The 72089-nt window shown below is 50.5% G+C and overlaps 1 protein-coding gene across 1 annotated transcript; it reads left to right on the top strand.

The window, feature by feature from the left end:
* Window positions 1-31181: 31181 nt before the first annotated feature.
* LOC128730752 (pair-rule protein odd-paired) lies at window positions 31182-60227 on the top strand. The gene is made up of 4 exons (XM_053823832.1): window positions 31182-31313; window positions 31506-32463; window positions 58221-58390; window positions 58734-60227. The coding sequence occupies exons 1-4, from the start codon at window positions 31182-31184 to the stop codon at window positions 59463-59465; spliced, it is 1992 nt and encodes a 663-aa protein (XP_053679807.1). The 3' UTR covers window positions 59466-60227.
* Window positions 60228-72089: the final 11862 nt, after the last annotated feature.

The raw sequence follows: 72089 nt of genomic DNA, 5'->3' as shown, positions 1-72089 counted from the left end.
GATACTGTGGAATGGATGGAATGCAGCGAATCGAATAAGAAGTGTAACTATGAAGGAAACTGGAAGCGTTTTTTTTTTAGGAAAGCGGCATAAATATTTTCCAAATCATCCTATCAACAATTTCCTGACAGCGACAACGGTCTACCACTCGGGTAATGTCGAGCGGGCGAGTTCATCGGGAAGCAAAATTACATTAAACCGCACGCCATACTCGATAAATAAATCCATTGGTTCATTAATCAACGTGCACCGTGGGGGGCAATAATTCCCATCAGAAGAGATGCATTTGCCGCACATTTGACACGTGATTACGTGATATCATGCGACCGATAGATGAAATCTTCCGTTCGTCCTCGGCAGGCTCATCATCGCTGACCGTTTGACCACAATTTCCAATCAACTCTGGTCGGCAATTTTCCATTATGATTTCGATCCGGACCACTTTGCTAGCGCATGCAGATAAATCAATTTCCGACCGCATTTTAGGGACTACGTTTCCGGTTTCCGGCGATGCAGTACACCCGTGTCGTTCGTTTTCCATTCGTCCTCGAAGGCGAGCGGCAAACAAACAGACGTTTGCGCTTTGTCACTGCAGTCGTCAAGTATCAACAATTACAAGCTCATTACGTCAACCCGGTAAGACGCCTCGGAACTCGGTTGGTCGGTTTCGAAAGGGCACGGCGTCTGACAGCAGTCTGCAGAAAGGGATACCGGGCATTGTTTCAGCATCCGGTGTCAAATTTCGCCTCACCGTGTACGTGACTGCATGCTGTTCGAGATTTGAATTGCACTTTCCGGAAGGGGGCGCACGGTTCTTTGTTCGCACCTTGAGTTCCTTCGAGCAGCGTCGAGAGACTTTTCGACTTTCTTGTCCCAGCCGTACACACCCGTGTCCTTGATCGCGAAGAACCGTGCGTTAAATGAGCTCCCGCATTGCGAGCTGCAAACCTAACAATTATCGTAACGCGCACTACAATAGCCTCGGTAGGAGCGGAGTTTCTAATAAATGGCTGCAATACCTTTTCGACGTCCTCCCATTGAAAGACGCCGCCTGTCGTGAGCCTGGGAACTTCAGTTGGAAAGGCTCCTCGCGAGCGTTGTTCCGTTTGGTTTTGCGTCGCGAATGCGTTGCGTTTACAAAACGTCCGTGTATCGAGTGAAAAGTCTTCAACCGCTTCGAGAGCTGGAGAGCTCGCGAGGAGTAGCGAGGAGTTGCTTAAGATGTTCGGGAGTGCTCGTCGAGGACGAGGAAATCCTCAAATCGACGCTACTACCGTTGAAAGAACGTTAATTGAGCATCTTATTGTGACGCCTCGGCAACACGTGTTGTCACTTCGAGCGACCGTACAAGAGAGCGTACAAGCGTGCGCCACGTCCAGTGTTGAAGGAACCGATTAATTCCATCCGATAAGAGCGACCCATCGCATGCCCGAGATGGGAGCCCTTTTAAAGGGCGAAACCCCTGATGCATCTCCGCATCGGTTGATTAGATCATTACCATTCGGTTGCCATGGTGTCGTGGCGCGGTCGCCTTAGATTGCAGATATGGATACGGTCGTTTACGGCTGTCATAACAATGGCGACATCGTTAGTGTATCAAACGTCAGTTTATCTCGATTTTCCAGCGGAAACTGCGCGTAAAAAGCAGGGAAACATGCGAAAGCCATCAGCAGCGATTCGATCACACCCTAATTGGTTGCGGTGAGCGGATGAAATGCGTCATCCCGAGGGATTCATGGTTTAGTGACAGTGCAGAAGTAAAAGGCAGCGTGACGGCGTACTTTTGTCTTGTTGGGACGCGGATATCGCAAATAAATAAAACGGGGATTGTGCAGCTTGGAGAGGATAATTCACGAGTGTCACGTGCAAAAAGGCATTCCTCAAGCTTCGCTGCATTGGTCTATTGAACTTGCGACGGTCTGATTGATTCGAATCCGGATTGACACTTGCATCGGTGAGAGTGCTAATTGCAGGCGTAGAATTTGCTGTCACAATGCGGCAAGGACGGCGATGTTCATTAACGAAGCCTAGGCTGGCATTGCTCGTGGTCATTGTGACTTCGAGAAAGAGCGGACAGTGCGGCAGCTCAGTATATTGTCATAATTATGGAATCGAACCCGACCGGGCACGTTTTGATTGACGATCGAGCGTTTTGAATGCAACTTTGTACGCGTTAATAGATCGCCAAAGGGAACGGGTGCCGACTCGGCGGCATTTGTCCCTCGATGCCGCGTTGGTTGGAAGGGTTTGTGCTTCGGAGTTGGAGATGATCGTGAATCGAATCTTATTCACGGTATCAAATGGTCTACCGATCACCTGCGGTGCGTTCGAGTTCGCCTTTCATCAGATGCCGAAATCGCTTCCACCGGCCGCCGGGAGTGTTGTCTGATTTTTTTTTGTATTTTTCTCTCGTCCCGTTTCTGCCATCCCGAAAAGGAGCTCGAAGAGAAGCGCTCAAAAACGCCGCCGCCACCACCGCGATCGGCGGATGAACAACAAATCATCGCGCGATTGGGCCGCCATTAGAGATTATCATTGTTTGCACCTAGAGCGCGTGGAACGGCGCAACTACAATAACACAACAATAATGATATTCAAAAACGCGTCTTTCATTCCCCATAATTATTACCATTATTGCCATTACAGTTACGCCCGGGATCCCGGGCCAGGTGCGGTATTGCCAGAAGGCCCTCGAAGAGGATCCCTTTCGGTGATTCGATTTTCTCCACCCTGCGCGTTCGCACCTTTTCCTTCACCCTCACGAAAAAGGCGCGAATGAACGAAAAGCCGCACTTCCCAGTCGGTGGGTGGTAGCAGCGCGCAACCAAAAGGGCTCCCGCGGTGGAGCTGAAAAGCCCGAGCTCGAGAAAATTACCCTTTTACCCCGCGGTGCGATGCTATTGCTTCTGCTTCTGTTGTAACCGTAACCGCTTCGGTTGGGCCACCGTTCGACGGGTTCGGCGGATGAGCCGACGTCCGAGTCCTGTCCGGGGGGTTGGAGTTGCCCGTGGCCCTAGAAGATTCGATTATCTAAGCCCCGAACGGTGAGCCTTTCGCCTGGCCCCGTGGGGGGCTTCGGGGGCAAATTAGAGGAACAGCTCCGGTCGCGCTACAATGGCTCACTTGCCACCGAACCCGGGCCCGAACCTTGCGGCCGTGTGATGTTCGGCGAACGGCGAAAACGTCAGCATCCCTTATTGGCAGCTTATTAGAGGTGGTTTCGCCTGCGGTGATCGCGCTGTTCGAGTTCGGGCGTAATGCGTGATGATCAGATTTTCCGTTGCCTGGCCGACAGGCGGGAACAGGCCGTTCGTAATTAATATGGTAGCCGAATGCACGCTGGTTCTCTCACCGGTCGCCCGCGCGATCATTCGCCTGGCCCGGATGGGGTGCCGGAAATTATTTTCCGTTCCGTTTTTCCAGGCACACCGTGGTGCGAGCGTTTTCGGGTTAACCGGAACGAAAAGTGCCCAATGATGGATGCGTCGATCACGCCACGATCGATGGGGCGTCTCTCAGTCGATCGTTCGGTTGTGTGAAGCATCCCCGCGAGAAGCCGCGAGAAGCCGCGAGAAGGTTCACGAGGATGGACCCACGGAAGGACAGAATCGGCCGGATCCTGCGACCAACGCGCGCGCGGGAAATTCATCTCTCACATTTGTCATAATGCGAGGCTCATTATACTAACAATATGGTCACTAATGAGACCGTTCCATCCGATAAGCAAAACAACGATTTACTATTGCTCTCGCGCGTCTCGCACACCGGCGTTGCAACTTCCTTCTGCTGCAGCGTGGTTGCGCGGATTTTCGCCCCTTTCGTCGACGCAAACGACGATCACGACGACGACCACGACCACGACGACGAACGACGACGCTCGGGGAATGTGATAAATTGATTGATACAATCAAGTTATTTTTGTTTAATTTTTTATTCATACGACGGCAATCACGACCGGCGTCGTCATCGTTTCCTTCTGTTTCCTTCGCCATCGCACGACGCGTATGATGACGATGACGATGACGATGATGATGATGGGAACGATTGGCGCGATTAGGCTTGGGGAATCGTCGTCACAACGATTATCTGCCATCTGCCATCGGAGTAGGCTTTTTCTGCTGCTGTAGCGCACGATTGAGATGTCACCCCGTTTGTCCATGGAGGCAGCAGGGCTTTGCGGATCGCTCGATTCGTCATAACGGCTGGAAATTGGTATCATTTCCGGCTGATCCAGCTGATGTTCCTACGATGTTCTTCTACGCAACCCGGCTAGCGTGGTGGTGGCGTAAGATTTTCTCGCGTTGATAAAATACCTCCACGCCGTGGTTGTTCGCCTTCTTTTCAACGCATCCTTCGATTGGCTTTGTTTTGACATGTTTTTTTTTATGCTCGTTATGTCTACGGAACTAACAAACTACTGGCTCGGCTGAGTTTGTTCTAAAACACTGCGAAAAAGCTGAGGGCTTTCTGTGAGTTGGCACAATCCAGGTGCATTCCATCGCTCGATTCCGTCAGGCACGTCGCACATTCGGCACGTGCTGTGAGCCTCCACCAGGCCCAGAGCGCGTGCTTAAGCTACGTTGGCATTTTAGACGTTGAAGCGGCGTCACTTAGCGGAAGCTGGATAAAAGAGTGCTGCTGGCAGCGACCCCCACCGAGGGAGTCCTTTTGTTTTCCACCGAAGCCCGAGCCCAGCTGGATCAGCCCAACGGATGCGGCCTCAATCCGTTTCTGGGGAACGGTAAACCACGCTCGAGGCCTGCTGTGAGCAGATTCAAACGTACACTGGACCCGATTTCGCTACCACGAAAGCGCGAATTTTCATTGTGCGCTTAGCCAAAAGGTTTTTATTTTCCACCACGCACTCCAAAAGATGGCGCATTTTACGCTTTCGTTGGCCAGCCTTTCGACGAGCCGTGATCGATGATCAACGCAACGCCAGTGCGGCGGATTCCTTTGCCGTGCGGACGAGTGACTCTTTACGGGATCATTATGCTTTGCGTAATTTTTCGGTTAGACCGCCCTGGTCGAATGCTTCCGGGGGGTGTGTAACCTCGCGGCAGGGCGCTGCACAGCGGAGAGAGTGCGCCTCGGGGTTGTGCCGCACCCCCTGGGTGGCTGGGGTGAGTTTTTTTGCCTGCTTCCACTCGCACTGTGGCCCACTGGCCCCGATGGGGTGATGTCAATGGTGCGATAAACCATTGTTAGAAGTCGATCCCGAGCCTGGCCAGGCAATGGGCCCGACGAGACCACCCAGTGATAATAAAATAAATACGTTACATGATGATATAATAATAATCATCATCATAATCGGGCCCCGACCTCGTGTGCGAACTGAGGGATGAAAACGGCCGCAATCGACGAGGCCCGCGCGTTTTTCCGCACACCGGAGAGGTTTTCCGCGCGAACAACAATCGTTAATTGTTCGCAGTTCGACAGCCCGCTGGCAGACAGATGGCACGATGTGGAATTTGCCCGCCATCGCGCTCGTGGTGGCGGTCCGTTCCACTAAAGGCCACGTCGGGGTTAAACGGTGGAGGCCGCGATACCAACCGATCCGAGCCAGAGGTCACCATTGCCATCCAACGGACGCCAAAAGGACAACGACGCGCGAAGGAGTGAGTCCCAGTCGAAAGGGCTCGCAAATTTGATCGGGATCTGTTCGCGCCCTCGGAACACGCCACGATGTTTAATTAAAAATACCAGTACCTCTCGAGGATATGCTCCCGGTCGGCTAATAAACCCTGCGGTGGATCTGTGCCGGAAATGGACCACCGTTCGTCGAGGGTTCCCGGAGCCAGATCAAAGACACCAAATCGAACAAATGAAATACTCGTAAATTTAGCAGCTATGCAAAGAAACATCAAACGGGATGTAGGAATCGAATTTTCCCTGCTCAAAATTTTCTATTGATTAGGGCTCTGCGTGTGGGAGGGAAAATTCTTCAATCCTGCACATTTTCCGGCACACAATCACCCATTCTCTCTCTCTCTCTCTCTCTCTCTCTCTCTATCTGATGGCGCTTGGAAAGATGGAAATGGCTAGCTTTGACCACGCTCGGGACATTTTCAAATATTTGCCTTTATGTGGAAATAAGTAGACGAAAATAAATGTAAAAAATCGTACACACAAGCACACAAACTGACTCACGCCCAGTGCGGATTATGTGTGCATGTAATTGAACATTCCTCGCTCACTAATAGACCGTTGAATGGAAGCGCTTGTGAATGGAAGACAAACACTCGAGACGTAAGTTGCCATCGAAGTAGGCGCACGAAATCAAAGGGCGGCTTTCTTTTCCCGGCCATTTTTTGTTGTTGTTGCCGCTGCTGGCTAGGACGTAATGCGAGGGACCGGCAGAAACGGAGAAAACCATTCCTAGAAACAGCATTCGTTCCACGGACCGGAGACCAGCAAGCAAGCAAGAAATTGCACGGAAACTTACATCACCGGCAAAGAAAATCATCTCCGGGGGTGGCAGCACTTGAGGCGTAATTGAAATGATAGAATAATGGACCCGAGAAAAGGACTCCGACCCCGGGACTGGTTGGTCGGTTAGCCGATCGGGGGCGAAAAGGACGCTTGGAAAGTGGGGATGCTCCTGAACCAATCGAAGCGGCACCGGAAAGGGTGTTTAGAATTGGCATCGAGCAACGGCACGTTGTAGGAGGTCTGCAAGAGGTACGTGAGGTGTACGAGGTGCACAAATACGAAATGAATGAAGACCAACCTGAGACGGATCGAACAATAGAAACCGAACCAACCGGAGGAGTCATTTGCGGCCGCTAAAACCGGGCGCGTTAGAAGGCTTCCGAGCTGCTCGGTGACCTCATTGGAGGCCAGCCGGCACTGGGACGCGGAAAAGCTATATGTTACGCAGTACGATACAAATTACGCTCGAAAGGCCGATGGTTGATCGGGAGGCTCCAAAAACCCTTTTCGAAGCCCAAAGCAGCCAGGTGAGTAAGTGCCACAATTTACGCCACTTGCGGCCGGTTTCGGTTCACGGTTCGGAGTGGAAAATTGAGAAATCTATGTCTAATTGGCAGGCCACGACCGTCGAGGTGGACACCATGCGGCGACATTGAAAGTGCGCTTCCGGAGACGTCGAAAGAGGCGAAAGAAGCCAACCGAAGTAGCAGCCATGGGCTGGAAAAGAGAGATCGAGAATTGGGCCCTCAGATGGGCCGGAAAAGCGCCCGAACCAACGAACATCCTTGAAGGCCTTCCATGAATCGAGAGCCGTCCATGAGCGACCGGTCTAATAGGGGTCCAATAAAACCGGACCAGGTCTTGCACAGCTCACGCCTGCAAACGGACGGACCCTGTTCCCGGGATCCCGGAGTGTTGGTTTTTGCGGGATCTTGCGAGAAGCATCCTGTTTTGTGTGGGTGTGGGCAGAAACATACATACCGGGTCGGTTGGTGATATTGTTTTACGACACATCCCTCGGATCCTGAGCCCGCACGGACGAAAAGATGTGTCAAAAGTCAAGTAACAAGTTTGTTTTGGGTTGAGGGCTGGCCAGCCAGGACAGGCGGGATAATTGTGCACCCGAACGGCGCGTTATCCTAGTCACACATTTCGCTCGAGGTCAGAGGTGACCTTCGGGATGGGTTTTTGGGATGATTTGGGACCTTACCTTACGTGCCGGGGGATAATTTACAACGCCATTATGTAGCCGTACTTGTGGGTCGATGGGTGCATTAGCATGAAATGCATGGCCTTGGGCAACTGAAGAATGCAAGTTACGGTGCAACGTAGCAGTTTCTAACACACACAAAATCTCTTCTCATAAAAATTCTCGAGTTTGAATCATTTTTCGTCATTTCGCTCGAACTGCATCGAATGCGTCACTCGCCGTGCGTTGGTGAAGCGAACGAAGCGAAAGTAGGATTTGTGAAAGTAAGCAAATAAATCGCAGGCGAAAAGAGTGCGCGTGTCGATGGATGGAAAAACACGCCCCACTCAGCTGGCGACTCGCGTTGCAGATGCGTTAAGTGAACATAATGAGTTGGCACCTCCCGATCGTGTTCCAGCGAGCCCTCGAGCCTTTCATCCTGTTTGTGCCAATCACGCCGGGAAGCCTGAGGTTGGCTGGGTAGCGGCAGTGTGATGGAAGCGGAGTGTAAAAGTACACGAAGGCTTTAATTGATAAAATGCGGCCGCAGCTACCGAGTAGGCGTTGGCGGCGTGTCCGAGCACAGCGGGTTTGAACGTCGTCCGGTGTGAAGCCAACGGAGAAGCTTCGTTGGACGTGGAATGGGTTGAGATGACGTCATAAATGAGGACATTCTTTTTTCTTTTCTTTGACGACACTGTTGCTTGTACCATACACGTTGAGAGTACGCACAACAGAGTCAACAGACAATTGTCAGAACCGTGTTGGTCCTCGACGAGCCTTGGGATGGCAATGGTAGTTTTTTTTTCGAAATGACTTTTTGTTTTCGCGGTACAAATTAAAATGGAGATAGAAATAAATCAACACGCTGCGTCTGGAGAAAATCTGGAGAAACTTTTTACACCACCGTGACTGCAACACACCAAACGGTTACGGCTGATTTACTGTTGCGCTCGATGCAAGGCCCTGAGGTCCCGTTTCATTATTAAATTTTAATTATTATTTGTTGCCAACCAGCGCACAATGCGGAACCGTCGCCTAGGAAAAGCCACCTCTAGCAGCCACACGCCGCGAAGGAAAATGGAATCCTTTTGTGTTGCGCGAACCTCAGCAACACCAAAGTCAAGCGATGGCCCGGCCTTGATGTGGCCGTTTCTTCGCTCTGGTACGATCAAGATTCAGCGCGGCGGCGAATTAACAATATTTTAATTAAAAAACAACTTACACGCACCCCATACGGTGCCCCGAGCGGTAAGCCTTTTTTTATGAGTGTGTGCCTCGAATGTCTTTCTCCCAGCACCGAGCGCCCGTTCGGTTTGGCTCGGGGTTGATGAAAGTTTTTAATCAGAAAACCACCCACGAGCGTATTAATAACAATTAGTAGTGGAGGCCCGGCAAAACCTCGGCGGCAGTGGCATAAATGAAATGCACAACTCACCGCGCACCGTGATTCGGTGCGGGTGGCATTGTCGAGAAGGCCGCATCCTGCGACGAGGACATATTAGAGCATATTTCTTCGCTGCTCGAGTGCCTCCCCGGAGGTAGGGCGTGAAATGGGGCATCAAAATTATTACAACACTCGGGTGTGGAATAAAAGAACGATGAATTTCCGAAAAAGAAAACCTCCATGCATAGTGCGCAAATAAGTTGCTGGTGCAGGACCTCTTGCGCGCGTCAGGACACCCGAAAGCGGACCAATAGTGCGAAGGCTCGCAAAGGTCTCGCTTCGAAACTGATGCCCTGTAGGATTCGTCATTCCCGATCGGCCATCATTTATCACTTGGCGTTACTTCGGGGTAGGCAGAACGTCCTGATGACGCAGCTGTTTTTGCGCTGTTGGCGTGTTTGCAGGGACGAACAGGACTCGGTTTCGCTCTGGGAGGCAAACAACCATTCAAAAGGTGCTCGTGTGGTTTGGTCCTGTGTGTGTTTGTGTGCAAAGACGCTGCCACATGCGATCGGTCGGAGTTATCTCTCTATTATCAAGAGGTCCTTGCAGGAGTGCACACACACACACACACGCGCGCCCTTTGCAGGGACTCGAAGCTGCACAAAATGGGAGATTGATGGAACAGGAAAATGACAAATGATGCTTTTTCGAAGTAGGCCAATGGTTTCCAAACACTCGAATGTGAGGGTTCATCTGATAGATAATGTATTGTGCGCAGGGAATCAGCCATTATCAACTATCCTTGTCAGTCACCAGCCTTGCAGGGTATATAATAGTTTTGAGGCTTTCCCGGCACCCCATTTGTAGCGATCGTTGGTCATGGAGATGATCTGCAATTTAATGCCAACGAAGGTGTTGCAGAGGCTTAGTGAAACATTTAATTCTTAGCCAGCAAATTCCCTAAAAGTACTACTCTTACTCAGCACACTAAAAAGCAACGTTGCGACGTTAAGAAAGCTTGAATTGCGCTGGACTTCTCCAGAAGACCTCGTGCTCGGCGCGATCGAGAGCGTTAAGAAGCAAACGGGAGCAAGAACTGAAAAGGTAAAACGAGCTCCGAGCTTCGCACGCGGACTAACTCGAATAAATCATCCCCCGGAATAAATCAACTTAATTGTGACCGGTGGGTGTGGTGTTGTTGCATTACGTTTGATATTATAATGCGTTCTCAGGGCTCTGGGGAGGCCTGTTGGAGGACCATTTGCCATCATGATCGTACGGAGTGCGGGTTGGTCGATCGGTCGCAGTCTGGTAGCGGTTTGGCTCGAGCAGCAGATCTCGCGGACGGTGGATGATATGATTTAGCGCAGGTTTATTTGCACATTAGGCATACATATATTACGCCTTTTTTATTTTTGCTCCGATCCCGTGATCAAAAATAAAGAATCGCAAGGACCTGACGACCATAACTCAGCGACATCTCGAGCGCGGCGGAGTCCCGCCGGACTTGTTTATGCCGAATAAAGTGAATTTATTCTCAATATTTATGGTAATCATTCCCGCTTAATATGGGCCGTGTGGCGTTGGACACCTTGTATCGTTAGAATGGACCGGACCCACTGCAACCCGCGCAACAAAGGATCGGCGATCGGTGACGTACTGGGAAATTTGCCAACAACTTCCGTCTGGCCGGTGCCGGCGCGCCGACGAGCAGTAAAGTAAATTGTTTCGTTTACTTCTGCCGTGTACATTGTGTCGGACCGGGTCGCCCCAGGCCGGGTGGTGTTTTATTTATTGTTACGTATATCCGGCCAATATTGCACGCGCCTCCTGGCGGGAGATCACCAGCGGCGTCGACGTTGGCATCTGCCCGAGAACGGGCTATCCTCCTTTCTTAGCTCCGTGTGTGCGTCTTTTCGCTGCATCCTCGAACGGGGCCGTGTTGATACATTGTACGAACACAGCGCATGACCTCGTCGAACACGTCGAGAACAACTCATCATGTCACGGGCTCATCTCACTCATCGCCTGCTCATCTCACTCTTGGGGCGCTGGGCTGGTTATTGGCTCACTGGTGTTTCTCACTTTCGTCGGAGATTGTTTCGCGCCCGTGCTGTTGATTAGTTGAGCTCGACGGTGGTGTAATTACGCCCGAGAAGGATGCCTTTTCGAGTCCCTTCAGGAGTGCAATAAGTCATTGCGTGCGGAGATGTAATTGTGCTCCACAGATGGCGTGAAGATCGGCACACGATCAATGCGCTCCGGATGTTCATCAGTGTCAGGCTTTCTTCCCAGAAATTGCGAACGAATTGTCTGTCGGTGGTTCATCCAAAACCCGTGCCAAACCCGGGCGACTGTTTGTTTTCTGCTATTTGTACGCTTCTGAGGCTGGCCAAGGGTTCAGCCCTAAATGGGCTCCTGCCGAGTCAGGCTCAAACCAAAACCGTTCCGACGCGCTTGTTGCGGATCCGATTGTTTCATCAGTGCATTTACCATTATTAAGCGTCCGAACGGCGATTGTCATCGGCGTGCTTTATCGTCGGCGTGGCGTGGCGTGGTTCTTTTGTTTCCACAAAAAAAAGGTGTCAAAAGGGCGACGGCTTGTGAGTGTCTCTCTCTCTCTCTCACACACGCACTGGCCCGCCCCGACACAATGTCCTGTGGAGGAGGTCCTGCCGTGAGCTGACAATTCAGATGCACCTTCTAGGGTGGACAAAAAAAAGACCATGAAAACGTTGTGCGTCGCCAGCAAAAGGCGGAAAATTTGTTTGCGCAGAAACGCCTCAGCTGCCGCCATTTATCTGCCATTGGAAAGCCACTAAAGTGTGCGCATGTGTGCTCATTTGAGCCATTAAACGGCCATCGGAAAGGTGCACCGTTGAATGCACAGGATGTAAACGGGAAAGGTTTGCACCTGCAGCTGAAGGTTGCGTAATCGTGACCAGAGCCATGTTTCGATTCGATCTTACATCACGCCCAGAACACGAGTACCGTTCTGAGGTTGGATCTGGATTCTAAACCCCGTACAGATTGGAGCTGGAAAAACGGGATTCCAGAAACGTCGAAAAGGGGCGGATTCCATCGCAGCAACCCGTGTGTTCGCTTCTGCGGCAGGCTTCATTCTCGTTCATTAATCATTTAATTAGAAGGAAAAACAAACACCGTGAAAATGCCACGCCGTACAGGTTCCATGATCGGTTCGTTCGCCTCGTCTCGATCGGTAGGCCCACCTTGGCGTCAGAATCGAGCTGAACAGACCTTCTGCTCGCCTATCTGTCGCTCGCATCCACGGCTCAGCTCAGCTCGGCAAAATCGCACCCAAACGGTCCGGAGCGCGTACACCAAAACACCCAAGGGACCGATGATGATTTATTAGTTTTTGGGAGCTCCGGGCTCGATTGGGCCGTAGGTTTCGTTCGGTGGTTGCGTTCGTGATAATCCCTAATTAAAACACTAAGCAGTAGGACGCGTTAAGACAGTTTCCAACGGCCGTGGCCCTTCGCCGGTTGGGGTGTTACTCCGGGGTTCGAGTCGGGCTGCATTTTATTCGCCTTTCTCGGTGTGCCCTTCTCGGACGCCCTTCCCGTACGGTACGAATCCGATTGGACCGCAGCCGGGGTAGCCTTAGGAAGGATAATTAATTGGACTCCTCGAGGAATGCTTTCCAGGAAGAGCGAACAGGCCCGTCCCGGGGTCGAAGGATTAGGAAAGAAATCGAAATCGAGCAATCCGTCCTCCACCACCATTGGTCCTGGTTCTCGTCCGGCGACCCAGGGATTGCGCATTCCACGTGTGCTTAATTTAAACGCAATTAATCACGCTCCCAATGTAGGTCTCTAGGGTCCACGAGGCCCTTCCCGAGGGCAATTAGTAACGGTCGAAGCTTGGCTCGACCGATCGGCATTGGCGATCCTTGCGCTGGCGTTTCGCAATGGACGACAGTTGAAGATAAATCGATGAGATTCGATGAAATCCGATGATCCGCCGATGGACCGCCAGTGGAAGCAAGCAGGCGCCAGGTTTAGCGTAGCTTTAGCGCAGATAATATCATCGGATCGGGCTTTCCCGCGTGTCCCGGTGAAGCGAGCGAGGCGTTTATGGCTCCTTTACCCGCTGATGGTAATTAATTTGGAATCCGAAATATCAGATTACGGTGCCGAGCGTACAGGTTGGCGACGATCGCTAGCTGGCGCCAGCAAGGCTACCGACCTGAGGCCGGTTGCGAACATCGACGACACGTATCGGTGCTGTTCCGGTGAGCTCGGCTTCTCGCAATTGTCCACAACCGTTAATGGCGATCGTACGACGAGAGTGTCGTGTAAACAGGCATTTATCATAGGTCGGTGTATCTGACCATGAGGATCTGCGCTCTGGCGAAGGTTATTGCGTTCGTGTAATGACACCAATTAATTACAATATCTGTCCGGCCGATTGATTGGAATGGCCGATTGGAGGTCCAGTTGATGTCACAACCAGCGATCGCGGCCAGCGATCATGATGAAAAGTGCACTTTGATACGGGAATTAATTCCACTGCACAATGCGCCAAAGCGGGCGTTCTGCTTTTGAGCTAACTTTCAGCTCAAAAAGGACTGCTGCGTGAAACTTTACTGCTTGTTCATGTGGCTCTATTTTTCAGCATCATCCATGCTCGCAAAGCATGGCCGGTTTATTGTCGAAACAAACCCACCTTAGCACAATGGCGAATGGCCGTCTCGTACCCCTTCCGAGGAGAATCCTTTCGAGCAGCTGGCAGGACGAAGGACTGGCGTGGGTACATTTTTTATCATTTCCCAAGCCTCCGCGGGCTCGAGGGTGAGTTTGAACAAAATGGTCATTTGTTTCGATTAGATTCGAACCCATTCCGGAGGCCGACAAATGCCGGTCCATCGGGGTTGCGGTTGCCGCTGGGGTTTTGTTTGTCGATGAAGTGAAACCGATAAAAAAAAGGATAACGGCTCACAAACCCGCCGTCCTACCGGGCGTAAGGACACACCATCTCGGCCAACCCCCAGCGGTGCCGGTTAAAGTGTTTCGAACGCTCGATAGTTGATTGGTAACATTAATAATTCCGCCCGGTCTTTTGTTTGTCTCCTGGCTGCTCGCGATAATAGTGCTAGCGGTCTTTGTTTCGAGCCGTCGTGGGCTTCGAGCTTCACCGAAGGGCGGAATTCCTGTGCCACGCGGCCTTTGATCGCGGGGTTCAATTCCAAGGATCGTAAAGTGCCCATGTGTCCTTGGCATCCTTTTCGGGATGAGCCGGATCGTTGTCATCGAAGATGCTGGCTTGTAGGAGGACCGTTAGATGACATCACGTCAGCTCGTCACAAACCTTCGCGTGCAGCTGTTGTGGGAAAGGCAATCGGTTCGAACCCGTTCCGGCGTTCGCCCCGAAAAAAAGGGGCCCTTTTTTATGAAGACATCTCTCACGGGGAGTTGTCACTTTAATAGCGCGTCCATCCCATCGAAGGAGTCACCACCGGTTGGAGCTGCCAAACAAACGACTCCTTCCAAAGTCGGCTTGGCCATAAAATGGTTTACAATCCGATCGCTGACTCCTAACAAATTTACGAGCTCGAAGATCAATTTGTGTCTGGAGGCGCACTCGGGCTGCGATCGAGCTGCTTCTCATCGTCCAAAATGCTAATCGTACGTACGAAAGCAAAAAAAAAGCCAACTAACACCGTCCGTTCGTTGCTACTCCTAGCGCGCGTTCTCTCGAACCGGGTCAGGAACGAAATCCCAATAAATTCTTTCGAACCTAACGTGCCGTGTACCAATAACCGTATAAAGTGAGTTGTAAACAGCACGGAGGAAAAAAAAGCGACCCAAAAAGAGGTTTGGCGTGGGCCGGAGCTCGAGATCGTCGCAAGGACCTCGAAAGCTCCGGATAGGCCGCCATAAAAATGGTAACTAGTTTGTTTGTTTTTTCTTGCACCAGTGGAAGGGCGCGAGAAATGGCCACAGGCGGGGGAGAAAAGTTAGCTAAAATAAACTTATATTGTTTTATTACATGATGGCGTGTCGTAGTTGCGCCGTGAAGGATCCCGCTCGATGGGTTGGAAAAGTGGAAACGCATAAAAAGAGAAAAAGTGAGAGATAGAGAGCGAGAGAGTGATGAAAAAAAAAACAATAAGAACCCCTCTGGGACGAATAATGGGAAATACCTGCGAAATCACACCGAAAGCAAAAAAGTAAAATAAAAGACTGAACACATTTAGCACGACCCAGGAAGGCAAAGCACCAAGGGGTGGCTAATAATAAAGGCAAACAAGAGAGTGGTAAAAAGAGAGGAAAACACACACCAAAAAAAACCGGCTAATGTTTTCTGGACGCGCTAAAACAAACATTTTCATAGCCACCGCACGTGGGGCCGGCAGCCCGTTAAGCCTTTCTCTCAGAAGAGAGAAAGAAAAAAAGGACGACATGTCGATGGTAATTGCTCGAGTGCGTGTTCGTGTGTGCACACTCCCGGTTTGCGCAAACACACACGCACGCGAGTTGCCATTTGCCAATTTACGCCGCGGTCGAGTCGGTGATTTGGAGTTCATAAAATTCGATGCCCCTAAGGCGTTTTGGCGATGGGTTGGGTGGAGATTTTTTTTTTATTTAATGTTGCGACAAACGACCAAAGCGTCAACGCGAACGTGTGGTGGATTAGGAGGCAACGGAACCACAGGTGGAGGGACACTTTTATACGTTGCGGGCCGGGAATTCTTGTTGGTCATAACGCAAGAACACCAGCTCGGGTTCCTTTTCGATCGGGCGGCATTCGAAGTCGTTATTTCGAGCCCCGCGAGCAAAGCAAAACGCATCCAACGAACAACGACAACGACGAATGTGAGGAAAAAAATACCCGGGCCTAAATAAAAATAAAAATTAAATAAATCCACCCGGCCAAAGAGTGCGCACACGCGGGATAAGCATTGGAGGATGATATAAAGATGAAATATGAATAAAATTATCATAAAAATTATGCTGATCGTGTTCGGTTGGGACGCTCGGTGAATGGATGTTTCGATCATCGCTCGATATCGGCATCGGACCCGAGATTCGAACGGACGTGAACGTTCGATTCTTCTGCTCCTTCAACTCCCATTTTTAGCTATTTATCGGCGTTGGAGGCTGGGATCGTGGATTCTGATTAGGCGAATCTTCGACCTTTACCGAGGCTCTCGTCGGTCCTATAATTTCGGAATATTAAAAATTTCAACCGCTCCAGTGTGCCGGGTTCGGTCGGGCGGTTCGCGTTTGATCTCATCCATTTGCTTCTAATTTATGAACCCCTACGTGCGTTGGAATCGTGCCAGCTCCAAACCGAACCGTGTTGATGTGTTTGGTGTCCGTGTACCGCCGTTTGTTGGTTTGTTGGATTGTTGTGAGGAATGTTAAACGATCAACCCTCCACCCCCTGGAACTCATAACGATCTGTTGCTTATGAGCGACGGTTTATTTGGCGATCTGTTTTCCCTCGTCCCGGTGACAGTTCGAAATGGCTCGTCGTCTTTACGCGGCTTACGCCAAACTTTCAGCCTTCTGAGCTGGCCATAACGAATCGATTATTGCGGTGTTGATGATGATCCCGCGGGTCGCCATTCTTCGCCGCACTAGGAGCCCGGGAATGAGCAATGAAGTGAGCCGGCCGGATTGAGCTGCTTAAATTGTCAGCGTAAAAGGGGAAGCACGGGCTCGAGTGCTGGTCCAGTTTGATTCCAATTTATGGACTTCCGATTGCGTTTTGCACCACAGTACCGTCGATGGTGGCGAGTTCTTCAAGCCGCCGACGCTGCCACCGTAAAGGAGGTCGTTTTTATGGGCTTTTAAAGTGCCGTTGAATTACGTGAGCTCGGGTCGCGTAAGGGTGGATCGTAAAACTGCCCGTCGAAGTCATCCAGGGACAATAATCGGGTTCACCCCCAGGGTTTGGTTGATATTGGCGTGCTAATTTGTGGACAAACCGCCACAAATTGGGGTGTCCAGTGTGTCCGAGGGTCGCGAGGGTAGAACGGGACGCGTATGTAATTGAATTGATGCGAAATAAAGCGATCGTAAAAGTTTAATGGCGATGGCTGGATGATGGCGAAATCAGCGAATACATGCGGCTCTCAAACAATAGTTGCTGTGGTAAGGACGTCGATATCCTTTCGTGACACGCTTATCCGTCCGAAGTCCGAAAGCGCTTAATCTTGACCGTTGGATTTCTTTTAGCGCCTGACTGGTACAAATGAACACAAAGTGCCATATTAGACGAGATTTTCCTCGGACAAAAAAAAAACGGATCCCAAACATGTTGCACAAACGCCGTAATCCGTTTCTTCCACGTCACAATCGAAGCCAATAAATCAAGCCGTCCCGGTGGAATGTTCTATAAAAGGATTACGAACGAATGGGCTCGAGTGGTGTTTGATGATACGCCTGCGTCGGCCATCGTTCCGCTTCATATTCGTCACGCTGGATTAGCTAGGATTCGGTGCTGCGGAGTCAATATGTTTTGAGGGAAAAATTCCTAGCAAAGGCGCATCTTGCTGTGAGGCAGGCGGAAGAGGGCGCTCACGGCCTCTGCGCCCGGCAGAAGAAAAAGGACCCTGGGGTGAGATAAGAAGAGCCGGCCCCCAGGACCCTCGACCCCATGCTATGCTTCGTAACAGGATTTGGCCGAGCGTCCTGCGAGGCAAAAGGGTTAAAACAACAAATAAGGCCGTGCCAATATTTGTAAACTACCGGCGACGCTTGCCGGGCCCTTCCCATTGTCGTCCAGGAGGTTGTTTTCCTTTCATCCGTTGCTCCTTGCCCGCCTGTTGCCGCACCGCCCACCTGAACCGCATTGTGTGTGTGGGTGTGCCCATAAACAGATTAACCGTTAATCCTTTCGTCCATTGTTGCGGCCCTGCCCTTAACCCTTTGACTTCTCTCAACTCTGCCCCGTGCATCCTTTTACCCTCCTTTGGGTTTGGGGAGCCTACCCTTGGATCCGCCCACCTGAAACGTCCGACAGGCAGGCGATTTTGAGACTGCGAGTATTTAACTTTTAAATTGCGCCCATCGCTACCCTTCGAATCCGGCCCTAATTGAGGCAGGATCATGGGCTGCTGCGATCACCCGGTCATTCGTCCAATCTCGGGCGATGGTTGCTTCGATTGTACCTCGCACTTGCCGGTCTTCTAAGGGCTTCATTGAACCGGTTCGGGTTTGAATTCGCAACACAGGTCACAGGCCGCTGGTAATGAGACGTTAGCTTGCAGCTATTCACACCTTGCCGCAGGATTCGTTTGGAATCGCTCGGAACGGGTTTATGGGGGCTGCTAATCGCGGTGCACGAAGGTTGCCGACCCTCGGGTGTACCTGTGCCAAGGGTTTTGCGGAGGAAATTGGAGTGACATAAATTTCCCTCAACCACGTCGAAGCTCCAACGGCCAGTTCACGTGAGCATGGTTTCAAATAATTCATTTCAGCTACGACGGCAAAGGAAAAAAACGATAAAGAGAAAATGGCGGCCTCAAACCGGGGGCAGCTCGCTTGTGTATGTGTGTATTTCTTTCCTGTTCGCTTAATTTATTAATAATTTTTCACTTGTCCGTATTTCAGTACACCTGACACCCTCGTGCAGTCCTCTCGCTCCCGACTGGCCAGTTCTGTTTGCTCACGCAGCGAATTGCCTTCGGAGTGCATATATTTTACGATTTTACGAGCATTTCGGAACGGTTTCAACATTTTATCAAATATGTTTATTGCCGTCGCTCTCCCGGCTCCTCGTGTCGGTTGTTTTTTTTTCGTCCGGCTAATGGCCCCGGGGCAGCTAACGCAACTATGCACACCCTACTGTTGCGGAATCCGCAGTCGTGCCATCGACGAATTGTAGCAACAAATAAAAAAAAGGCCCACTAAACGATGGTCGGTTGGCGCGACCAGAAGTAATGAGCGTAATTGGCATGGTTAGCAGTTATTATCGTTACGCTAGGGTCGCTTTTCCCAATATGTTGGTGCTTGCATTGGTCGCACATGGTCGAGCTGCGCAAAAGCGAAAAGACATTCCAACGGCGCTCTTCTGTAGGTGTGTGCGAATGTGTTTATTACAGCCCAGTACGGGTGGAAATGTGCGTATAAAAATACCATTTATTCATTCGGCCCGGTTGCGAGCGAATCAAAATATAATTAAAAATATATATTAATGGCCGCTGGAAGGTGCCCCTTGAAGGTCTTCGCGCTCTCGGTCTTTGCCGTTTTTGGAGCAAATGGCTGCGCAAAGGCCGCGTGGTTATGAGCTGCGATTGAATCCGCAGGCTGTCGGCTCGAATGGGCTTAATCCAATCCGAGCTCACACCAGTGCACCGTGCCGCTGCGGCATGTATTTTAGGGAATGATTAAGCGGCAGCAGTTCCTTTCGGCAGTCGGTTTGGGGTTCTCGAAAAAAAAAGCAAACCTCCACCCTATCCACGCGTTGAGCGAACGCCCAGCGGCTTGGGGTGGCTTTGTAGCGGAATCTCCCACCTTTTTTCTTCTGCATCTGCTTATTTTAAAGAGGCCCCACCGACGGAACGAGTGAGAAACTCGTAAAAAATACATATAACCGATGCTCCATGCGGTTTAATGGATGCGCGTTCCATAATTTCTGTGTAAACACGACACAAAAGCAGAGGATACAACAATCATCATTTCATCGTTTTGTTTCTTCGTTTCGTCTCGTTTCGCCACGTGTCTTCACTGGCTCTTTCTTGCCATGGTGAGACACTGCCACCCCCACGAGAACACCCCAAACGGGCGGAAGAAAAGCCGGCGCTAGGTGGAATGAATGCTTAAGTAGGCTATGATTTACCGCGCGCGCGTCGTGGGTTCGCGTCCCCCGGGAAATGTTGGCCGAAACTGAGGGCTAAAGAAAAGCTGACAATTCCCCAGTGTCACACCGGATGGGGGAGCAAATGAGTGTAAAACAGAACAGGCAGGCAGGCAGGCGAGCTTAGACCCTGCCTCGGTCGGGAAATCCAATGAAACAAAACGAGATGATTAGAAATTAAATGGATTAGAAATGGACGCGATGGCTATCAGTTGATTATGGATCGGGAACGATAAATTAGGCGGACACTCGCACTGCGTCGTAGGACCTTTCGGTGGCGTCAGTGGCGGCAACTCTTTCACCCAGCAAAGGCTCTATGCGACAGATCTGTCCAACGTCTAGCTCATCTACATTTTCTGTGGAGCCTTCGCCTTCAGAAGAAGTGTTTTGTTTTGTCCGACTTTCGTCCATCGCTCCCGTCAGAGTGCCGTTAGTGGCTTGGCTTGGGATGAAATCGATTCAATTTTCATAAGGCGGCAATCGAAAGCGTATTGAATGTCATAAGCTACACAAATTGGTGGTTCAAAGCAATGCGCTTGTGCCGGTTTTCGCTGCGAGAACTCCTCGCCAGCAGGTGAAATATATTCCCGTGGTGGAATCGATATCCCGTCAAAGGGTTTGGTGGTTTATGGGAGCATTTTTGATATTTATTCGCATCCGTTTGTGAAGCAGGATCACGTTTCCCGACCATGGAAACTAGCGTTAAACCGCAGATTGAGTTATTCTGAACGTGCGTTTAGAATGTACGATCCAGTTTGGCATGTTTTTGTAGATCAAAATTGTTAACAGAACAACGCGATCGTTCGCAGATCGAAATAGATCGGCAACAACGTCTGCAAAGCTATTCCACGCCAGCAAACTTTTCCACCTAAATGTATGGCTGCAAAGAGCAACGGAATGCTGCCTGGAGGAACGGACGGCAACAGCAAGCAAGCAAGCAATAAATATTTACATAAGCTCAATGTCAATCAACGGTACCGAAGAAACCCTCGCCCGAGGTAGTCAAAAGATGGGAATGGGAGAAATATGGCGAATCTCTGGAGTGCGAGAACTCGAAGATCTTCTGCAGGCAGCTCGACGTTAACCTCGCTGTTCCCGATGGAAGCAGATTTTTTGACTTCCAAATTAGCTAGAGCCAGGGAAACTCTCGCCGAAGGTTTCATTGGGACGATTGGGAGAGTGCTATAAAGCAATAAAGCGTCTGTAAATGGGAAAAATGTTTGCTCTCGCGCTCGATCCTCTTTCATCGTGCTTCTGAGGACTCGAAATGGTGGTACCTGAAAATGACCTGTACGCCGGCGAGCATGATCGTCCATAAAACGATTGACTTCGGGATTAACTTTTCCGATCTATCGTGCAAGCCCCCAAAAGTGAACGTCATGGTTGAGCGTGTTCTTGCAGTGACTTTTGCGGAGGAAAAGCGTGTCATAAATCTCTCATTTAAAGGATTTATGATGCGTTCCGGAAGGACCGAAATGCAAACTCGAAAAACGACGAGAACTAAGGTAATGGTAGGTGGAGAAAGATTCTTATCTTGCCAACGCCCTTTGGGCTACGAGTGCCAAGAGGCTACCATTTTGTCCTTGGATGAGTCAGTGAGGATAAAAGCAGCACGATAACAGAGTGATAGTGATGGAAAGCTGCTGTAAAAGGATGATAAATTTTCATAAAACGCTTGGGCAAATGTGTTGTAGCAAATGAAGTAAAACAAAAAAATGCTGGTCGAACGTTTCACATGTCTCTCCGGACGAAGGAAAAACTGCCTCCATGATTCATTCGACCCCAAGCCAACGATGAGTCGTGGTCTGATGGGAACTGAACGGAATCGTTACGCTTCCCAACGTATGACCGGAAGGAAAACACGAGTTTTCCGGGGCTTGTTCGGAAACAAAATACGAGCCCTGTTCGTTATCATGGCGCCCTTAAGCTGCCCTCTGGCCATGTGGCGCGTCACTTCTCGCGTCACTCTCCCCCCGGGGCGGATGTTGGAGAAAGTTAATAAAATAATCCCCAGGGAAGCCGCGATGCGTTCAGCTGACCACATCAAACGAGACATGTTTATGGGCGCCACGGCAACCCGCCCCAATCGCCCTTCGCCGATCGAGAGACAATTGAGAGGACAAAGAAGCTGACCGTCCTTGCCGTTTGATAGTTTTAATTACCTTTCACTCTAGCTCGATAGAATCTTTCCAGCGGGTCCGAGTGGCTGAGGGGATTTAATGGTTTAGTCACACTGGGCAAGGGCCTTCACTGGGAAAAAGGGCGCTAGCCGCAGTTACGGTCGATAAACGATATCATCGCCGAAGGAAGCCAACGCTAAAGGGCCGCAAACTTTTGGTCGCCACCAACTGCCCTAGGGCGTAGGGCGAAACTTTATTATTGATGAGTTACGACCGTTAAAACCGCGGGATGCTTACGTTTTTTCCTGCGACGTGCTGCAGGCTGGACGAGAAGGCGCAATTTATACGATGCACAAAATTGAGAAGAAATGGCTCGATCTTGGAACGTAATGAGAGCAACTCCACTCGAGAGGTGACTTTATGATGGGCGCTTATGAGCTGAAGTCGGTTGATAGTGTCGTTCACAAAAACCCCTCAAGATGCGAGGCTCGTTTTTGGTTCGTAATCAAGTGTTGAGCATCCATTATTCACAGCAACGTGCTTACGTCGGACGATGTTTGCGAATGTCAAAGCAGGTGCTATTAATGATGCTTTATTTTATGAAAAATACCTCCGCAACATTACTTTCATTTCGCACTCCCAGAGCCACTCAAATCCGGGAGCTCGCCTGCGATTTCGATTCGCTGGTGAACTGATTTACAGTTAGCTCTCAAGCAAACCGAGCGTAAGATAAACGGCTCCCTACTACCGGACAATCAATCGAGGGCCAGGGATCGATGGCGAGCCGTGGTGATTGATGGTATCGGCTCGTCGTTGGGGTTTTTTTTTACTACGACTGCGAGCCCAAACCGCCGTTTGATTGGCCTGAAAGCATCTCACGATCACCGATCTCCATCGCGATCGCGATCTCCAGCGTTCATCAGCGAGCCAGGCGAAGAAGAGGCTACCCAGGGAGTTGATGATGGTAGCCGCAAATACCAGCAGCAACAGCACCCAACCAGCAGCTCGCGGAACCTTACCGTAAATATTCGAACCCTTCCGAGCCTCCCCCCTGGTGATAGGGAAATTAGACGCCGGTGGAACTACCCCTTGGTGTGCGATCTTCTTGAGCATCATCTGGAGGAGATTAATAGCAATCAGCGTGGAAAGCAATTTCTCATCATTTAGCTCCAGTGTGCGCGTCTCCTGCTCCTGCAGCAAAATGGGAATAGGTCTCACATTCGAAGCCCTTTCGAAGCTTGCCAGAGGCTAATGCTTGGTAGCAGAATTAGTTTCCCATCCATCACGTCCACCGCCTATCGGACGATCGACGATCGGACGATGCCTGATCTATGATAAATTGGTATCGATCACGGCTCGGAGACGGTCGATCGCGATGGCCGATCGCGAGAGGGCCACATTCCAATTCGGTGTCCGAAAATGACCCGTCGTTCTAAGGAAACCCGGCTCAGCTGATGGAAATTTATTGCTCCACTCTACTTCGCTCCGGCTTTGGCCACCGTCGGCGGGAAAAACTGCGTGTGGGGTTGAGGTGAATTATAGCGAAATGTCGTAAGCCGCAGTCTCGATTGATGAATCGGTCTCTTTTGCCGACGGTCCACCCAAGGGATGGGTGATAAACCGAGCTCTTGGGTGGGTGAAAGCTTCCTGGAATGTGGCCTCAAACGTCGAGTCGACGATGGTCGACCTGTGAGCTGTGTTTAAAGCTGCGTGAGTTGGACTTTTCGTAGGCAGAACAACAACTACTTCAGGTGTTGCATGGCGCTTTTTCGTTGTCGAGAGTGCCTCAAATGGAGGTTCGATTGCGTGTAGATCTGTGCCACATACACACACACACACAACAAAAAAACAGAGCAAAAACATCAACTGCTCTCGAACTCGGAACCGATTTGGCAACGCATGAGTTATCGTCGCGATCCGCCAACTCGCGAAACGATACGTCGATGCGCTCATCGTCAGCTGCGGGTTTGTGAGTCTGCGAGTCCTTCAGCCACCGATGGAAAGCACCGCATTGCGGCTTAGGGGCTACAAAGTCCGGGACCGGTTAAAAGTTATTGATTTTGATCATGAACCTTTGGCAAAATAAATAACCGCAAAATACGACAACGGTGTAGGCTGAGCCTGCTAAGGTGCCCAGAAAGTTATGAACCCCAGTCAGCGACGGTAATTAATTATCGTTTTAATGTAAAATCATTTATATCATTTTGTTTATTTGTTTTCCCGCTTGCTCGGGTGTGTGTGTGTGGGGGTGAAAGGGAGGATCAGGAAGAGCTTCGGAAGCTCCTTCGGTAGAACGACGGTGGGAAGGCTCACCGGGAGCATCGTCCACTCGAGCATTTCACTGATTCAACAAACAATTTATCAAAACATGCGCCACGAAATTATTTCCCCATCGATTCCCACACCCTCCTCTTCAGGAAGCGGGAGCTTCATTGAGGGAAGCAAGAAAGCGGAGATACGGATGGAGCAACCCAAAACGGAGCCCACATCGTTATCGAAAAAATGCACCTCCACCAAGGCGAGATGATCATTAGCTTCTGAGCAACGGGAGCACACGGAAACGGAATGCACCATACCGAGGACTGGGCGCACCGATATGGCAGGATGCCGGCAGGACGCGAATGCGCTCGAAAAGATAATTGATTTCGTTCCCATACGGCCCTTCGTCGGGGCTCCGTTGCGGCTTGACCTCCGATCCAGGCGCTCCAGGACCCCTGGGCGGGCCGCAAAAAAAGGGGCAAAAATTGATTAGACAGCGCCCGATGCGCCTGGGAAAAGCTGAGTGCGTTGCGCTGTGGTGTGTTGTGACGTGGCCAAAGGGCCGAATGGCCGAAGGACCGAAGGGTGGTCGTATCCTGCGGCCTGCGAGAGTGAGGCGGACAAGTGAGCCAAAAGCGTAAATATGACGCTCCGGTTATGGAGACCGGTAGCAGGACGCCCCCGGGACGTCCCGGCCACTGGGCCACCGGGCCTGGCAGCATTTGGCTCCATTTTCTTTTGCCATCAATTTTGCTGCCTCCCGCGATCGGAGTCCCTAGATCGAACGCAACTACCGTGTGACGCGTGCAACGCCCTACGGTGGTCCAAAACCCGGCAGCAACCTATGTGCCTTTTTGCACGATTTCCTCGCCGTCCTGCTGAGGGCTCCAGCTGTAGCAGGCTGTAGGAGGCTTTCGTAGACTGTAGGAGACCTTCGAAGGAGGCTGGGCTAATCGATCGCTGGGGGTGGGTGATTGTGAAAATGCTACCGCAAAAGTGCAGGAAAGTAGGAAAGTGTCTGAACCGGCTGTCGGCCGCCCTGTGGAGTGATGTTTTGTCGATTGAACCGCCTTCAATGGGATGAGTGTGTGTGTGTGTGTGTGTGTGTGGGATTCTATTAAAAAGGAAGCCCTTAAACAGAAGGGCTCGCTTTTCTCCCTACCATCGGTTGTTTAATTTAGTTTTAAGGCAGTGGAAATAACATTAGTGAAACTAGGCTAATGGTGGAGGGAAATGTGACCACGAATCAATATTAATTACTTCACATGAAGCACGAAAGCTGCGAGGAAGCGTGGTGGAAAACGCTTCCTTATTTTGACAGCCCATTGGCCCAAAGAGGCAGGTGAATTTACATTCGCATTCACCTAATGACGCCTCGGGTGGTGTTTTACCCGGAACAACCTCCATTTATATGCGCACATTTCATGAGCCCTGCCGTAGAACGTCCCCGTTAATCAAGCGGCCCTTCATTTCCGCCAAAGGTCCATTTGATGGGACGGGAAAAATGGCAGCCCTTAACGCTTGACGAGCTTGCTTGCCATTCCGGTGGGCCTTTTCGTGGAGCTCTTGTTTTTTTTTTTTGGAACCCTTGCTGCATGACAATAAAATGCGAACTGGCCAACAAGGGGGAGGAAACGGCGAAAGAAATCCGACTAATTAATCATCTCCTGCGGCAGGGAAAACTAGGGAATCGCTTTCCCGCGTCGTTACACTTTCAGGTGCGTGGGCCACATTAAGGTACTATTCCCGCTGACTGATCTACAGATGAGGAAGCCCGCCGTGTTTCTAATTACGACCGTTTGGGAACCTCGCAGTGCGAACAAGGAAATGCTAATTGATCCAGTTAACACGGCCCTCCAAGAATGGGACCATTTCTCAGGGTACGCTTTCGCGAACAAAGCGCGGCTTCAAAGTGTCTGTTTAGCGACACCATCGATGGGCGTTTGAAAATCCACACACAGGACGATCAAAATGCGGTGTGGACACATCGCCGAGACCCCGAAGGAAGAAAATCCAGCAGAGTCGTAGGAAAACGTGAGCGAACAAAACAAAAAAAACCGCGCCCACTGTTTGCGCGACTCGTGGCTGCGCTTGTTAGGCGTGCGTGCGCGTGTTTCGCTCCCGCGGGTGTTGGTTGGCTCGCGTTGGGGTGTGTTTTTCCTCCCCTCATGGAAGGGTGGTTTGGTGGGGTGACCGCTGGTGTTGGAATAACACTTTCCTTACCCGCTGAGAAGGAGGAGAGATCGGACTGCGTGAGCTCACGCGCGTACGTGGGAAACGCTCGCGATTGTGTGTGTGCGCGAGCGAGACGGCACGTTGGCACGCGGGCGGTCGGTTGTGGGTTTCGAAAGGATGAAACCGCGGGCGTAGGGAGCAACAACATTAATTTCCCGCGGAACCTGCTGCGTGAACAAGCGAGCCAGCCAGCAGCAGCGAGGACGCGTGCGCATGAGCCTTCCACTCGTTGGTAGCCTTGTGTGCGAGTGAGATGGCATCACGCGTTTACGCGAGAAAGAGAAGCCACGAAAATAAAACACCACGTTCTCGCTCTTGCGCTGAGATGGGCTTTTGTGTGTACGGGCTTATCTGCGTTTCTTCATCGTTTCTCGGGGGCTTTTGTGTTTCCACTCGATCCTTTCGCGAGGAGGCCAACCCACGAAAAAGAAGGCAACGTGCGCGAAGACACGGAGTTCGCATGTTTGCTTGTGTTCTAACATGGCCCGAGAACAACGCGAGATGTGACATCAACGTCAGAACGACACGTCGAACGAGTGATTTTCAATTATGGACAGCTGGAAAGATCACCGTGGCTTAAGCCGTGAACGAACAAGGGTTCGAGAGGGTCCATTTTCTAGTGCAATCAACGCACAAGATGAGTGGAATTGGTTTTTGGACCTTTCATAGGGCCACATACTCATCAAAGCCTTGGTGTAGTGGGCGAGATTGACGTTTTTCAATTAGAGAAGTACATCAATCTGATCAAGCTGGCGCCTGAAATGTAAGATTTCATCGCTGAATCGACATGAGGGTTGACATGGTTGTCGGTAACTTCTCACCATTTAGAGACAATAGCTCGATGTGGCTCCCTCCGAAAAAGTTTTTCGGAGCATTTTTTGCTGGCTGGTGCACTTGAGCGTCGTAAAAACTGCAGCGTAATTGCAGCTCGGTTGCAAATTACGCCCAAAATGGAGTGCAACGAGCCGGCACAAACGGGGGCAATTCCTTTCGCGCACCAATAAGACCACCTTCCGACGTCGCGTAATAATACGTCGAGCTTCTGTTCGAACCGCTCGGCCACGAGACCGCTGGCCAATTTGTCGCTGCATTCCGCGGCCCCCGGTGTGGGTCGGAAAACTAATTTCCCGTCCCAAGCGTCCTCGCGAAGGCTTCCCCCACGCTGGCTGGTTGCAATGTTCCATTGTGCGTCTTGGAATTCGCTCGGCGAAACAAATGATTTCCATTTGACCCGTTAATGGACATTATAAATTCGGCAGTGCGCATCGAAATCGCCCCAATTAATCAAGCCACGGCTGGCTGGGGGAGTGAATCCTTCGTCCGGCGGAAGAGAACGGGAAGGTCTGGGGAATCATAAAATTAAAACAAAACGCACCATCGAAAGAAACGAAGCCCTGCCAAGGGAAACACAAAGCAACGAACGGCGAAAGAACAAAATCGACGGTGGTCATAATGTTAATATACATTTTTTTCTGTTGTTGGCGCTCGTTGGCCAATTTTCGGGCCGTTGTTTTATGGAGGGCTTGAACAACAAAAAAATCATACGAAAAAAAAAATTCCTCCCAAAACACGGTGGAGGAATCGCAAATCCCTCCAATTCATCACCGTGCTCCTCGGGAGGGAACAAGAGCAAATGCAGGGTGGAGTAGAACAAGAGCAAATGTACCGAACATTAACAACAATCACCGCTGTTGTGAGCTTGTTACTACCTACGGGCGGATTACGGGCTCGAGTGCGGTAAAGAAACGGCCCAGCGCCTGGCCGGAAGAACGAGAAACCAGAGCAGTGTGAGCTCAGAAACCGCGGAACCGATGTAAAAATATGTAAATTGAATTATATGTTAATTTATGTGCGGTACAACGGTGTGCAAGGGACGGGAAAACACAAATTCGGGTGGGTGGATTTGGTAGCAGTGATTGGCCGTAGGTGGGAACAGCAGAAAATAGTAGCGACGCACGCCGTTGTTAAGCATCTGGGTGTGGAGTTGACAAGACGTTTGACGTTTGACGAAACGTCTGCTTGAATTGAGCGACATTGCAGCCCGTTCGTGTCACGCGAACATGCTGAGGATGATGTTCTAACGCGTCTGGTGATAGGTTTTCCATTATAAATCAGTCTTGTTACGACTCGAAACGGAATGGCGAACGGAAAATTACGCTAATAAGCCTGCTAGGGTAGGTTGGTCACAAATTGACTCAATCAAAGGATCGTTATCCAGCGATCCCGGTGCGATAGCGTGGATCCTTTGCTAGAGGTCTCGTTTGTCAAAACTCGTTCTGAAGATGATCCCCGGCATTAATGGTATGTTCTGTGGCAACTTCAGCAGCAAGCGCACGTGCTAGGGGAGTCTTCTAGTCTTCTAAACGCTAAATGAATCGTCTTCGGAACGGTGATCTCTCGCCACCGTCAACCCTGCTGGGATCGATCTAATCTCTGCCCATTCAGGAGTGGGGTTTTGGGAATAAATTAGCAAGGTTTTGTCATTTCCTAGACGAGCTCGAGGCCATGGCTTCCTGCCAGCCCTTGGGATGGGGCTGCCGGTCACAAATGGCGGCCATCAGTCAGATACAAATCGGCGCTATAAATTAGCGCAACCGCTCGTCTACTGTCATTCTGTTTCAGTTTTGTTTTCCAAGTTGCCGGGAAAACAAACCCCTTCACGATCGGTTGGTGGATGTCGAGCTTTGGAACGGTTTTCTCAATCTCTCCGACAGTGGGTTCCTTATCGAACATCTCGGAAGCGACATTTATCATATTTTTAATTAACATCTGTAATGACTGTTGATCGCTGTTCCGCCCATCATGGCACGGAAAGCGGCTTTCCCGACTCGTCCCATCGCACGCCATAAACGACGCGCGAGTTGGCAAAAAAGTACGGCTGGCGTTTGCGCAAACGGCAGGATCCGTATCGGTTTGGGAAGTGCAGATCACCAAAAAGGAAAGGCATCTCGCCGGGCACCATTGCGGCGTGGCACGGAACCCTTATTTGGGCTCATTAAGTGGCCTGTTTTTAATTGCTCCGCGGAGGGTTGTTTCGCATTCCGCGCCACGGTGCGTCGTAAAAGTACAATTCCAATTAAAAGAGCTGAAACTCGATCCCGTAACGTCCCCACCGCGTCGGTCATCTCCTTCGAGCCATCGCGACGATCGCCGCCATTTGCTTTCGTGCGCGATCGCGAAACCGGGGTCGAAAATGTTACCACTCAATTATCAAATTTACGCGCACAAAACGAGAAAAATGACACAAATCGCCGGGTTGACGCAGCGGGTCATGTGTGCGTGTGTGTGTGCGAGGAATGCGAGGGATGCGGGCCCGGCAGGAAGGAGGATCGAACTGTCAACGCAATCGAGAAAGAGAGGAGGATCACCGAAACGGCGCGGACTCCTGCGGTCGTGAAATTCCCCCCGACCGGGAATATTTGACTAAGGTTGACAAATTTGACAAATATTTTAACAATAACAATTTTTGGTTGAATTAATAATAAAGAGCCGTCGCGCGTTCCCGCTCGCACGCGCCTGCTGTGATCGTACTGTGACGGATGAGTGAGAAAGAGAGCGACATGAGTGACGCTGTGATGAGTGAGATGGCAAGTGAGAGCAGTGAAACGTTTAATCTCGCAGGAGTGAGCGAATGCACACAGCTTCCTAAGTCCATTTTGTTGGTTACAGTTCATCTACACGTGCTGGAACAGCTTCCAGGCACGTCTAGTCGCGCGGATAATATCCTGAAAATTCAATTCAATTTCAGTGAGGAATTTTCGCAAATCTTTCTTCACGTTAAATTACAAGAATATGCTCTCCGGAATCGATTGTCGACATCGAGTTGTTCCAAAAATCTCCGTTCGAAAGAATTGGATATTTTCAGGATATTAATGTTATCCTTACGGCGACAATCCACGTGACCCTTTGGCTCGTGTAGATGGTTGATGCAAGAGCGAAGAGCCTGCGTGAGACCACTCGTGTGCGTGAGTGAGACAGCTAACAGACGTCCGTGTGCCTCGTAGGCCACTCCCCCGTGGTGAAGCGACATGGTCACGCCCATAGTACGCAGCATCGCAGCCGCAAGTCAGCAGGATCGGCTGCGTGATCAACGGCTTTGGTGCTGTGTGTGTGAGAGGGAGGTGCTATTCACCGTCAGTAGCCCTACGCCCTGCAGGTCCAGCTCGCGTAGGCCCTCGATGCAGCTTGGTGCGCCATCGCCACTCAGTATGCTGCCAACGTTCGTGCTCGCAATAGGTGTCCGCAACTGCTAACCGCGTGAGCCGTGAATTCGGCAGACCCCATACCGTGCGATCAGGAACGATCTTCCACAGGTGACCATCACGAACACATACACACTCTTTCGCTGCGTGTGGGCGCGATCTCGCGTGCGTGCGTAAGACGCAGATCCTTGCGTGCGCGTGGCAGGATCAATAAGGTGTGTTTTCTCCCAAGGACGTGCCGCGATTGACACAGTTTTCTGATGTTCCGTTGCTCGTGAGTGTACCGTGTGCGTATGTTTGTTAAGCGTGAGTGAGAGTGGAGTGCAATCACACATTTCCGTGCGGCTAAAATATGAAGCAGTGCTCGTGCTCGGTGCACTTCCGGTAGAAATTTTGAAAAGTAAAAGAAAAATCGCACCAGGAAAACCAGGTGGAAAACAGGGTGCAATTGAACAGCAACCCCGTTTGGGAAAAGTCGGGTTCGGGTGTGAGGACTCCGTGCACGGAAGTAGTAGTGTCGCAAGATGATGATGAACGCTTTCATGGACAGTGGTACGTCGGCGGCGCATCACTCGCATCTGGCCACCTTCGGCATTAAGATGTCACCGGATCATCTGGAGCAGAGCAGTGAGATCGAGTCGTCAGCTAGTTCTGCGGCTAGTGCCAGTTTGGCTGCGGCTGCGGCTGCTGCTGCCGCTGCTAGTATGCTTCCACCGGGTGCTTCCGGTTCGGGGGGCACTGGGTCGGGGGTTGCAGCGGGCGTAGGTTCCGGTGGGACCTCAAACGACGCCATGTTTTACCACCATCATGCACACCACACCCACGGCCATCCGGGCCATCAACACCAGAGTAGTCCTAGTTCGAATGGGGCTGGTTCGTCGTCGGGAACTAGCGGGAGTACCGGAACTGGAAGTGGAGCAACGGGAGGAGTGACCGCGTACAACTCCCACCACCTGTCACCGTCCTCACACGCCATGTCCTCGCACGCGATGGCTCCGTACCATTCGCGGGACTTTTTGGCGTTGAAGCGCGATAATGACTACTTCAGTTCGGCGGCAGTGGCGGCCTCGGGGGCAGCTGCTGACCATCCTTCGTCCTTGTTCGCGGCCGCTCACGAGAATCCTTTGAACCCGCACGCGTCTCTCGGTGCCCACCACCCGTTTCATGCCGGAGCCCACTCAATGAGAGCGATGGCCGCGGCAGGATTAGCCTCGGCTGGGGACTACGCGCATCCATACCATCATGCGCATCACGCACACCACCAGGGCAACTATGCCTCGGCCATGCACCATCACCACCAGCACCATCCGCTCGCTAACCTGCCCGTCAATCCGGGCACTTCCGGGGCCTTCTTCCGCTACATGCGCCATCCACCGGCCATCAAGCAGGAGATGCAGTGTTTGTGGGTGGAACCGGAGTTGCCACCGCACCATCACCATCATCATCACCACCACCATCACCATCTGGGGCTCGGGTTGACGGCACTAGCGGCCAGTATTGGCGGTGGCGGCGGAGGAGCTGGTGTGGATGGCGGGAGCCGTAAGACCTGCAACAAGATCTTCAGCTCCATGCAGGAGATCGTGACGCATCTGACGGTGGATCACGTCGGAGGTCCCGAATGTACCACTCACGCCTGCTTCTGGCTCGGTTGCACGCGCAACGGACGGCCCTTTAAGGCGAAGTACAAGCTGGTGAATCACATCCGCGTGCACACGGGCGAGAAGCCGTTCCCGTGTCCATTTCCGACTTGCGGCAAGGTGTTCGCACGTTCCGAGAACCTCAAGATCCACAAACGCACCCACACCGGTAAGTCTCTACATGCGGGCTGGGTTGGGTTGGGTATGTCCTTCCGGGAAGTAGTCCTGAAGCGAGCAGCTTTTTTTGCGTCTTTGTTTTCCCGATTTCCCCGACGGGTCTTGATGGGAGGTCCTTCGCCTTGTGTTTGCTCTTTTTTGCACCTCTTTTTCTACTTTTAAGTACCTATTCCTGGCTGCTTGATGAATGGCGTGTGCGAATGGCCCAAAGTGGCCTCGCACGTGTTTATCGCTCCAAGAAAGGGGCTTGAAAATAAAAACAGCAGCACAATGGCGTTTGTTCTAAGCCCTCGGAACCCCCCGTCGAAAATGGTGAGCTGTTGCGTAACGTTCGACGTTTATTTGCACTTCATCAGGGCGCGAAATTAGTTCCAACCCAAGAACGAGATTGATCTTAATTAATTTTTAAACGCTCCAACGAGAACGCGCACCTTTGGTGCGATTTGTTTTGGATCGGTTTGGTCGATTAGCCGGGCATAATGTGTTCGGCAATGTTCCGGCTCGCTCCGGTTCCGGCCCGCACCATGGCTAATCAATCGAATAAACAATCTGGAAGGCCTGCTGAAGGCGAGTGTAAGAAAAAAAAACACACACACCAAACGGTCGAAACCATTCCGGAGGATCAACGGGCCGGTTAAAACGGGCCACGAGTGATGAGAATTCCTTTCTGCTGCTCGTTCGTTTCGTGGTTTGGGTCTGGCCCACGAGGAAGGAGTAATTAATCTCCATTTTCGAACCGTTCATCACGGGCCCCGACGCCCGGAGCCAAATTGATTTCCTTCGTTCATCATTTCACACCTCTACGGTAATTTTTTGAGGGGCACGCGCGCCCCGGTCTGTTTATGAAGATGTGTGTGCTCAACGAGCGTGTAAATATGGCCCCCAGGGCCGCGAGTTTCCCTGGTTCACGTGCTCCATTTGCGTGCGTCAATAAAGCGCTCGATTCGACGGGAAAGTGACCTCGATCAGGTGCGCTTTTCTCGCACGAAGGTGAATCTGCAACGCCGTAAATAATTGCCATCCTGGCAGCTAGGCGCGCGAAATTGACATCCATATTAGTGCAGCCCACGCAAAGTGACCCCAAAAGTCCTGCTGCGAGTGTGTGTGTGTGTGGGGGTTAGTTTTTGTTTCTACACACAAATAGAGCCCTTATCCACCGCCATGGCAGAGAATATCGATTTTTCCATCAGCCCGGAAGGAGATTATTTCAGTACGCACAAAAACACAAAACCACAAAGCACACCAAAGCAGCCGGAAGCTTGTGTGAGTGTGATCGTGACGCTGGGCGGGTGGGAGGACAAGGATACATAGTGCTCCTGGACGTACACACACATACACACAGACAAACACACGAAGCCGGTCATCATGCGGCGACAAAGCGGTCGATTGTTGAGCCCACCCACCCACGGGTGGAGGTCCACGTTTCCACGTTTTCCACGCATCCCGAGGATGGAAGTCGACTAGGTTGATCCCAATTCCCTCACGCTTCGTTCGGTGCGCACTTTCCCTTTCCCACCCGGCATTAGGGCGTCCGTTGTCCTGCTGTCACTGGCACATGCTGGCGAAGGTACTACGATTACTATTACGCCTGAATCCGGCACAGGGGATTCGCTTTATCCGCTTTTCCTCCTACAGGACCGAGGACGGGTAGCTCGTGGAAATAGACCAGCGTTTCCTTGGAGTCCGTGCAGTCGCAAACAAACCCGCCCCAGTGCAGGGGACAAACAATTAAATGGAAATCATAACACAGTTATTTTAAATTGACCGTCCCACGGCGACGACTTTGCGGATTTGCTGCCAAAGTACTCGTGTTTCCGCAAGCATTTATTGGCGTCCATGCTGTGGCCATGGAAAAGCTAGGAAGCTCTTTACTGGAAAATGTTTGCTGAAAAGCCACGATGAAACCACGTTTTAAACGCCCTGTGTTGTGTTGTTCGTTTTGGTGGTTTCGAGGGTTCAATTCGCGAGTATCACAACCGCACACGGGACAACGATGCACTTGCATGTGAGTGGAAAATTGAATGAACAGCAAAGTGTGTGACGTGTGGTCGATGTTTGGACGTTTTTCTTTGCCCGGGAAAACGCAGTTGTCGCACACGAACTTACGCGTAGTGTCTCCGAAAGCGGTTGACTCGCGCCTGTAAATGGACAAACGGCATCATAACTCGATCATCGCCAGGAGTATCAAATCGGCGTCAAATCACTGATGTGATGCAACATTTGGTTGGGAAAAACGAACCCCTGCAGTCAACTTGGTCTCGCTCATACCTTAGTCCATGCCGTTTCAGTCGATTGTGTTGATGAGGCAGGTTCGAGCTGAAGGTGTAGTGTTTTTACAAGTGAATTATTAGGAGGCTGTAAGCAACGAAAAAACCCCCCATTTTGGATATAGAGAGAACTTCTCGCACAAAGACCCACCGGAGGGAGGAGTTTGTGAAGAATTTTCTCACGCTTTTCGCACGGAGAAAAAAAAAAGCATGGAAAACATGGAGCGCGAAACCGTACCTCCACGTTGAGACGTCGGACGAAAGATTGAATGTCGTTGCTACTTGTGTTCGGGCTCGGAAGACCTCCAACACGGTGTACAGGATAGACGCACAGGTTTGCTCGAACCTTGAGGCAGGGATTATTTGCACCTTAGCGAACGTCTTAATTTACCCGTGGCTGGCCGAGGTCTGCAAACGTGCAAAGGCCCCCTGCTACGGATCTGGGGAAGGCATGATTAGATTGGATAAAATTGCAGCTTCCCTTTTTCTGCTTGGATCCTCGGACTGCGGACCCCGAGGCCGCGCTGAGAATGGAAACTTTGTGTACCATCTAATTCGCCTCGATTCGAAACGTATAATTTTGAGTGTTCATTTTCGCAGCATGAGCTCTCCTTTTTTCGCTGCTCCATTCGTTGGATGCGTCGAGCTGCTCCAAAATAAATAAACCAGCGCTCTCGGAGCCCTCGGGGCCCTCTGGGAGCATTTCATTTTGTGTGCGAGAAAACATACACCAAAACGAACGTCGTGAAACGTCTTCTCCTTCACGACGATCGCCTGCTCGACCGATGGCTATTGGCGCGAACGTACAGAAGCGAACGGATTCAAGGGTATAATTTGCCCGCCTACTTGAGAACGCCCTTTTCTCGCGCGCGCGCGCACGCTTGCGAGTCCTTGCCGGAAAATTGATTATCTTCCACCATGTGTTTCTTTTTCCGCGCGAACTCGAGCCTTTCAACACGCCTAATCACACACACACACACACACACACGCGTGCTACCGACAAATGAGCCGTTAAAACAAAGCATAATTACTCTCTCTCTTGCTCTCTGTCTTGGATCGTCGGGACCTTTTGTCCGACACCTGGTTGAGCTGCGGTTGAGCTCGTCGAGACGGTGGCCAGGATCAAATTACGACACACAAAAAGGCCCAACACCTCCGCAGTGCGTTCGATTTTATCGATGCCACTCTTCAGGAAGCCCGGACGCGGCACTTATCTCACTCTCGAAGCGGCTGAAGTGTTGTCAAACACGGGCTTAAGTGACCACTTGAGATAAGCTTTCCACCGACCGATCGGCGGTTTCCTTCGGTGGTCTCTTCCATCCCAGGATCGATGGAAAGGAGAAAAAAAAATAAAATAAAAGGGTCCCCGAGGTCCCTGTGGGTCTCCTTGTGTCATTTATTTTCCGTCAACATTCCGCCGCAAATCAAAACAAACCAATTTACGCGACACAAAGGCCCGCATTCGCTCATTTATGGTGGATTCCGTTTCCTCGACCGTTGGGATGGCGATTCGTTCCCCCGATTCGATTCCGATTCGTTTCACGTCAAACAATGTAATGCGCACTTCGGAAACCGGCTGATGAAACTGAACAATGGCCGCCCTGGTGGAAGGGCGAAGGCGCTCGCGGCACATAATTTATCGATTCTTTCGGGTGCCATTTTCCACCAAGGACGTCCTGGGGCCCTGGGTGGGGGAGAGAACTTTCCCCACTCTGCCCGCTCGAAACCACCCTGAATTCGTTCTTCCGCGATTCGAATTCTTTTTTTTTTGAGTCAACTCGACTAGCATCGTTTTTTTCTTCGCTCTTCATTTCCTATTATTTGTCGGATTCCTCTTTCTACCCCCGCGATTGTCTCGGGTGCCATTAAAAATCTATCATCAACATTAATATCAAAATAATAAATAGCGTAGGGCTGCTTGGGGCGTGGGACGTCTACGGACACGTCTCCAAGTTTCGCCTGTTCCGTGGCAGGGAATATCAATATGAAAGAAAACAGTTTAACCGCCCTCCGATCACGGTTCTATGGGCGGCCATTTCCTTATCATGATTTCTCGCTTTTTTCCATCCCCTTATAGCTGGGGGTGGGAAACATGTCCAGTCCTTCGGGTTCTTATTTTTGGGGTTTTCTCGAACGTGTCAAAGTTTTTCCAAACGCTTTTCTTTTCCCCATTTTAAGGGTGAAAAAACACGTCGTGGGACTCGTGGGTTTTGGGGTGGCCATTTTTTCCTTCTTCATCCTCTCGCTATCGTTATCTTCCTCTCTGGATCGCGTTATCGCTTCGCTGCTACCCGCTACCGCTTGCTATTGACCGGCCCTAGATCGACAGGGGTCGATTGGTAGGGTTTAGGGTAGCGTTGTGTTTTTATTCTGTCTTTCTACTCCCCAGTTTCGCACCGAGCGCAGGGATTTCTTTTCCGCATTCGCCGGACCAACTCCAGCTCTCGGGGTCGGTTACTGGGTGGAAGGCAGTGAGTGAGTGTTTCTGGGCAGGATGGCAAGAAAAACTGACAAAAACACACGAGTTTTACGATGAAAAATGACCACGACCAAACTTCGTGCCCTCTGCGACGCTCTTTCCCGGTCTAGAGCACCATGCGGTTGCCGTGGACGGAAAATACATGTTTTCGCTCGCTGGTGGTTTGCGCTTAGCCTACCTTTCGGGCGCTGCATCCAAGCGATGTCGCCAACGTCGTCGCCAAATCCTTCGGCCATGTTTAAAGAAAACCTAAAGACATCGAACCTTCGGGTTGCTTCAATCTCCGGTGGCTGTTCTCTCGTCCTTTTGGTGTGGTGAAATGCCATTGAAATCGCTCTTTAAACTGTGCTTAAACAGAAGCTGTCGCCTTGAATCCGGGACACATTGGAGGAAATGGACAGTTTTGGTTCTTCGCAACGATGGCATATTTTTTACAAAGCCGGAAAAATGGAACCGAAACTTTTGTGTCCTTTCCGCACAAAAGGCGCGCGGACCTCTGGCCAAAAGATTTCCTTCCTAAGGGGCTTCCAGTCGTTCGGTTAGGGTGTGACATTCAAAGTAGGTTGTGGGACGTTTACGCACACTTTTTGCACTGCAAGGATACAGAGCATCAGTAATTTACCCAGAGGTAGCGATTTTTTGATGAACAAGGTCGGACCAAGCGTTCTTTGTTGAAAGCATTTTCTCTTTCTTTATCCACAAAACAAAACCAACCACTGACAGGGTGGGCCTATTGTCGTTTGACGGGTTGTGAACTTCATACGGATGTTCATTCAGAACAATCTTGGAAGTATCTGACGATGCTTTCGACAATCTAGACATGTCCTAGAATTTGGAACGTGGCAGTAGTTATTTAGGATATTAACTTTGGTCCTGTTGCACATCAACCTCTCATGACAAATTTGACCACCAACTAAACGCCTTGGTTCAATATGGGTGAGCATTTGCTTGTGATGACTGTCTGTAATTCCAGGATCTCGTCATGTTGCCCCAGGCCTGATCGGTTCTGGTCTTTTCTTCGAATTTAACAAGCTTCGTTCGCGAAGCTTCGATGTGTCAGCAACAGTTACGACCAGCAGTTCGAAGGCAACTACGGCGCCAGGTCGTCCAAAAAGCAATTCCCTGTGCCCTGGTCCAAGTTAGGGCTGCTTGATTAGATAGAAAATTATCCACCAAGGCTCGACGCGGATCCGGAACTGGGGGCAAAGAGCTGGTGCGTCAGTTAGGCGAGTTTGTGGGGATCAAATTTATTTCCCCTCTATACTCGCTGTCATTTCGCTACTCATTCCACCTTCCACGACCAATTGAAGCTACGTTTGATACGCTCAGCGTCATCATCATCATCATCATCATCAGGATGGCATTCGTTGTTTCTTCGACCAACGTCATCAAGGCTGGTTCTGGTGTGCGTTGGTTCGTTTGTTCGTGGTAACTGTCATAAACATCAGAGCATCGAATCGATTTCGAATGGCGCTTGTGGGGGTTTGGAGGGAACTTATTCCTTTTCCCCGGTACTCATTTATAAAAAAAAACGCTCCCACCACATGAATACGCCAGAAGTGTATGTGTAGCGCGAACATCGAATGGAAAGCGCTCGCATTATCTGGTGGGAAGCGAGTAGAAAAACAGACGGACACTATATCTTTCTAGCGATCGAAGATGGCGGCTGGCACGGAGACTGAAAAAAGTCCGAACGTCGTGTACATCAAGATATGACAGTTCTGAGGATGTTTTTGTTATTTGACAAGGGTGTGTAGAAGGCGGAACGCCGGGCTGTGACGGGTTTGCGGCGCCAAGTAGAGCACGGAAGCGAAGGAAAAATATACAACCCAACACTCACCTGAGAAGTCGAGGGCCTGCTTCACGAAGGGCTGCTGCGGCGCAACGAGCAAATCACGCACATCAAAAACAGTCGAATGCGAAGAGGAGAAGAGAAAAAAAAGCAGCCGCTTTAAAATTGACTTCATAGGTAATTTCAATTTGAATTTACCTTCCTTTCGCTTTCCGTGTTCTTCGCAAGAGCCCACCGAGATAAGCGGCAGGTCTTCATAATCTGCGTCCTCTGCTCTGATGGTTTGATCGGAGCCGCTCGATAACGCTTGACCCGTGCGTCTAGGCTGCAGGAGCATCCGTTCCGCAAGCGCATAATGTTATCTTAATTTTGCAATATGCCTCCAGTGATGATAGCCATCTTGAGCCGGTTTGCTGGGAGTCATGCAATTGGAAACGCTGGCCAACGGCAGGGTGTAGAAACAACATGTTGCACTAATCTGGCCGCTTTCTGGTGCTTGATTTTCGGTATTTTGCGTCAGGACCAAAGGCACCTCTCAAGAACCACAATTTTCGCACTCTCGAAGGAGTTCGCTGGATCCTTAAGTTGGCTTAAAGAGGGCGTATCGGGGGATCAGAAGGGATCAAGTACCCGGCCCAGACGAAGGTGGGCTGTGTGCACAAGCGGTGCCAGAAGAATGAAGAATTCAATAACTAATCAAGCGGCCGGCTCAAACTTGTCCCAGGCGGTGCTCAAAGTTCATCGTACGCCGAGCCGAGTTCAGCCCCGGCAGGTCGAAGGATTAATCGGAGTTAGATGGTGTTGTTTTCTGGGAGCTCCTGGAGCAGGATCCTTTTCATTCTGTTGTTCCTATTCTCGTTGCCGCCTGCTTGTCCTTTCTCGCAAAGTCTTTGTTTGCGTTTACGAAAGGAAAAAGTTTGTTTGTTGTTACACCCACCTCCAGCAGTCGGTTTCAGGACGAGATGAAGCCGTTGTGAGGAATAAGCAGAAGGCAAAGTGCTAGAGTGAGAGGGAATATTTCTGAAATAAATAAACATATCCATATCCGAGAGAGAGAGTTCTTAGCCAGGTACGCTCGTAAGGTGAGCTCGATGTCACACGGCCATCATTGGGATTATGAGCCAGCTCGATCCTTGTCAAAGAAGCCCGCGCACGTGTGTGTGTGTGTTGTTTTTTTGTTCATGGAGCTCCTTTTTGCTATTTTGGAGTATTGTTTCCTGCGCTACAGCCGGTGCGAAAGCGGGTAACGCTACACAGAAACTGGATTAGATCACTCGAACTAGGCCAGACAGAACGAGGGCAATCCGGCTCGGGCAGGATTAGCTGGCGATAGGATTGTGTAAGGTGTCGTGTTCGAAAAAGTTGTTGAAAAGCGTGTGAAATAGACCGATTACCAGTTGTGACACGCATACATTTTGTTATGTTTCCTTCTGCGACTGATCCTGTAGGACCTTCGAACAAGCTTACCAGCTTTTGATGAACTGGATCTTGATAGAGATGGGGCTTTAGATTTTGACTTTGGTTAAAACGATAGGAAAGATTGCCAAGATTGGATCGAGTTAGAGATGGAAAGGCATTCGGCAGGAAAAGTGAAGCAAAAAGTTTCCAGCTAATGAGTGTTTTTACATACTGATCCTTTTCGCGGCGTCCTTTTTCAATGGTTTTGAACCTCCGAAATGCATCCTCGTGATGATTGAATTGATTTAGCACACGTGAAGTGACGCGCTATCGACGCATCCTGCAAACGACGATATCGTGAAGGGGTGTGTCACGCAAACAAGATGGCTGCCGGAAAAATGCGAACAGATGATCGAATTGTTATTAAAAAATAAATCCTTCACAGGTCGTTCTCGACCCCCGGGCTGTCAACGCATCGAGTCCTTTCGAAGTTTGTCCCTATTTCCCGCTCTGGCCCGGCACCGGCATCTCGAGGACTTCATTTCGCTTCGCTCGCTCGCACCGGCCTCCATTTGCTTCTTTAGTTCGCACCCCGGCCCAGTGTTTGGGGTGCGGGATGCTTTGTTTGGCTCGCATGCGCTCATATTATTACTTTTTTATTCGTCCTGTGCGCTGAGCGGCTTATAAACCCGTTTGCTGCTGCGTGCAACAAACCGAACGCGGCATACGGCCGATGATGATGATGATGATGTTGAGGGCTCAAGCGCGCCGGCGAGATGTTGGTGATACTTATCATCGTCATTACGTTTCACGCTTCATAACCAGCCTAATCATGATGATCTTTCACGTTTCGGGCTGCCGGTCGGCCGTGGAATCCCTCCCCTAAATTTCCTTTTTTCCCTGTAAACCTCGCTCACCGGTAAGCGGCCATTCGCTTCCATTCGTCCTTTCGTGGAGGGGTTTCGCGCTTTGCTGCACACCGCCAAAGAAGGGCACCTTGGCTGGAAAACGCGCCCAAGGGTGGCACAGGGAACATCCCTGTTGCATCATTCGCTTGTCACAGCAGCCATCTCGCTCTGGCCGTTCGCAGTTCTCCGTTCGGTTAACGACGTGCTAAGCTAATAGCAAATATATTACCCACTGTTGTGTGTGTTTTTTCCCCCAAATCGCACATTCCGCATTAGACGTTTCCCGGGGAAACAAATGACGCACAGGTTCGGCTGAAATGGAAACTTTTAGCACACCATATTTCACAATCGAATAGTTGGTATTTCCTCTCCGGCTGGCTGGGAATGAGTTGACAATGGAACCAATATTCCACGCAGCCGATTCCGACACCGGTGAGACGTTTAATTGCTCGCTTCATTCTGCGGCCGGGTCCATAGGACCCGCGAATGTTTCTCTTTCGCGTGGATTTTTTTCCATCGGTTCATTCCGAGGCCACTAAATCATGGCCTACTGCAGGGCTTGTTCGATCGAAGCCCGAGCTAGCATTTCCATAATAACGCGATAAATTATCCCACAAACTCTTCTTCCCATCTTCCGCCCGGTGTCGAGGCGTGGCCAAGGTCCGTGGGTTGAGGGGTTTCTGAGTTTTCTGATTTTAGATTCTTGTGAGAAAAGATTTCTCCAAATTTCATTACCGCGCCATAAATTAGGCGCGCATAAAAATGGGAGCAAAATCGAAAACCCCGTACATTACGCGGGTGTGTGTTCCGAGCGGACGCGACTTCGAAATGGCGTCAGATGTGGCAGAACCTACGGAAATAAGCATGGTTGGGCCTGGCCACAATATTGCCTCACTCACAAATCCCGGTTGAGCCGTTTTCCGATGGGGGCGCCCTTGAGGGATACACTCGCTAGCGATGAAAAAAAATCAAAACAACCAAAAAAAGGGGTTTTTTGAAGCCTCGAAACGTGGGTTGATGTTGGAAGTAAGAAGGCACAAAAAAAGGAACTCTCCGCTGTACGCCCGAGCAACAAGAAACAAGAACGAGACGGAAAGAATTATGTTTGTTTTATGTAAATGCATGCCAGTGGTCTGGAGGAAAGGCATCTCACGCAGGTGGCGAGGTCCCTGCGGGGGTAACTTGTTAAAATGGCATTTCAATACCGACACATTCTCCGTCCGCTATCCAAAGCGCGACGTGAGAAGCGCTCGGTGAGATGAGCCCGAGTGAGTGAGATAAATCATCTCATCTCACGCGTTCCCCGGGGTGAGCGATTTCGGCGCGCGCGTGCGAAAGAGAGCAGCCGAACGTGAGCAATGGCCGCGAAGGTGTGATGATTGGAGAATAATGGAGCTGAAGATAGCCCGCAGTCGCAAACAACGCGCACGACAACTCAATACGGAAAACAAAACAACCTCCCACACGGTCTCCGTTCGCCCTCAGGCCCTGGTACAGCAGTTAATGTCCAGTTTGTTCTGCCTTCTTGCGTTCGTTTGCGCTGTTGCTTTTGGCCAGCGCCGTGAGAAGTGGCACAGGACGAGGTGAGTTAATCACCAGCGCCGGAGGCGATTTATGCACCGAGTGCTTGTTCAATGTTTACTCTGATTCCAACCCACCCGAAGGCATCGAGGTTGATGGAAGCCGGTGGAATTGCCAGACGAATTTTCAGTGCCAGACGAGGACGTGGACTCCTGCTACGACTCCCTCGGGGTGAGCAGGAGAACCACAGTGCTGGGCAAAGGCAAACTGCAACTCTGTCGAGTGATATAGCGATAATAAAATAAATGATTTACTTTTACGATGTAATTTGATACCGATGACAGAGCCGAGAAAGGACCGATTGGCTTGTTTGGATCGAACGAGAGAAAGATAGAGAGAGAGAGAGAGAAAGAGAGTGAGAGAGACGTACAGACAGGGCGAAAGCGAAAAGAAGAGAATGCATTTGGGGAGCTGCGGGCGCAGATCCGCTGGAGAGAATGTTGCATCGTTCGAAGGATGGCGCTCGTTCGCTTGACCCAGCCGGCAATTAACTGCTATTGGTTTTAATGCACTGCTACGGCCAATTAAAGCGCATCGTTTGGTGCCGGATCGCAGGTTCCGGTTCCAGTGAGGCTGTCTCCGGCTGTTGGCAGTCCGGTGACTGGTCGAATCCCAGGGCTCTCTGGGAAGCTTGGTTTAATTGAGCGGATTGAATGATTCGTGACCGACGCCCCATAACACGTAACGCATCCTGGACGCGCGCAAGCCATTGTCCGTGGAAATGGCCTTCTCAAAGAATCGGGACTACGCGAAGAAGCATGCCCGCTGAAAGCTTCATCGCCATTGACCGTTAAAAGGAACGGGAAAAGCACTTCAATTGGTCGCGAACGACGCGGTTGTGTGCTCCGTTCGCCGCAGGACATTGTCGTCAGGGCAATGAACCGTCTGCCCGCTGGTCGAGAGTATCGCGTGTCAGTGTCGTGTCCTGAAAATGACATGCCGCTTCGGCGTAGCTCGAAGACGGCCGCTGACACAAGTAGGTTAAGCTCGGGAGAGATCTAATCGGTCGGTTCCAGTGGCCCGGAGGAGCGAGAAACAGTTGAACGGTATGTCATTGTGGAGGTCAATCTTGTCCAATCTCTTCGCAAGCCGGGTCGGTGCGAGAAGCCAAGAGACCTAATCCACCCGCCGAAACAAGGGCTTCGAATGCCACGAACCATGCTTGGGAGCACACGCAATGGAAGTCGGAGCGCCCGTAACGAAAGCAAGTTTCCAATATTCTGACAACATAACACACTTTCGACGATGATAAAGAGAGAATGGGAAGCAGAAAAAAAACGACCAACAAACCACCCGGAGTTAGAGGAGCCAATCAGGGTTGGGACTTTGAGGTTTGGGTTGGAAACGCGTCCGCAGATGTATACGATTCTGTGGAGCGCTGAAGGTTGAGTTTGGGGGTTTTGTCTTCTGCTGGTACTGGCAGGACGCGGGAAGGTTGGCTCTCACGATTTGCTGATCGTTTTGACAGTTGCGTTATCTTGTTATTTTCTCCGGACGTCTTTTCCTCCCAAAACCTGGCTGCCCGACTCGGTCGTTTCGTGCGAACAAATTTTCCAACGCTTCTATTGTTTCAGCTTCGACACGTTTCCCTTTGGTGCCTTCGTTGAAGCAGTCGGAATTTGCCTCGTGATTCGAGCGCGATTCTCGCTTCCTTTCGATGCGTACCGTGTGCTGGTTGGCGAATTTAATATTGTCAAAAAGTTTAATTTATGGGCCAGCAGATGGGTAAAGCAAGCGCAGGCAAACGAACACGCTTTTTGCAGTTTTTTTGTTCAACCTCGGAAAGTTTTGAGCCTTTTCTGTAGCCCCGTGTGATACCCGCGGATTTTCCTCAAAAAAAAACGAGTGCTTTTCATCTCAGTCCGGACACTGGGAAAATGCGCCCTAATGTGGTTGGCGCACGTGGGATGAAGTTGTGGAGGTGAAAATACACCCAACAAAAAAAAACAAATAGACCAAACCGAACGTGAAATGAGGCACCGACCACCTCCAATCACGCAAGACTCGAGGTGTAATTCGACACCCTGGGAAACCAGGATGATCCTGCCCGAGACCCGAGCGAGGAGTACGTTACACGGTACACCGGTCCGGCCAAAGTGTGTCGACGAAATCGAATCTGACATTCGCGTAACGGCACCGGGCTCCGTGCGATCCTGGAATCGATGCCTTCTCGGAGGATTCCCTCGCAGACGCGCTCGAAAAACGCCCGTTTTTCCTTCGGCAGCCGATTTGCCACGGTACGTTTGGAGTCTCGAGTGAATGCGTTTGTGTGCGGTGGGATTCAGTCCCATTGTGTGTCTACTGTTCTTTTGCGTCCTCTTGAGGCTCGATTCTTTGGGATGCGTCAGGAAAGTGACGTCAAACCACCGAGTGTAACCTCACCCTCTTGAAGGACGATTATTCTGCAAACAAATAGACACATCGAGCCTCGAGATGGTCTGCCATGATCTCGAGGGCTTAGTTGCAAGAGAAGTACAATCGAATGTGTCCTTCATGGGTTCTTCAAGAGGCCGGTTTCGATCCTCATTGCCTGGGTTCGATTTCGTGCGGAAGAGGATTTTCGCTTTTGGTGAAAACATCATTGTTGCTACCTGAGATCGCAAATGTTACGTGCAGTTGCAGCCACAGGCCTTTGCAAGGACCCTCGGAGGTGCATCCAAGGACGAGAAGTAACGTTTCCTTTCCTAACCTGGCCCCGGTCTGTTTACGGAGCTTACGAAAATACGCTGCTAATAACCACTGAATGTTAAATACCCGCTTCCTTGGTCCTGTGACCTTTCGGTGCTCATCGGATCATCCGTCTGTCTCATTCACGCCACTGTTCCGGGGGTTATTTCTTTACCCTCTGGAAATGGTGCGGATGCAACCACCGTCACCAGGTCTTCCTTCCGTTTGGCACGGGTGCGATTAAAAGCGCACCCCGGTCGTTCAAAAACAGGAAATGAGGGAGATTTTTCACCCCCGGGGACAATGCAGGGATTCGTCGTCGCTCGAATGGCGGTTGTCCTTTTCTCGCGCAGGAGCACATCCGTGTCGGAATCGACCAGTCGAACAGACAGGAACGAAGTGTGCACGCGTTGGAAAGGGAGCGCATGCAAGGGAGAGCATTAAACCGCCATTGTTTTCGCCAGTTCATTCATCATCCTAATCACGACCGGTGTCGCGTCAATACTGGGCATATAAACAGAAATAAATAAACAACGGGACGCTAAAAGAGCGAGCGAGAAACCGACACAAAGGCGAGATCTCTCGAGCAGCAGCCGAGCCTTGTCAAGGTGGTACGCACAGCCTTTTCAATAACGGTAGCCCCGGATGAAATTGGCGTCATGATTGTGCAGACAAATGAGGCTGTAGATCCGATACTGGAGGTGTACTACCCGAGGATGTGGGTTTGGGTGACAACTGTCACCGGTGCTGTGGTTCGGTGTCGGTCAAATGTCACACGCTTGTGTTCCCAGCCTTCTAGGTTTCTAGGAGGTTTCATTTGCCATTGCCGTGGCAACGCTTGAACCAATACTAACCAACGTGAGCCGAGCAGAGGGCATGGTTTCAAGAAAAACTAGTTCCGATCGTTAGAGCGCAAGGCGTTTCAGACAGACGGTGGTTCTGGTGGTGCAAAACCCGTCAACTGGAAGGACGTCGCATCGAAACGGTTGTCGCGCTTATTCGCGCCTAATGACACCCGGACGGACGAGTTTCCGCAGAAGGCAAATAATAGTTTATTGCGCGCGGTTTGGTGAAGGACGCGCTAATGGATCTGGCGCTAAATGATGCTGAGCTTGGGGAGTCCCACTGGGCTTGAAGTCTTAATTATTCCGCGATGCAATCACCCAGGTCTCCGGAGTCAATTATGAGAGAGCATTTAAGGCATTCTGTACCGGATCCGCGCGCGATGACATTATGCAGGGCGGTTTTCTATTAATCATTATTCGATTTCACCTTCACTGGACTTCTCACGGGCATAGACAAATGCCACTCATTGCCACAGAAAAGTTGCAATTGTGCTGATCCGCACTGTGTCCAAACGTTTGTATGTTCAGTTAATAACGTAGCTAAACACAAACATGAGAGATGTTTCCGTTCGTAGATAAATTGAACTCGAGTGTCCTCGACGAACACGCGAGCCGGTAATAGCGAAAGAGCCGCTCATGACGAGGCCTGCACAAACCCTAAAACTCGTACTTTATTATCTCGTGAACGGACGCAAAAACGCTTATTGCTTTGTAATGGAAGTAATCGTATGCAAATATTTGGATTTCCCTTCGAGGGGCACACGTATTGGACACGAAAGCATGGAGGATTCCTTGTAACCATTGGGCACGATTGGGCATGGATGCATTGGCAATGGCAGACTGCGCAGAAAACATAATATGTAGCTAAATACGAGAGAGGGAAAACAAACTCGCCAATCGATGGCTAGCCGGACCATCTGGTCACGGAACGGCGTGGTGCAAGATAAGCGGAGACCAAAAAAGCCATCGAAAACGTGGTGAATGACGATGAAACAATATGGAAGAATGCCACCTTCTGCCGATCCTTAGTCTTAGGCGTGTGGTGCAACTCTCATGGGACTGCTGATTATCGTCATCGTCATCTTCGTCATGGTTGTCTCGTGAGGCAAGCGCTGCAAACACGTACATGTGATAGAAAAATGGTCCATCGGCTTCGATGGCTTGGGGTCCTTGGGGCATATTTCCTAACACAAACACACACACATACACACACACGGTCGGTAAGCGCCAAAATGTCGATCACTGGAATGCACCCTTTGATTCACAGACCTCTACAGCTTGCGAGCAAGTGCCTGTTGGGCCTAGCGGTGGTACGCGATCGATCGCTTCACATCGGAATGTGGCGGAAAATGGTTGACATAGCGCACACGACGAGATGCAAAGATTCTCTTCCCCAAAAGCCAGCCCAGTCTGGCTAACCGAACGAACTCGGAAGAACCAGATGGGCGGGTGAGCTCAGGAGCTCAGGAGGCTCGGTTCCGAACAGACATGGTCGATTTGTGGAATGGCACGATTTTCCAATGAAAACACGAGCCTTGCGAGCAGAAAAACGACTCGAAATAAAGTTCGCCCCGTCGAGGAAGGGCAAAGGTGGGTACACCGTGGGTGAGTGAGACGGGTCCAACGAACGAAGACAATAGATCGAGATTGTTAATTTTTTTACACATACTCACTTTTCCGCCCTCTGCCGGGAAGCGAAAGGAGCCCCCAACGGTAGAGTTATGGTTGGCTGCTCTCGGTTGGTGGTGTCGTCGGTGGTATATGGGTGTGTGTGTGTGCGACCCGGTACGCCCCGGGCTGTGGTAGGAAGGACAAAGGTCGTGAGTAGAGTCGTGCAATTTGATTTAAGGGAGTGTTATATATTTTTATTGATTTCACCCGATAACACCGTGCACACATCGGATGCAGCTCGTGGATTTGTGGTTTTCCACGAATCACACTACTCTGCCCTTCGTCGTCCTACACAACACCACACCTGACGTTTGGAGAGTGTGTACATAAATTTAGTTTCCTATGGACATAAATTATTCGCCTCGCAATTGTGGTCTCCTTTTTCGTCGAGACTGCTGCAGCTGCACACCATCGGCAGCAGCAGCATCCCTGCTAGTAGTCCTCCACTGGCCCTGGTGGGTTGTGCAACGACGCAAATTGTTATTTTCTCTAAAAAGGAAGATACCAATTGACTGGCCGGTCACGGATGTGGCAGGCGGAAAATATGAAGTGCCATCGACATAAAGCGGGGTCTCAATTGGCTCGCGATCGTGTGTACGTAATGGCGTACGTGGCGTGTGTTCGTTAGTTTCCCTCGTGGATGTTGTTCTGGACGGGCAGAAATTTACATTGTAATGCCGGTGGTAGTCCTTTGAATGCAGAAGCACCTTTTCCAATAGTGCAGAAACTTGCCCCAACTACGATAGAATCCACGGGCGAGAGAAAGAGCGCGAGAAACATGACAGAAAACACCCTGACGTATGATGATTCACCTCGGAAATGTCAACGGAACAGGCGTCTGGCAATGAAGTGGGAAATTTAATCATCTCGCGCATCCCGCGCGTGTGGCAGACGGCAGATCTCGAAGAACGCAAGCTGCTCCTCTATTTCTGCGCCGAGCCGGCGATTATCTTGTAAAACATCTTCCCATTCTAATAACAAAAGCACTAATAGCATGAAATATAATCCTTTTCGGGACGTGTGCGTGTGTGCGCGATCGAGCAGTGGCACACCGGCCAGATACAACACCCGCGAGATATGAGTTCTTCTTCTGAGCTGGCGCAGAAGTGAAACTCGAGGACGCGCGTGTGCCTCCGTGGCCAACTGCGCGCTATTGTACGTGGGCATGGCCAACATCGCGCATTATCTGTGAGCAGCGATCTAAATGAGGATCGCTAAATAACGCTAAAACCATTAAGAGATAAATTTTTATCCCATACACGCATCGCCAGCAGCCTGACCATCTGTCTGGGGTGCAGAAGCTGTAGAGCATTGTGGACCTCGACGTCTTCGAGTGATCCAGCGCTTTCCCGCGAGGCTCGTCATCCTTCAAGCCATCCACAATGACGGTGTGTGCATTCGAGCATTCAATTTGCGTTTCCGTATTGTCTCTTTGCTTGCGTCGAGCGTGCGTCTTAAAGGACCGAGAATGCAACGACCCCGCTTTACGCTCCTCACGCAGCTCAGAAGCTCAGACATGATCGAAGAGTGCGATGATTCTGCTGCGCCTTACAGTGGCCCCTTCTTGGTGGTGTAACGCATGCGTTGTTCAATCTGCTGTACGATCGCCCGAACATACGCGAGAGTAAGCGCAACACGCACGCCTCGGAGTACGCTCCACGCGTCTTCCGCATGTTCGATCACCTAGAATCCAGCGCAGAAGAATCCCGCAAGAAGACACATTTTGAAGCAAGTGATTAATTTACACGCTATTTGTTTGTTTGAAAATTATTCTGACATGACCCGGTACCGGACGCACGTGGCGTGCTGGGCGGTGTTGTGCTGCGCAGACACCGTGGAACCTCGCCCGGAACTCGCTTTCGACCTGGCTGCTGCGGTAAAATGTGAAGTGCTGTAAACAGTGCGTGCTGCTTCTTCTGCTTCTCTCGCACACTAATTGACCAATGGGGTGATGTTGGGGCCTCGCATCGAAGTTCACCTCCATGGCGCAAGTGTGACAAATGGCTTGCGTAAGATTCCCAGAGCCAGAGCGCGTCTACGAACTTTCGAGAGGTCACCTGGCAGTTGTCAGATTTGTTTCCAATGCGTCATACGTCATACGTCTCGACCGGACCGTTGATACATTCAAACGAATCAAATTTGGTGGGGCTTTCCAGGGCGCTTGAGTTTGGGCGAACAACATTTGGGTCAGTTGGGAGTTTTTTCGCCAGCTGCTTGGCATTTTTTTCTTCTATCCATCAGCTCAGCGAAACGCCGACAGCCGGGCCAGGATCGATCGGTGTTGTTCGAGATCGGTGTGATTTGATCGTCGTCCGTGCTTCACGTCCGTGTTTGACAGGCGTGACGTAGATGATAAAACTGAGATAATTTCTTAATTAGTTTCATGCCTCTCCAACACCGAAAGTTCCAGGGCAGGTTTTGAGTCCGTAATCCCCGCTCTGATGATCCAGGGTCGATGGATAAAGCTCCCGAAGCCACCACAACCCGGTGGTGATATTCAAATTCCCTTTTCGAGCTTGGTAGCCGCACACCCGGTGCCGTACTTCTGCTCGCGGTTGCTAGGGACCGGTTGCTAGGATCCTGAGCTGGCGGATGAAGTCTAGATGACCAACGCGTGTGTATGTTGATCGCAAAATGAAAAAAAAAAACATTCCAATCAGACACGATTTTCATCCAAACTCTCGCAGCGGCCTCATAACGCGAAACATCACACACACATACACACACGCGCACACACAAGCGAGCTTAACCAAGGCGAATGATCACATTCCCGCAGCAGAGATCCGCAGATCCTCAGTGATCCACGGGCCATATCTGGTTTCCAGATACATGTGCTCTGTTATGTTTTTGTTTATGTTGTTTGTACCGATGTTTTTTTTTTGTGTTGTGCGTCGCTCTCTCCCGCTCTGCCGATGTTGCTGCGTTTTCTTCCTGCGGCAGTAGAATTGTGTTTCAGGCTTCGTCCCTGCCACCTGAACCTGTGCGCGAGGTCATAAGAACGGTCGTGTACGGCCTCGCAAGGGCTCTTGTCTTTTCGGTGGGATCTCTTCACGTGCCGTGGCCCATCGCGTTCTCTCGCCCGAGGTTTGGGTCCATTGTTTAAAGAGAATTTGAAAAATCTCCATCAATACCCCGCGCGGCCCCCAAGAGGCCTCTCTTTGCATCTGGGATCGGAAAACCATTAATCATAATATGCGGCGGGCGAGAGTGCGGGACTTTTCGCGCTGTGGAATCTTGCAGTCTGAGCGAAGAAGCCCTTCTTTTGGGTTCTTTGGAAGGTCTTTGGGTGGAATCACAGGCACGCCGTTCGAAGGGAATTCTCCCAGGGTGTGCGATTGGGCGTAGACGAACTGGGACCTCGGAACAAGTGGTCCCAAAAATAGACGTAATTTGTTAATTAATATTTAACCTACCTGTGTGCTAATGGTGCTTGGGGTTTCGCTCTTTAACCCTCCGCTCGTTGGGTCTCTTCCCAGGTCGCTGAAATCAATTTCTCCTCACTGCCCATTTTTTTCTGCCCACACCACACACCATTTGCATTCTTTTCTCTCGTGCCTTTCGCGATGTGTCAGTGTCAGTTCACGGATGCCCGGCCAGGCTGCATTCGCCCGGTCGCGTCCTCGCTGGCAGCTTCCGCCTGAAGGCCAAATTCCGAGCGCTCTTTTCTGCCCCATGTTAGGCAACTTAAACGATCTATCAACGTGTCAATTAAGCGAACATGATTCATCGCACGAGTATTTACTGCCTCACGTCTGACGTGATCTGCGTGTCCTGGCCGTGGATGGGCCGTGGATTCCGAAGTGGAGCGCTTTCGGACGGCGCTCGCGCAATTGAGTCTTGAAATTGCGTACAACCCGTTCGCTTGGGAGAACGGAAATTCTGAGCGTATTTGTTCGAAGTTTTCAACGTTATCGCTCAGGTGATGGCTCGGAACTATCGCGGCGATTCGCCATGACGCTCCCGTGCCAAGGTGACATCTAAATCCACTCCCAAACTCGCATTTCCCGGGCTCGAACAGGAGGTGTTGGAAAGCGGCTTAGCTAAACATACAATTTATTTACCACCGCACGAAACGCACATTGCCACCGGGGGCCGTTATTTTGGGGCTAGGCGAGTAGCTGCCTCGACTGCCGCGTGGAATCTTGAATGAGAATCCATTTACGACGCGGACAAAGGCGTGCTTTTCCTCCCAACGGAACAAAAAAAAAACAAAACGCCCTAGAGACAGCGTCGTTTGTTAGGTTCATCGCTCATCTTGCTCACGTTCACGCCATGAACGGCTCGGAAGCGCATGTTTTGTCACCATAAACGCGCTCGAGGAGCGTTTTTTGGTCATGGGCGCTCCCTGAGGGATCCGGGAGCCTGGCTGATAGCAACATCATCAACATCGGCTCGCCCGGTCCCATTGGCTGGGTCGTCCTTTGGCGGGTTCCCCATCTCATTAAGGTTCCCTCGGTCCTGCGGTAGCGCCTTGAAAATGGCGATGTTTGCGTGACACCAAACACAGATAAATACGATTATATACATTCGTGTGCGGTGCCGCGGAACGCAAGGGAAATGGCGAAAAGCGAGGAAAAATCCCCGGCCCCAACCCCGAGCGCTTTATTCTGCGCCAAACCGTTCGTTATCTGCCGGTGACACCTACATTTGTGTTGGGCCACGTGCGGAAGGCGTGCGTGGGTGTGGCGGACGGTTGTGTGCAAGTGTGTTAGGGGAGTATCATGCCCCGGGTGGATCAAGGGGCGCAGGACGACTATGTGTGCTCTCATGCTTGTAAGTGCGCTTATGGGTTTAATGGAGTGAAATCATCCACATCGAGCGTGGAGTGAGTTGCATGCTTTCTCCTGGTGAAGTTTTGGCTGCGTACTTGCCTTTTGGCAGACACAGACCTCTCTTGGTTGCGACTTTGAACTTTGAACTGCGTGTTGAGTTTCCCTGCCAAGTTTCTCATTTTCTTGCCCATCGCGAGCTCTTGTTGCTGTTCGTCCTTGCTCCTTGTGGCCTTCTCGACATCTACCATTAAAGTTGATAGTCTAATTCATTCCCGGGATTACACGGTGCCTTCTGGTGGCTGCTCGACGACACGACACGGTGGGATCGTAATTCATTTACATTAAATTAATAATGCCTATTGTGACAAAGTTTTCATTAAGACACCCTTGCGCCGCTTCGGAACGATCCACCCGCGAACGGACGCGACCGTCAGGTGAAGGTGCGTAATTTAATTTCAATAGAAAAGCCACCACGTAATCACGGCCATAATCATTTTTGGAGCTCTCGAAATCAGCCCCAAGTTCTCGTCCTTTCGCTTTCACACTGGCGCCACGTTGGACCAGCGTCAGGACACGCCGGACCGAGTGGAGGCGCGAACCTTCGCAATTAAAACGTGCCCACAGGTCCGCGGGTTTATTGTGGCTGCGAGCTCGACGTCGAATGGCTCGTTCGAACAGCTGCTCTCTCGCTGCACCGCGTAATGAGATGAATGATTTAAAATCATATTTTACTACCAGCAGAGCGAACCGATGCGGACGGAATTTATGGCGCTTTTACGACGCCCCGAACCTGTGCAAATGGCTTTTTTGGCAAACGGCAACAATCAAATGACGCCGGTTTCGTCCCATCGTCCTCGCCAGGTGGAATGGGATTGTAAATAAAGCCGAGAGCGAAAAATAAACCCCCGCAGTTGGGGAGAAGTAATGCATTTTTAAGCCCTTCCGCGTCAAGGTTAGTCCAGCGGCAGGTTCAACCGTGGTGCTGTTTTGGGGTGAATGTTTGAAACGCCTCGACTCGCCGCAGCATAATCCGTGGCATATTTCAGGGCAAATGTCTCCCGGCGCCTTAAAGCTACTGGGCCGATGGCCCTTTCACTCGGTCCATAAATCACTGTCGATCAAATGTTTCGCTTGTGACGCTGGATCTGACTAGCTCCATATTCCAGCCAGCGGAGGAAACCCAGAAGCTGCGATTGGTTGACCGAAAGCAACGAATTTCCGAGCGCCCGGCACCCGGCGACGGTTGATAAATTCTCGCACGCCGGCTTTATTTGACATCCGCACGAAACGCGCCAGCGGAAAAACGGAATGTGTCCCCGAAGGGAGGCGCCACATCGGCGTTGGTTGGAATTGGAATGATTTCCGCCACATAAAATTCCACAATAAAATAAAGAACCCTCGCGCTCAGCCCAATCCCGCCGGAATCGCGTTCCCTCGGGAAGGATATCGCAGCCACGCGATCGATCCGGTTTCGCTCCTGCCCAGCGGTCATTTGTAATAATTAACGCACACTCATTAATTAGCCCTTATCGGTGGTCACTCATCACGATCGATCGCGAGCACTCGACTCACTGGAGCTGGACTGGCCAGGCTTATCGATCTTGAGCTAACGGCTGGCGCTTTCCCGACGGCTTGGGCGCAGAACCACGAATTCCCTCGATTCCGGCGACACGATAAGGTGAGGCTCGGTTCCGTTGACGCCACACTTTGTCTTCCTTGTTTGTCCATGACCCCCATCCGGACCATCGCTGCACGTGCGTTTCCTCACGCGCTTTGGGCGAGGCATTCCGATTAGGGCGAAGATGAATCTCGTCAAATTAAGATGAAGATTACGCGCTGGTTCGAATATTAAGAGACAATAATTTCGGAAACGGTTAATTTGTACGTCTTTTCCGCCCGTTCGTCTTTGGCCCCGCCCGTTCTCTTTGGGTTCTCTCTTTTGGTGGGTCCGTTCGCGGGTGGATCATTCGTCGGCGATCGGCGTAACGAAGGAATTCGGCCCCAAACCGACCTTTGTGCTGGACTGGGACTGGGCTTCTGCTGGATTTTTCCCCGCTTCAGAGGGCCGGGTATATGTAACACGCTGGCGTCAAATATTCAAATGAGCCTTGGGATCGGGATCGGCCACCGAAAGGGATTAATTGCGACAAGGCGCCCGGTTGGCGTGGAGTATCGCTTTACATGCGTTTAGGAATGGATCGGATTATTTTTGTGTAAGGTAGACGCATCTCATCCCTGATAGAATTCCAACCCCAGGCGCACACTTGGATGCTGGAAAAGTGTGTTAGAGAAGGACAACGAAAAGGTTGAGGGTGGTTGCTGGATGATTTAATTAAAATTATTCAAATATATCGATCATTCCACGGGCACTGGCAGCCGCACGAACGCGACGATTTATTTCAATAAGCAAGATCAATCTGTCACGCCGTAATCCCGATCCTGGCAGAACGATGTCCGAGAGGAAGTTTTCTCCGCCCGACCTGGATCCTTTAGGTTTTTCTCCGTGTGTGTGTGTGTGTGTACGTTCGCTCGAAGGAAGAGCTAGAGTATATAAACTGGCTGGATGCACTCGTCCGTCGGGTGCGAATCCTAACGTCCCAGCGCACACGTGCGTGAATATTAAACAAAACAAATAAAAACTTCCAGCGCAAGGGATTCGCACCCCTTTACGAGACGGAAGCGAAGATTCGAACGGGGAAAAGTGAAAAATGCCCGAAAATAGTCCTCGCGTTGACGAGGGAGACGCACCACACAGGGACACATTTATTCTTGTTCACGCTGGTGAAGGAAAATCTGAATCTGAATACATAATAAACGGTTTTCGGTTCATTTCAACCCGCGCGCTTTTCGTCCTTCGCCGCCCTATTTGAAGATTTCACTAGCTCCGAACGCCGTCATGTCTTCGGTCTTTTTGGAGGACGTCCCGGGAACGGTGGTCGACTTTAATAAAAACCGTTTTGCGGATGATATATAATCATAACGCTTAGTTGCATGAAAACCACGCTGCCACCGTTCTGGCGGATGCTAGAGGGTGTTTCTTTTGGATTCACCGCAGAAAACGACGAAGCGGCGACAAGCTGGGAATACAAAGTGGCCGTTTTTCTGAGACCAACAGTACTGAAACGGGAAAGACGCTTGGTCGAGCGGTCTTCGAGAAGAGCGAGCTCACTCTCGCAGACATTCGAATGCGGGTGGTTTCGCCGTCAACCGGGAAACCATTAAAAGGATCAGCGGTTCAGGTCCTGAGCTAGCGTCTCGTTAATCCAGTCGTTGGTCACACCGCGGCAAAAGGTGACTGGAAACGACGAAAGGAGTCGAAGAGTGGCGTACTTGTCAAATCATTCGAAAATTATTTATTACCTTAATCGTCGTCCTCTGGATCTCTCGGTTCGCTGGAGGAGGACGACGGAGCGGGCTATCAAAAGAGGATAAAGATCATCGAACGATCCTAGAACGATTCGACCCTTTTGCTTGGGCCCGTGGCAGCTCTGGTGTGGTTTAATAATTTATTTTGGGAACCAACCGAAGAATACAACCAGGCTGGCATGAAAAGATTCCCTTCGCCCTTGGCCTTCGAGAAATTGGACAAACATATTAAAGCGATCATTTATTACGGCAACCCTCCGGCCGTCCGTTTGGTTCGATTTCCCTTTTTTTCTCCCTTTTCTCAAATCCCGGCTGACAGTTTTATTTGGGAGAAGAAGGTTAAGTATTTTATATTTTGGTAACAATTTCTTTTGTGCGCTTGGAGGAGAAGTCAAAAGTGAAACCTGCAGCCTTCGATCGATCGGGAGGCGAATCAAGCACTCGATCGTTCATTTTCAAAGCAATCGTTTGGTCTCGTGTATTTTTTCCTCGCTTTTTGAATTCTCTTGGGAATTGATCGGTTGCTCCTTCTCGAAGGTGGAGGTGAAGTAAAAAATAAGCCGTTTGTTGATTAGAGCGCTTAAACGCCGTTGAGGAGAGATAAATTTTGTAGAAATTTTATTACGATTCTGAATATTATTAGAAGAATGAAACATCGCCAGATGCATCGAGAAAGGTCAGCATAGCGTAGGATCTATTCCCAGAACACTCGCATAGACCGGTTTCCGGAGTATTACCTCGGCAGCTGGAAGCAATACTTGAACAGCCAAACCAGGGAGCTGCTATAAGCAAATTGTATCCTTTGCTTGGGCACATTTCCGACCAGTCCCGGATGCATTTACCGGACAGCCAAAGTACCTGGCAGGGATGACCTTCAGCACAACTCACACCAGACGTTAGCAAAGCTCGAACAGGACAGGGTCAGATACTACGTTTGGCTGACTAATTTTTCCTTCCTGGGGTTCATAAATCCATTAAAATCGAATACGCAAGCCCTGTGTGAAGGAGGACCTCGAGGACCCGGTCTGGGTCGCATTCTTCGTCGAAAGACGGGACTGCAAAAAAAAAGTCGATGCAAAAAAAGAAAAAAAGAAGCAAAAAGCACACACGCGAGATAGAGAATAAAAAAACACGCTCATGTAAGCAGAATTCTGGGAGTCGTCATAAATATCATACCGGCCTCTCAACATCCCGGGCTCGTCGCTTAGCCATAAATTCTAGCCTCGTCGTCCTTCCCGAGGGTCCTCCTCAGTCAGCCGTGTGTGTATGTGTGCTGATTTTTTCTCTGTTCCTCGCCGGACGAAGTGTGCCTTCCTCGAAAGGCATTCGAAGTATGTTCGACCGATTCGCTTTGGCCATGCCTTCGGTCCAGTTGGACTCGACCGGTCAGGGTGCACGGGCTCTCGGATGTTCTCACTCTGCGCCTTTTGCTTTGGCATTGCCTTTTGCCAAATTTATGATTTATGAATACCGCGTTTCGCGTCTGCCATTCGATTGGCACGAAAATTTGAATATTTCATCTGACGAAGCGGAATGCAAACTGCATGGACGTGCACTTCACGGCCCTGACTGGCTTTCTTCGACCCTCTCGTGGTCTGGGTTATGATCTGCCTTCGATCAGATAGTGCATAATAAATATGAGCTCGTGAAAACGGGAAGGCAAAACGGTACGATCACGATTCCAGGCGAAAGCCGACGACAAACTCTCCCACCGATCGCAGCACGGATCTGGACTTGGACCTGGACCTGGACCTGGACCTGGTCGTAATGGCATTTACTGTCCTTCCTGTGGCTGCACCGAGCTACTCTCTATTGTTCATGTTAACGTCACGTTGACGTACGACGACAAGGACGATGACGAACGACGCGACCGCGAGCTGTCAAACGCAAACGAATGGTGGAAAGTTGGAGTCCTCGAGGGTGCAAGAGGACGCAATTTTTCAGCCCATCTGGAGCTCGTCACTAAATCTCGCTTCTTTCTTTTTGCTTACGGTGATTTACAGGTGAGAAGCCGTTCAAGTGCGAGCACGAAGGATGCGATAGGCGGTTCGCTAATTCATCCGATCGAAAGAAACATTCACACGTCCATACATCTGATAAGCCGTATAACTGTCGTGTTAATGGTTGTGATAAATCGTACACTCATCCATCATCGCTGCGGAAACACATGAAGGTAAGTGTCAGCCCGCGTGCAGATGGCGCAAGCGTCCTCTGGCTCGAGCCCTTACTCGGGGGAGAGACAGAGAGAGAGAGATAAACCAGGAGTGAGAAAAGGTCTGGGCCTGGGATCCAAACCCAGCGAAACGTGCCGGAATGGGGATGAGAAATAAATTGCCCGAGATCCAGCCGGTCCGATAGGGTCGATGATTTTTCAACCTCTCGCACACAAGCCTTGCGCCTGGACCCATTCGCCATTGCTGCGTTTGTTTCTCACGTCCAATGTTGGGGAAGCGAAGGGTTTTCCATCGGGTTCTGTTTCACTTTTCTAACGCCAACGCGTCTCTTCCCACGATTAGGTCCACGGAAGTTTGGGTGACAAGTCCCCATCTCACAACTACGACAGTGATGGCGAGGAGTCCAGCTCCGAGAGCGTCATCTCCGGCGGCACACAAACACCGCCCTCTATCGGGCGGCTGCATGACACACACGGCCATGGCTCGCATGGATCCAGCAAGCTCAGTGCCGCCGCTGCAACCGCCGATTGCAACAGCAGCAACAACAACAGCGCCAGCAGTAGCAATAACAACAACACCAGCGTGAGCAGCAGCAGCAACAACAACAACAGCTCCTCCAAGTCCTCTTCGAGCCTGCTGTCGCCGCCCATCAGTGGTAGTGGTGGCAACGGGGGTGGTGGAGCAGGAGGCGGTTCAAGTGGAGCGTCCTCTTCCACGTCCGGTGCACATCTGGGCCAGAATCAACACCTTAGCCTGCATTCGTCCTCGTCGCATCACTCACACCAACATCACCTGGCGTCGCTGCAGAATCATGCGACGAGCCTTGCACCACCTCCACCTCAGTTGCCGCTAACTCCTGCCTCGTCCGTGTCCCCGCAGGCGAGTACACCATCGTCGATGTTGGTGGGGCATCACCACAACCACCACCTGCTGTATCACCACCCACAGCATCACCCGAATGAGTGGTACTCTCCGACGCCACCCGCCGGTCCGGACACGATGAACCACCTGAACCACTTTAGCCACCATCATCATCATCATCTGGTTCACCACGGGCCTACGACGGCCTATTGAGACTAGCTGCTGCTGGAGGAGCTGTGCTTCAACTACTGAGCGGGGCTGTGATGGTGGTGACAGACAGCAGTTTCTCCGATCCGGAAAGAAGCGGCCCCTTTAGCGGCGCTCCAATGCTCCAATCTTCTCCCCAACAAACCTAAACATGACATACCAAAAAACCCCCAAAACGAAGAACGATCTGTTCGAGTCCTCACGGCACCCGAGAAGGAGTCGCGCGATCCCAAATTGATACCATTTTGTGCCTGCTCGCAGCGCTATGGCAACCCTATGGCTCTCGATTGTTCAGCTCACAGCTTGCGGCTAACCACCTGCACGGGTCAGATCACTTGGCAGCCTAGTATAGCTCTGGAGATGTCTGACCGAGCGAGGTGGTCCAACGTTGCGACAATGTGTTTGTTCGGTGCGAAAATATATGCTACACGTTATATGTGTGATACACTCTCCGCAGAGCCCTTCGAGGACTGTACATAGCTGGATGGCGATGGGTCTGGAGGTTCCTGATTCAGGAACCTGGACGTGTGCGATCCACACTCCAGCGGAGTCGAGGAGCAGCGCGGTCTATCGATGTTTTAAACAAAGATGCAAAGTTAGGTTAAATGAGCGATGTACTTACACGGTGTGTACAGTTGTTTAAGGCGATAGTGCTTAAGAGTATTTAAATGATGCGTAGTGAAAATGTACCCCTAGACAGACAAGCAGGCAGCAGGCAAGGACACGACGACGTGATCGTGGCGTTTATAGTAAGGACCAAATACTGAGGCGATCGTGCGAGTGTACAACAAAACGTAATCTTTTCGGCAAATGAGCGTAGAGAAACCCCTTCCATGCGGGATGGGTTGAAGTTCAATAGATGTTTCGAATACACAAATTTTTAACCCCCATACACAACGCGAGTACGCAGGCTTAGGCGAGTATTTAATAGCGCTCCACAAATAAGAGACGATCAGGTTAGAGTATATATATATTCAGAGAATTAAAGCAAACTATTATAATGAAAGCTGGCAAAATGGCGACCCGGCCGTGGCCTCGGGTGGACGAAAATTAAATGAAAATAAAATATGTGAAAATTATAGTTCCAAAAGCTCCATCTCGCTTCCCGGCTCCCGCGAGCGATGCTCCATCCGAAATGGCGTGGCCAGGGCAATCAATCCTGCTGCACGATCCGTGTCGATGATAACGAGGTTACAAGGCGTGCGCTGTCAAAAGCAAATGGTTGCCATAATGACCGAAAATGGTCAATGTCGGAGTCGCGCAGGCTGCGTCTTGACTCCTACGAAAGGAATCGCTGGCCAGAACGGGAATGCGCGCGCGAGTGTGTGTAAGGCCAATCAGTTTTTCATCATCCCACCCCACCCGGAGGAGGTTTCTAAGCATGTGCAACAGCGCCAAGGCTGACATTGGTTCGCACCGACTCACTTAGGCCGCTGGTCGGTGTGATTCTCGTTCCAATTCGACCCGTTCCGGGCACGAAAAAAGTGGAGTTATGGTCTTGTTTTATGAATATTTAATTAATTATATGCTCATATTCATAAATATTAATTCCATTTTTCTTTCCTTCTTCTCTCGCCCGGCCCGACCCGGTTCGACTCGATCACTCGCTTTCCTGCTCGATCGTTTACTTGCCCGTGTCGAGCCTCGTTTCGTTCTGGTCCAGCCGTTCCATGAGGGAACGATTAAAAGAGAAAAAAAAACGGACATACCGACCAGGCCAGCGCGCGACGCACAGTCCTTTTGGGTGTATGATTAACCGAAGAAAAAAGCTCTGCTGTCTCTTGATGATTTTATATTATTTTTATCAATAAATTAGTCTCCTTTTTTGTGGCGTTTTTTTTTCTCCTGTGTTTCGTTTTTCATGGCAGTCGGATTTAGAACTGCAGAGTCTCTTTCTCTACTGCCATGGTGTTCGTGGAGGATGTGGGAGTCTTTTTCCCATGCGACGGAGGTGCGGAAGCGGGATATTTCACCCTGTTTTAATTTTATAAAAACCATTTGACCAGTTAGCATCCAATCACCCAGCAACCGCAGCCGGACGGGCAGAGTCAGAAACGATCGTTGAATATCGGTTCGAATGACGATGGCGAGACACCAACACCCGGGAGATGCTGTATCCTCGTCTGAATCCCTGCAAAGCCCGTGGACTCGCACTTCGCACCCATATCGAAGCGTCTCCATCCTGAACCGCGACGACAGAACAAGCGATCGAACGGACCAACAGACGGACGACGCTCGGACTCCGAAACGAATTATGACAGATAAAATATTTATAATTATAGAGTGTTCGTTTTATGATGTTTGTTTGTGATCGTTTACAATTTTTGGTCTCTCTCTCTCGCTCTCTCTTTCTTCCGCGCAGTCGTTGTCATTGGATTGTGCGTTATTCCACCCCCAATGTTCGGTGATTCTGCGTCTTCTTCCCAGCCAGATCGTGTCTTTCTGGAGTCGTCGTCGTCGTCGTCGCAGTCGTGATCCTCGCATGCTGCGGATGACAACGAGTGAGCTGGCTAGGAGCTGGCAGCGATGAAGGGAGAAGTTGAAACGAATTCCCGAAATGAAATATTTAAATCGTTTTGTATCATCCATAAGGCAGCACGGAGCGATTAATCGTGGAAGTGGCACCGAGAAACTGGCCGACGAGCGGAGGCTGCAGAAACGAACGAAATGCCACAAGAAAACACAACAAATATTATGTTCGAGGGTTTGCTAATTTTGGGGCTGCTAACCGTGGCCATGGACCGGGTTGCCACTGACCAGTCAAGGCCACGGTTAGAGCGAAATCAAGACACTCAACTAAATCATCGCACCGCGCGATCGGCGGGAGGACGAATTATGCAGCTCGCCCTCGTGCGCGAGCACGAAATGCAACCTTAAATGGTGGCTTATTATTCACGTTGAGATAAATTTATTAGGACCAATTCGTGGCCGGAGCTGGATTGGCGAAATGCCTTCTTGAGCTAAGAAAGAAGGTCTATTTTCAGACCTCGGACCTCGGGTATTCGGCCGTCTAAGGTTCGACTGGGTGCAACAAACACTGCAACGGTGCACTTAGCCGGGTTTGAACTTTGAAGGCTTAATTGAACCGGCCGCTGGCTTTATACACCTTGCGCGTGCGGTAATGCCACGGGATCGAGATTATCTCGGGTTTCATGGATGAAACCAGAACCGTTCGATTGATTTCTGGGTCCGCATGATTATTCCTCTGAGCTCGGGTCTTGGCGCAAACTACCGTTTGGGGTCGAAAGGCAGCGAGAACGAGAGAAAACTTCGGCAAAAGGCGAGCGAGCGAGAGAGCGAACCGAGAAGAATTAACATAAATATGAATATAAAATATAATTTATGAAAATTATCCTTGTCATAACCTGTTTCAGGCTACGTTCATTCAGCGATGCTTTCTGCTGCTTTTATTATCTACGAAATGTCTCCGGTCTTCTCCGCGGCGATGTGTTGCTTGTTTTGCGGAAAATAAAACGCCGGCAACGAGCGCCCGAGGACTCTCTCTCTCTCTCTTTCTTTGGTCAAGCATCCCGTTTTCTATGCCACTAGGCCTGGCCGTTTCGCGGCTGCCCTTGGTGGATAGTTTATGGGATGTCCGGAACGCGGACTCAGGTCCCGGCGACAGACTGTTAACATTGTCGGTGCTTGGATCGGCGTGGCTCGTCGAAACCAATCCAATTTTGCTAATGAGGTGTTTGACATCGAGGCAAAGCGGATGCAGTGTCGGTGGAAAGTCGGCGAAATTATGACGAAGCGTGGCAGGTGAGTAGGAACATACGAAGAGTCAGACATACGTAGTCAGCGTGGATGTTCTTTCGTTCGATCCGTCCGTAACGCCGATGGACTGGCCGATAAGGGATGTAATTAGGATTCATCCCGAGGAGGAAATGACGTGCATGTTTATTTAATAGACGCGCAGATAGTTGCCAATAAATTAGCCACAATGAAACTCCTTACTGAAGCACTTTAATTGGTAGGAGTGGAAGTCTATTAGATGCTATCGAGCAATGGTTTATGTACCGGGGATCGTTGCCGGGTTGTCGAGTACTCACTCAAAGCAAAGCCCATGATGGTCGACCCTATTGATGATCAAACAAGACGGGAAGATTTTAATGCTTCCATGATTGCAATGAGTATGCACGTATTAATGGTGTAATTATTTTATTAATCACTCGTCCCATATTGCCCCTGCACGTTGGTAAAAGGCGCACAATTGAGCATGCACGAGGGCGCTGACGACCCACTTCCGGCGACGTAGGGCATGATCGCTTGTAATCGAAACGCTTGACGTTGATTGCACAATCAGAAGCCTCAAAAACAATCCACCCGTATCGGTTACAAAAACCCCAACGTTCGTCGTTCATGCCGGGTGTTCCGGATGCCTGATCCAACGAAGAGGCCTCGTGCCTATTTAGGAAACGCAAGAAACGGCCAACGCGGGCTCGGGTTACGGTCAAGGAGCAGACTTAATTTAATCAATTTTTATCATAATCGTTAAATTTGAAAGCGACCTAGCTGTTGCTCGTGCACGACCCAAGATAGGCAAATGCTGGCCCTTGGGAAGCAGTGTTTCCATACGGCGAACGAGCAAGGAGGGTTCAAAATCGTACCGGCACGAAGAAAAACAATGTAGCAACATTGCGATAAAACAATTAGCATACAAAACCGCTTGCAATTGTGTGCTTTTGTTCTTGCGATTCCACCGGCGCGCGTTTTCCAGCGAAACCATTACAAAATGGGCCAACGAGGAATGGCCGCATCACGCGTTTTCGATATCGAAGTGCCTGTTATCAGCTTTGCCGAGCGTGCGCTGAATATTGATGGCAGTGCGACGATAAAACTCTCGGGCAGACCTGTGAGCCCTGTGACCTCGTGAGTAACTTCCAGGCGTTGCTTTGAGCTCACTTTGGCACTTTCCCGGGGTCTTTCCACGTTTACGCTTAGCAACCTTTCAACTTCAATCGCACAGCCTGGGTAATAGTTGGGGAAAATCAAACATTTACATTCAGCGGAAAAACGCAGCACCAGACGCAAGCCTCCCGGGAGGTGGTCTGTAAAATTAACTCATAAAAGAAAACCTACCCAAGCCGGACATACCAGGTTCCCGGCAAATTCGACCGTTGGGTGGGGAAAAACCATCCCCGAAAAAAACACTCTCCCCAACTTGATTGATTTCTTGCCAATACCGCTGGCCGATGAGTTTGCTCGTTTGTGAAGAAGGAGAAAATAAATGGCCTATTGCCAGCAGATGCGAGCTATTCTAACCAGTGAGTCGATGAAGCAACAAGCACTCGCAGCTTTCACTCTCGAGCAAAACTCGAAAATAGATTTTAATAGATTTCCAGCTTCTTAATCAAGTTCCTGTTGCCAGCCGGGTATCGGCGAGCAGACGACGGGCGGAAGCGAGACACCGTGTCTAAGCGCGTGTACGGGGAAGGTGTTGGCAGCAAATCAATCGTTTTTTTGTTGGTGCCGTTGCAGAAAAAAAACCCCATTGATGAATGGTGGAAAGATTCTCCAATTTGCAGCCATACAAAATTGTAATAAATTTACCCAAACTCCTAAGATCGAACACAAAACAAGTCTAGCTCAGCTCATCAACATAAATTAGCTGGCCGTTGCTGCAGAGGTTTATCTTTCGCTCGTTCATAGGTCGCGATTCATTCACAACCTTGCTGGGATGGGCGGGAATCGTCTGCTCGCTTGCAAAGCCATGATGAGCTACCCAATCATCCGTTGATCCGCTGATGATAATGAACGTTTATGGGCGTCTCCAGCTGAACGCCTCCGAGGCTTCATGATATATGCCAACCGGAAATAGCCTTCCCCAAAGAGCCTCCCGATCGTCCGATTGTTCCGATCGTTGTTAATCCATTCAATTCAACGGACTCTCCAATTGATTTGCGCGCTTCTCATCTTCGTTTCACAATCGAATGGAGAGAATAAAAAACCCAACCATTCACAGGATTCCCTAGCATCTGCCGTAGGTTTCGCGATTTGTCACAATAAATCCACAACCAACCATTTATGGGTGTTTAAAGTGCCGTTTCGTGCTGGTTCTGCTTGGACAGCACTGGCAGCATGTTTCGCATCCCAACATTCTTTTCACGCGGTGGATTATCTGCGCTTCCGCTAGATGGCGCTCTGCGGTGACGACAACGTGTCCTGATGCGCGAAAGATTCGCAGATTCAAGACGCCAACGGTTACTTCGCAGCTCGCACCCAACCAGCCCCAAACAGCGCGGTCAGGATTCTTGTCAACTCGTCGTTGTCGATATAGGGTAAAAATTTATTGACGGTTTTTATGGTGAACACCGAAACGACTTGTATACACACATAAAATCCGGAGCAAGAGAAATCATACTGCCCGGTAAGGCGAACTCGGTGGAACAAAATAAAAAAACGACCCTCCAGCTCCACTCACCAACGCCGCCAATCGGTCGCCGAAAAGCTGGACCGAAGGCAGTTGAAGTTGAGTCGAAGAAAGCGTCCAAAAAAAAAAACGAACGTCCCAGAGCGCGAGCCCAAAGCAGGGGAAACAAAGGTGGAGACAAAAGTTCCACCCTACGGCGAGCTATCAAACGCTCATAAATTCCTCCGTTTTATAGACCCAACACCATCCACCATGCCATCGGTTTAACGTCCTTTACGGTCGTCACTTCGAGCGCGCGAGTCTCTTGGATGGTTTGGGTTTTTTGATGAAGATGGCTGGCCAGTCGTCGTCGAGTCCGATCGTTCCCGTGTCACTCGGGTGCGTTCTCCAACGTGGAGCTTTGGTCGCCGCTTTTCTCAATGAACCCGTCTGGGAAAGGAAACATAAAGTTTTTCCCCCAGCTCGGCTCGTAGATCTCGTAAACGCGCTCGAACTGGCCGCGTGAGCGCATTTGATTATTGCAACGAAATCGCTTTTTAATGTGATTGTTTCGTTGTGGGAGCACCAACTCGACCGCACGAAGCCATACAGACCTCAATGCGGGATTAACGAGAAGGCAATTTATGCGCGTGCTTTCACGATTGATCGCAAATGGAGTTTCGATTAAAGGATAATAGGATTTTTAAGAGGCCCGTGGACGGTGTTTGCTTTTTTCTCGCGTGATCCTATACGATGATCCACCTGCCATCCCATCGAGAGCTTGATCACTTCTAAAAAGCTGGAGCTCCTCGAGTATATCGCGAGAAATATCAATATATTTTTTAACAGGCAAAGTTTCTTTTCATGACTTTAAACGAGTGCGTTTATGCCGTCATTGGCGTGCGGCCGTAAACCGAGCTCCTGGGAGAACAGAGAGACACAGAGAGACAGAGAGAGACAGAAAGAGAATTTATCAATCAACCGGACGGCGATGAGGAGCTATAAACCACCAACTCAGCTCCAACTGGGATGCAGATGACGGGAAGGAAGAAAATACACACTACATAAAATATGTTTATTAACCATCACCGTGCGGCGTGTAGAAATAATTGCATGGCACCATGCACGTACAGGCTGCTGGAGCATGTCTCCACACACGCAAATACACGAAAGAACGATCGGTCGGGCAGCCGTTGAGGCTTGTGAGGGTCTAAAGCTTTTTGCCTACAGCAACTCGCTGCTCGAAGAATAGCTGGTCGGGGCTCGTTCAAGATGCACGAGTAAGATGTATTTCGAAACGGCACAAATTGTCAACCATTTGCTTTCGTGAAGCAGCGATGCCATGCGAATGCAGTGCACTATGGACTAAAATCGATGGACAGTGTCTATAAAGTTCTGGTGTTGCTGAAACGTGCACTTGGAGGAGTCAAAAAAATGGAACCACTATTTATGCATACAAAAGCTTCAATGTTTGATATAAGTTAAAGTTTCTCCTTATCTGGAACCTGCATGTATTGTGTGCGAAAGAATGCTTTTATTCTGACCATTTCCTGGCCATTTTCAAAACGACTGCATCCAACCGTCAGCACATCGTTTGCGTTTATGTGCTGCATTTACATAAACCAAAACCTGCCAGCCCGAGTTTCTGCGACACACATGTAATGTTTAAAAGTTTTCCACTTGCGTCTTGCATTCCACAGACCTGAGGGACCTGTTACGTGGCCCCTCAGAGCTCGTGGCTCGATTGGTAGGAACAAATTTGCTAATACAACCGCTGATTGAACCACTTTCTGTCCCACCATGAATGCGTTTTGTCGTTTTGCATCGCCGTTTTCCATTGCTGTTGCGCGCCATGCGTGGAATAACGTCACATGAATGGATCTGGGATGCGAGTGGATACCGCGCGTGAAAGAGAATCTCCGGCCGGTTCGGCAACAGAGCAACTTCAATTATAATTCGACTGTCCAATAAATTAGCCATTTGCCATCCTGGAACGCGCGCGATTCCATTCGGTTTCATGGTTCGCTCGGTCCGACACCTGTGAAATTAACTTGTCCTCGGTGAGGCGTCGGAACCGGAGCTGGGAGGATATTTAGATGTACTTCGGGTGGTCATAACTTTCGTTCAGTGTCATTCCGAGGCTCGTTCGAGTGCATAAAAAAGGACACCCAATGGTGAGCCCTTCGTCCGAGCTCCAATGGGCGCATGGTACCACCCCTATATGCATGGTCGCTCTTATTGAAATAATTGACATTTTTATTGAACTGTCGGCTAATTGATGTCTCCTTCGGACCGATGCCGATCGCGATTGCAGCCGCTTGCGAATGATGCGCTATTACGTTGGGTTTCGTGCCATTGCGCACCGTAATTGATTACTTACGTTGCACGGAAGATAAATTATGCTGATCGCGAGTACGATTGCGCATGCCCAGCCGTGGTACTCTTCGGAGAGCCTAGATTTCGAAAGCAATTTCCATATTTCTTCCTCGCACGACCAGACTGACCAAGCCCGCGATCGGCAGGACGCTGGATGGAAGCCATCAATGGCGATTGGTGATCGCCCGGTTTGGCAGCGATCGCGGGACAGCGGTGGCGATGATGATTTGTCGTCGATTGGCGTCGCCCAAGCGGTGGAAATCTAATCCTCCTCTGAACACGTGTTTTAGATACGATTTTAAATAACTTATTCCGTCGATCGAGCCCATCGATCGATCGGGCTGGCGCAGGATTTGGAGGCGAGATAAGCGAGACTAGTCGAGTCTAGTCGAGTCGAACGCGATGGGTTTTATGCTTTCCCGTTTTGGCCCCGGCTTCGGGACGTCGTTACTCCTGTTTTGGAGTCAGATTTCTTGCGCCAGATAGTTCTTCTTCCGGAAAGGCTTGGGCCGGTAGAATTGGATGATAAGGTGACTGGGGGGGGGGGGGGAGGGGACAGCACCCAAACGGGTCAAACCCGGTGCTGGTTTGGGCTCGCGCGAGGCGCGATCGCGCAAGATTATAATTTATGCTCGCCCAGTCACAATAAAACGCTGAAACTAATCTTTATGAATGGGAATGAATGAAATGGCCTTTCGAGCGATGAGTGGCGCGGGTAGAATGGCTTCGCGGGCAGGGTGGGAAATCTGCCCGATGGGGAATTGAGCGGGGATCCTGCTTTGGGACCTATTCAAGACCGATTCGAAACGATCGTTAATGAATCGTTGAATAATAAAGTGGGATGTTGGTTATTTTGGTGTCTGATTTTTGGGGTTCCCTTTTTAGCTCGAGGATACGTCGGGCGCAAGTTTGCGTTCACGCTGTCTGTCCCGTAGACTGTCGTATAAATAGCAACCTGCAATGAAGGCCTCGGAGGACGATTTATCGAGCTGCATAGGATCGCGAGGTCTGAGGAGGAGCATATTGCCAAAAAAACACCTTTCAAGGTAACGGAGACTGGTGCTGCAATGTGGCACCTAAATAAATTAATTTAACCCATATTAGCTTCCCGCACTAATGCCAGCAGGATGCGGTGAGCAGCAACGCGAACGCTCGATTAAAGCACCACGCATGCGCCACAGAATTCGAGGAGGTAGCTGTTTGATTTGAAATGAAATTTTAAATTATTTCCTTTTCCGCGAATCGGAATCAGAAGCAACAGTTCCCCGAACTGCCATGTGTCGGGTATGATGCTCCACCAATGCTTCGGAGGGCTGAACGGATCCAGGGAAGGCCAAGAAAAAGGATCGCCGGATGTCATACGAGACAAATCATTCGACTGTGTCACAAACGAATGGACGGGTAGGTTTTTTGGGAGAGAGGAAGCATTTTTTAATTTACCACCAACGTCATAACGATAACAATCGGGCGAATTATTGTTACTGTTATTGGTTGCGAGAGGTATGTGTGTGTGAGTGTTTATAAGGGGCAGCGAAGGCGCAGAAACCTCGCGATTGGCGTCGAAAAATGGTGGCATTCCCATCGAGTCGCATTACGACCGAGTCGTAAAAACTCCAACTCGAGAGGTGATTTTTTTCGGCCCAGGCGTAATACACGCTAGTGAGAAGTTAAGCTGTAATGCATAAATAGCTCTGCAATATTGAGCTAAAATTAATTGCAAGCACTATCCATGCAAATGTGCCCAACCCAACACGGCCGCTGTCAGCTTCAGACGTTCCGAAAAGTTCAACCTGACGTCGTGGCCTACAGACGTCATCCGAGCCTTCGAACTCGCGCTCCGTTTCTTCGGAATTAATGTAGCAATTGGTGACGTTGGTAGGAGCAACAAAAAAAAAGACCCCTCGGATCCTCTCATCAGCAGGCGTACTCGGTATCAGTATGGTAACTGTTGCGTGAGAAGAAAATAGGACCGATTCGGAGACTCCGAGCTGACGATGGCAAGCGAGATTCACCCTTCACGAGCGACCGACTCCGGCTGACTGACGTCAGGACGTAGTGCGATCCCTGTAATTTACTTCCGCAACCGGAACGCTGCAGTTGATCGAGTGGGCGGTTCCCACCAGCCCAGTTCCATCGTCGCGCGTCGTGTTGCAGTGCGAAGGGTGCACCCGTGCCGGAGACAACGGTAGCGCGAGAAACGTGTGGCCCTATCACCAGCAAACACGGGAATTAATCATTTTGTTTGTCTGCGCCCTTTTTAGGGCTCGCTGGTCGCGCGGCATACAGAGGAACTCCCTCAGCAAGCCACTCGCGAGGATGCTATCAAATCGATCGGAAAATACGCTTTCCACGGCAAGCGAATCCGGCTCATAACGACACCGGACCGAAAGGGCAACCGGCCGGAAAACGTTACATTGAAATAAATATAATAACCGCTCTCGTCAATATCGTGCACGTCGTCGGTGTCCTCCGACTCATTGACGTCTTTTGCCCGACAGAGGCTTCCTCGAGCTAGCCGGGCTTAAGGCAACTTTTCATTTTGATGATATCGATTTATCCTACCCTTCGGGCCGGCCACAAGCCAGCCCATCGGTACAATCGCCCGGCACAACAATAAGGAACGGTGTAATGCTAATGGATTTTCCCGAGGACGGCCTCGGGTTCCCGCGTTGGTCTGCGAGTGACAGCTTTTCCTATAGGCATTCGGCGCGTTACGCAACATTGTGCTCGTCGGACCGGCGCTAGACCGGAGGCCGTACGTGATATCGCGCCAGCCAGTGGTATCATAAGGCCCCCCTGCCATCGAGAGCACCTTCGAGAGTGCGCCCGGAACATCCAGCAGCAAGTGACAGGCTTTTAAACTCCGGTAGCAAAACCTGCATCGTATCGATCACTGTCACTCACGCGCCCGTGAACCGCAAGCATTCGGGACCGGTCGACATGCAGTGCTAAAGTAAACGTTCAATTAGAAGGTGCAAAACGGTCCGTCAGCTCGCTCCAAGAAACAAAAACACGCCGTCCCGAATTACCGCACCGAAACAACAAGTGCCTGGACCGGAGTGAGGGCCTTGTTTGCGTTTTCCCGGGCGACAGTGAACACACGCCATACGCCATCCGGATCCCCCGATTCGGAAAAAGGACTCCTGCGCGCGCTGGGTGCGTTGTAAAAATAACTGCATCAGTATTGTCTTTCTGTTTTGCTTGCTGATGTGCACCAGCGTGATGATCAGGTTTCTTTCGCCCTATACTAGCGCTCGATCGGTCGAAGGGCGAGATTGATTGAGATCCAGACTCGGTTCCTGTTCGCGATAAGACGCGTTGCAGGTTCACGCTCTCCGTCGGGGGTGATTTGATTGAAAAAGTATGGATTAAAAAAAGTCCGTCAATTCCGTGAATTTCACTTTTGTAGCCGTTCGATTAATGAAACCTGGCGCTTTCGAGCTCCGGCGCGCGCGTTAAAATATGCAACTCACCTCGACTGGTCCGACATGATTTGTTCTAAATTACCGATCGAATGTCCTGTCGGCGTGGAGTTTAGCAATTAAAACAACCACCTCAAACGACACCTGCCTACCATCGATCATCAACACGCGGCCTGGCTAGAGCCTAGACCCGACCCGGCCAGTTAATGATGACATCCGATCAATGTCAAACAAGATGTTTTACGACAGATCGCTATCGGAAGGCAATAAATTTAAATCAGCTTAGCCACGGGCTGAACCCGAAAGCCATCTGCCGCTGTGGTGGCGCTGAAAGGCCACCGGAGGCACCGGTTTCAGGTGGCTCGATATCCTTTCATTTACATTTCATTTTCCGGCCGAGAAGGCGGGCCTTTATCAGCGCGCGCCGAAGGAAACCCGGTGAGTGACAAACAGATTATCGCGCATTTGAATAATGTGTCA

The sequence above is a fragment of the Anopheles nili genome, chromosome 2, assembly GCF_943737925.1.
Source record: "Anopheles nili chromosome 2, idAnoNiliSN_F5_01, whole genome shotgun sequence".
In the NCBI taxonomy this organism is placed as follows: Eukaryota; Metazoa; Arthropoda; class Insecta; order Diptera; family Culicidae; genus Anopheles; species Anopheles nili.
The sequence above is the reverse complement of the archived record's forward strand: the minus strand, read 5'-3'. Positions and strand labels throughout refer to the sequence as shown.

Excerpts from the sequence above, each read along its gene's own strand:
- LOC128730752 (XM_053823832.1), top strand. The coding sequence starts at position 31,182 with ATGATGATGAACGCTTTCATGGACAGTGGTACGTCGGCGGCGCATCAC. Across the intron at positions 32,464-58,220 it reads CCACAAACGCACCCACACCG|GTGAGAAGCCGTTCAAGTGC; the intron begins GTAAGTCTCTAC and ends GGTGATTTACAG. Across the intron at positions 58,391-58,733 it reads CGCTGCGGAAACACATGAAG|GTCCACGGAAGTTTGGGTGA; the intron begins GTAAGTGTCAGC and ends TCCCACGATTAG.